This window comes from Eublepharis macularius, chromosome 15 (genome assembly GCF_028583425.1).
Source record: "Eublepharis macularius isolate TG4126 chromosome 15, MPM_Emac_v1.0, whole genome shotgun sequence".
NCBI classification, from domain to species: Eukaryota; Metazoa; Chordata; class Lepidosauria; order Squamata; family Eublepharidae; genus Eublepharis; species Eublepharis macularius.
The window spans coordinates 40,892,819-40,964,437 of NC_072804.1; the positions used below are offsets into that span (position 1 = coordinate 40,892,819).

Consider the following 71,619-nt stretch of genomic DNA (forward strand, 5'->3'; position numbering starts at 1 on the left):
CTGTGAAATTGTCTAAATCACAGACTGCCACAATCAGGAAGGCTCTGGGGGCTCAATTATATTTTAGCCAACATCCCTCGTCAAGATAGCAGCAGGCTTCTTGCTTCTTCCCTCCCTCTTTTTTCCTCCGCTGATCTTTCTGATCTTTGTGTAGGACCACGTGTTGCCGCTTCAGAGCTTAATCTCCTTTATGAAAGAAGACCTGGTTCTCTCATCCTGGTATATCTTGGCCTTCAGCTGCACTTCAGGAAAAGTCTCTGTGCTGTTATGAATGTTATCTTCCCATGGGCTTTCAAGGAAGCGAGGCAACTACCATCAAGGTAAAGTCCTTCAATATTGATGCCGTGGCTGGAGATGGGGGATAGGACAAAGCTGATCTGGATATAAAACTGGCCGCAGCAAGGTTTGGAGGTCAAGCAAGGATTGCGTTGCACCATCTGCCCCTGATCAGCTTGCAGTTAGATCATTACAGTGCTCAAGATTTCTGTTCTCTAGCCAAACCCTGAAGGAGGGAAAGCAGTGTGTATGGCCCAATCTCGGAAGCTAAGGAGGGTTGGTACTGGGATTGGGGAACACCAAGGAAGAATCTGCAGAGGAAGGCACTGGCAACCGCCCCCACTTCCCTTGAAAGCCTCTTACGGGGCTTGCCATAAGTGGGTTGCAACTAGACAGCATGTACGTATGTAGCTAAAGCTTGGACTGAGGAGGTGGGGATATTTGGGAGGTTGTGTGCAAAATAATGAAGACATTTAAATGCTGACAGTCACAGAGAAGAGGGGCCAGGGGCGGCGCTCCACTGTTCTGATAACAAAATGAAAGGCAAGTAGGCACAGAGATAAAATCAACTATATTTTATTCCTATTGGTTATATGTAAATTTAGGGGGAAAGTTAGCTTAAACATCACAAATACCAAACAACAACAAGAAAAAAATACTAAGGTTATAAAATTAATACAGGCTAATTTGATGAAGGGACTTTATCCCATTGAGAAAAATACATATGGGGAGAAGATTATCTCAGGATTTACTATGCTGAAATGCAAGTAGACAAAATCCTCTTTTCAATAACTCAATTTCTCAGATTTGATTTTCTAAAAATTAAAAAAAATTACATTTTCTATAATGCATTAATTTTGACATTGAAGCTATCATCCGAAGCCATTCAGATATCGAAGGTGGCCTTCTTTTCGTCAACCCCAGTTCCACACTATAGCCATTTTCACAGCCCTCAAGAAGATCAAAACAACTTCTAAGTTTCTTCCTTATCCCAGCAAAACAGCTTCAGGATCTAAAAGGAGATTGTATTAAAAATAAATTGCTGTCTTTGTGATAACCCTTGCATGGTGCAACAGTCTCCCAGACAAAGTAAAAAAACGCTCTTAACTCTGTCGAGTTTTCTGAAACTATGTAAGGCAGAATTGCTTTTTAAGGGCCCTTTTAGCTGAGGGCTAAACTTTCTGATGAGGGGGTCAGCAATTAGATTATTGATGTTGATAATGTTATTGGTATAGAGCATTGCTTTTTAATGGTTTTATGAGTTGGCTTTAATTGTATCCCTAGAAGCTACCCTGAGCCCATAAGAGAATGAAGGTGGGTTTTAACACATGAGGGGAAAAAATAAAGTTCTTGTTCCTAGATATCAGTTCAGATGTTTTCTGTCCCCAAATAATAATTGGGCACAACATGGATAAAATCTGCTTGATTACTTGGGTGATAACAACCAGGGTTGGCTCTCAGGAGTTGGTATACAAGAACAGGGCCTTGGTGGAGCAACTATGGCTTGGCAATAGAGCGTCACCTAGGCATGCGGAAGGTCTGAGGTCCAGTTCATGGCAGCTCCAGTTAAGATAATCAGGTGAGAGGTGATGTAAAAGACTTCTGCCTAAGACCCTGGAGAACTATAGCCAGTCTGAGTAGACAATACTGACCTTCAGGGGTCATTTCGTAGAAAAAGTGCTGGAGGAACTCATTAGCATAACTCATTAGCATATGCCACGCCCCTTGCCATCACTGGAAGTGTGTCATTAGTATAGCTGATTTGCATATGCCACACACCCCGACATTACCTATTCTGACTGTTTTAGACCCAATCCTGGCCATTCTGGGCCAAAATTGGGCCCAAAATGGCAAAAAGGGGCTGAAAATGACTGAAAGTGGTCCAAAATGGTCAGGATCGGGCTGCTGATGAGTGGGAGAGTGATCCACCACCCACCAGGGGCCCAATCCGGGCCGTTTCAGCCCCAATCCAGGCCAAAATGGGCCCCAAATGGCCGAGAGTCAGGTGGGCGGGGCCACCTGACATGTGACCTCTTTGGGGAACTGCCAGAACTGCGTTCCCGTGCGTTCCCCCTCTAAATGAGCCCTGCTGACCTTAAGAGACCAATACTAATTAAGTATAACAAGGGTCGTCAGCCTCCAAGTGGTGGCCGGAGATCTCCCAGAATTACAACTGATCTACAGGCCATAGAGATCAGTTCTCCTGGAGAAAATGGCTACTTTGGAATGTGGACTATGTGGCATTATACCCTGCTGATGTCCCTTGCCTCCTCAAACCCTCCCCTCTTCAAGCTCTACTCCCCAAATCTCTAGGAATTTCCTAACCTGGAGCTGGCAACCCTAGATATAAGGCTGCTTCATGTGTTGTTGGGCAGCTGCCGGAAAGAGGATCCAACAGCAGATGCTGAGTTGTCTGCCCATATCCCAGCAGAAATGCCGATAAACCAGTGGGGGAAGCAGAGAGCCAGAGAGTTGGGCTCTGCGCATTCCTCCAGACTCTCCTGTGATTGGTCCCTGCAACACTGGTCCCTGGTGGAGAGTGCCCTCAAGTCATAGCTGACTTATGGCGACCCCTGCTGGGTTTAAATTTTTTTAAAATTGAAGTTAAACTTTAACCAAGAAACAATTAAACACATAAGCAGTAACAAAGTGCAATTTCAACATCTTATAGAATCAACATAATAGTCCGTTTACAGTACGTTTAGTACACTACTGTGTCAATTTTTATGTCCCCTTAGCAATGTGAGTCTAGAGCATCTTGACCTTGGAGGAAGCTATCCATCTATTCGGTATAGACTTTTTTTTAATTTCAAAATTCTACTTTCAAAGTTTTTTGATATGGCGTTATTGTATCTTGTGAGTCTTTCGTGGAAAGGTAGTCTACGGTTGCCATTTTTCTGTGAAATTTATCAACTTAGCACAGTCTGCTGAATGTTGTATACCATTTGTTATTTTTTCCATTGCCGTGTGCTCCCGTACTTTACTATACCATGTATTTATATTGGGTGGTTGAGGAGATTTCCAGCAGGACGCAATTGATGTTTTAGCGGCTACTAAAAGTGATGAGAGCAGGTCTTGTCTTATTTGTGGTAACGGGTGGTCTCGCCATAGATCCAAAAAGATAAGTTCTGTCTTAAACGGTATTGTATACTTTGTTATTAACCCTGCTGGGGTTTTCATGGCAAGAGACTAACAGAGGTGGTTTGCCATTGCCTGCCCTGCAACATTACAGTGACTCTTTCTTGCTCCTATTAGACCCACTGACACGAGAGGGTTAATAGAAATCACAACGTTGATCTCTGGATCATAGCTGCAGTGTGTGTGTGTGGGGGGCATGTTTGCAATGGACAATAGACCCACAATTGACGGGGGGAGGTGACGGGGATTTGGAGTGGTCCATGCATATCTTAATCCAAGGGGCCCCTGAAAAGCTGATGCCAACAAAACTGAGATTGAGTTCTATATAATGCAATGTACATGCTGTGGAATGCTACTGGTATTTTCTTTCACAAGTAGTCCTGCTTAAAAATCAGCCACCGTTACTTTACTGGAAATTTTAGACCACATCAATTTATGTTTATCTTTGATGTATATACAAGCTTAGCAGCATTCACGTGGGTGCAAGAGACCCCCCCCCCACCTCTGATGATTAAAAAAGTGCATCTGCACCTTGTCTTTGGTGAACTCTTAAAGCAGCCCCTGTAGTTCCATTTGCAAGAATTTGCAAATCCGTTCCCAAAACTGAAGTATCGAGGACTGGGCTGCTGATGGCACCCTGGAAAAGAGCTCTCCTGTACATACCCAGGTGCATTGGAGTATACATCAATGAGAGAAGTATTGCAGCTGTCAGTATAAGTATCTTTGCTTTGGGCGTAAACCTCATGCATCTGATAAAGTTAGCTCTGGCTCCTGAAAGGTTATATTGGAATAAATTTTGTTAGTCTTTGAGGTGCTGTTGGACTCCTGTTTCATTGAATATTGGAGGAACCCATTTGCAGAAGGGAGGCTATACTTTGCTGGTGAACACAGCAGGACATTTTCCACATCTTTCCAATTTTTTTTTTTTGGCAACACAAATTCTTAACATAGTGCTGCTGTCAAGTATAGATGGTTCTGAAAAGATGATATATTTCTTTTTCCCTCCCAGGCGAGAAGAATGACAGATGCAGGTCACAGTCAAAAGGAAGGACAGAGAGGGGACTACCCCAGAATCTTTAAAAAGCCTGGGCCTGTATAACCCTCCCAACACATACTTCACAGCAGGGCTTTTTTTCTGGGAAAAGAGGTGGAGGAACTCAGTGGGTTGCCAGCACAGGGGGCAATTCTTGGCAGGAGGTGATGCCCCTGGTATCACATGTGCGTGCACAAAGTGCGTGCGTGCTCTCAGGACCGCACAATGATGTCACTTTGGGTCAGCTGGAACAAGGGGGGAGTTTTTTAAAGTTTAAATCGCCCTCAGCAAAAATGGTCACATGGCCGGTGGCTCTGCCCTCTGATGGCCAGACAGAGGGGAGTTTAGATTGTCCTCTGCGCTATGGCGTGGAGATCAGGAGGCGGGGCCACCAGCCATGTGACCATTTTCGCTGAGGGTGATTTAAACTTTAAAAAACTCCCCCCTTGTTCCAGCTGAAACCATTTTCAAGAGGTGCCGGAACTCTGTTCCACTGCGTTCCAGCTGAAAAAAAGCCCTGCTTCACAGCATTTTTCTGTTCTCCTATACATGAACTCTCGTTTTGCACTGCTTCCAATGAGTCCACCCCCCCCCCCAGTTTGCTTTTCCATTTAGAAGCTCAAGTTCAGTCTCCAGCTGCAGCACAAACAGGGCCAGTTGCAATGCTGCCTCCTCACCTGCAGCTCAAAAGGATTGCAAACAGCCTTAATAACCCCCTTTGGAGACCCCCTGAGGATTAGCAAGCCAAGCTCAACTCTCTCCCTAACTGTGTTAGATACCACTCAAACTTTTCAGAAAACTAACAATGAAGAAAAACATAATAATAATAACATTCGATTTATATACCGCCCTTCAGGACAACTTAATGCCCACGGTTTACAAAGTATGTTGTTATTATCCACACAACAAACACCCTGTGAGGTGGGTGGGGCTGAGAGAGCTCCAGAGAACTGTGACTAGCCCAAGGTCACCCAGCTGGCTTCAAGTGGAGGAGTGGGGAATCAAACCCGGCTCTCCAGATTAGAGTCCCACACTCTTAACCACTACACCAGACTGGTAAACCCCAGCGATTGTCCTATTCGTACTGATCATTTCTGCTGCTTTGGTTTTCAGATTATCATTCTCCATATACTGCTGTGCCTATTAACTTTCTACACCATCTATTACATGATCGGGAGCATTTGCTGCGGGGTGTTCAGGTGAGGCCTTTTCTGTCTCATACTACAGGTATTACAATCTACCTGTCCTTTTCAGCATCTCAACAAGCCTTCTGTCTTCATTAGGCTCTCAGGGGGCTTCCCTTTCCCTCTCCGCATAGCACAGTTCTGGCACAACTGTTAATTACAGCACAGGCCATTTATTTTCATTTCACTCGAGCTTTGCATTGTTGACACATTGGCTTGCATGTCCCTACCATCTTTCAGGCTTCTCTGGCACCAGAATGCGCCGGGTTCATTTTCCAGCTCGACAAATGTGTGTTTTTATAAAATCACTTAAAAACAGAGGAAAATTCCAGATGGATAGAGTAACAGAATAAAACAGGAGTCCAGTGGCACCTTTAAAGGCTAGTAAGATTTATTCAAACATGAGCTTTCAGGAGTCAGAATTCGCTTTGTCAGATGCATTGGAGTGTACATCTATAATAACAAGACTTGAGCACTGTCAAGTCACAACTGACTTATAGCAGTCCTTCATGGGGTATTCAAGGCAAGAGATGAGCAGAGGTGGTTTGCCATTGCGTTTCTCCATGCCATTGTCTTTCTTGGTGGTCTCCCATCCATGCACTAACCATGGCCGACCCTGCTTAGCTTCCTATATTTGACAAACATGGGCTATTCAGGCTGCTGTACATCTATAAGAGATACATTTGTACATACTGCATTGGATAAAGAGAATTCTGATTCATGAAAGTATATACTGGAATCCAGGGCATTTTTTCAGTGGGAACGCGGTGGAACGGAGTTCCGGCACCTCTTGAAAATACTCAGCAACAGTGCGTGAAAATAATATTATTTCAAAGAATCCCGTGTGTTTCTTCCTCATTTCCCTCTTGAGAGTTCCGCCACCTCTTTTCCCACAAAAAAACCCTGCCGGAATCCATTTTGTTAGTCTTTCAGCTGTCCACTGGACAGCTGTTTTATTTTAAAATAGAACAGTGATTCCTGCATTTGCTTTAATCCACTTTGTGTTAACATTGTGCAGTTAAATACAATTTCCCCCAAACATCAGGCAGAATTATGCTAGGTGGGCCCATAGAAACTTACCCACGGACACTGTTCATCAGCCAGGAAACTCCCAAGGTGTCTCCTGCCAATAAAAAACCCAGAAAATCAAAAATTACCAGCATTAAAATATATCTGTTTTTAAAACAACTATTAAGGCTCAAAAACAGCGCAGCATAGGAAGCCAAATGATGAACTGTTCGTCTGCAAAAGCCCTTCCTTTTAAAGGCAGCGCTCCTAAACTTGGAAATACAGCTCTATCGAAATCAATGAGATTTACTTCCATATAACAGTGTTTGGGATCAGGTTTCCGAGCACCTACCTTGATTGCCTGAGTTGGCAAGATTTATATCAACTTTACATATTCAAGCCATCGGGGATAATTGAATCAGCCTTCAATGTCACTGGGTAGTTTTTTGCAAGACATTATCAAGTCCGATGGAGTTGGGGCAAGGAGAGGAATTGTAAAGACCAATGTGCAGTGAAAAGTGGTAAGAGGTAATAAATCACACTTATGGTGATCTTGAGAACCAAGTTATTTATCCTAGGTCAAAAATAATGGATTAATGGTCTAGAATCTTCCTGCCTCTAAGGGAAAGCCTCACCCACTAACTACTGTTCATTCCATTACTATTCAAATGTTATTGTTCAAAGTTATTTTATAAGTAGCATACTGATCGAATAGTTCTACTGTACTTGGAATCTGCCTTGAGTTCCAGAGAGAAAGGCAGACTATAAAGGAAAAACAAACTATCAAATAAGACAGTACTTACCAGGCAGGTGACTAGCGTTGTAAGTATTATAAGAGTGAGGTGCTACATGGGGCCCTTCCAATTTTTATTTTTCAAAAAAGCAATGATAAATGTAACCTCTACTGATCCTTTCTAACCTCAAGTCTCCTGTCTCTCTCCTTTCTAAGGCTTCATTCTTTTGATGTACGTCTTCCTTTTGATTTTAAAACGGAGCCCTCCTACTCAAACCCCAACTATCTGGGTGAGCTTGCACTTTGGGGGCGTTCTCTTCAAGCGCTTATAGATGAAGCTGTTGGGAGAGGGCTGGAGGATAAGATGAAACTCCAGAAATCTGGAAGAACAAGAGAGGTGAAGGGGGATTTATTTTAAAGTACTCTGTGTTTCAATTTAAACCCCTCCTTTCAGCCAAATAACACATAATAAAAACACCAAAAGCAGTGATCTTCAAAGAAATATAGGTTTATTGTTTATTAAATAAGCCCATGACACATACCACCATTTCAGGTAGAAATGTGTAAGGACCGATTACGTTTGAGATCCTTATATACCTTAACACTAATTGTTTACAGAATGAAAGCTCAAAGGCTAGTGCAAACAACCTGTCAGAGTGACGCAAAAGGATGCATGAGTTGGACTAGAAGACCCTAGAGGTCCCTTCCAACCCTATTATTCTATGGTTTTGTGGTTCTATGATTTCCCAGAATTCATTACTTCTGACAAGCTGGAGTGACAAAATGAATTATACAAACATTTGAGAAGCTGGAGCCATATATATGACATACTCAGGGGAGGGCCTTGGCTTCTATTCCCTGTTTGGAGGCCCTCCACAGCAACTGGTTGGTCACTGTGTGAACCTCTGGTCTGATTCTGCAGGGCTCTTATAATAACAACAGCAACAACATTTGAATTATATACTGCCCTTCAGGACAACTTAACACCCACTCAAAGCAGTTTACAAAGTTTGCTATTATTTTCCTCACAACAATCACCCTGTGAGGTGGGTGGGGCTGAGAGAGCTCTGATAAGCTGTAACTAACCGAAGGTCACCCAGCTGGCTTAAGCAGAGGAGTGAGAAAGAGAAATCAAACCCGGGCCGTTTCCACACGGATTACCTTATTCTGCAAAATAGCGAAATCTCACGAGAAGACGCTGTTATCGCGTCTCCTCACACGATAACAGCGTCTCCTCACACGATAACGGCGTCTTCTCGTGAGATTTCGCTATTTTGCAGAATAAGGTAAGCCGTGTGGAAATGGCCCCGGTTCTCCAGATTAGAGTCCTGCCGCTCTTAACCACTACACCAAACTGGCTCTCACACACCAAACTGGCTCTCATGTTCTTCCTGCCCTTGTGGTCAGGAAGCAAAGACTAGGAAACTTTGTTTAGAAGTACATACCCTACCAGCAACTAACAATACAGGAAAAGCATTCTTCTATGCAAGCTCTTACTATGCATTTTTAAAAGTTACTTCTTTCCTTTTCCTTCTTTCCCAGCGAATGTCATCTCTATGGAGATCACCTTTTGGAGCAGCGGCCTGTTCTTTGCTGTGATGCTGAAACAGTGGGTCTGGGACTATGCCCTCACCGTCACCTCCATCCACTTGCTGTTGACCTGGGCAGGTGAGTCCAAGCACCAAAACACAAGAAGAACTTTGAAGCCTGCCAAGGAACCCATCTTTGCTTTGAGCAACGGTTGTGATAGACCAGGGCTAGGGGATGGTTTTGGATTTCACATGGGGGGGGAGGGGGGCGGGGATCTTCATTTAGATTGAAATTCTCTTTCATGCAGATCAGGTCATGAATTTTTGTGCTGGTTTTTCTTTCCTCAGTTTGATGCTTTTCCTGTGAGATATACAGGGTTGGATCCAGACTAATAGTAAGCAGAGTTACTCCGGTCTAAGCCCATTGATTTCAATGGGCTTAGACTGCTTAGGGTTTCACTGTAAGTTTGGCAATTTCTAACAATTCCTTCCTTCCTGCTACAAACCGCATCATACTGTACCCCTCAGGGCTCCCTATCTCTCGGGAACATTGTTTTGGGGAGATCAGTGGGGTGCAGTGGAAAGGGGAAGGCAGGAATACTTAGTCTGGGTCCAACCCACAGAGTTTAACCTTGTTTGTGCACCAGTTGGTGTTATATACATTATATGATTTATATGTACATAAATATTTCCCCCCTACCTTTTGTCCCTAGTGGGGACCCCAAATGAAACATTTATTTAAACAATACAATACACCACACCACATCCTGGACTTGTCCTACATGCTCTGGCCTGATTCATTCTGGGCCAACACCCCTAGGGTTGCCAGCTCCAAGTTGGGAAATTCCTGGAGATCTGTGTGTGTGTGTGTGTGTGTGTGAAACCTAGAGAAACCTGGAGAAAGTGAGGTTTGGGGAGGGAAAAGACCTTGGCATGGCATAATTCCATAGAGTCCACCCCCAAAAGTAGCCATTTTCTCCAGGTGAATTGATCTCTGTGGCCTGGAAACCAGTTGTAATTCCAGGAGATCTCCAGCCACTACCTGGAGGCTGGTAACCCTACTCTTATCCTTTGGCTTGTGGGAAATATTTCCTCCTCTGGCCCATCCCAGGCTTAAAAACCTGCAACAGGAAGGGAAAAAGCTCAATCTAGATCTTATGCATCTGAGGGACATGTTGCTAAGATTCCCCTCCCTTGCTAGAAGATCTGTAAGGCACACCCAGAGCCAGTTTGGTATAGTGGTTAAGAGCGGCAGGACTCTAATCTGGAGAAGTGAGTTGGATTCCCCACTCCTCTGCTTGAAGCCAGCTGGGTGACCTTGGTCAGTCACAGCTCTCTCAGAGCTCTCTCAGCTTCACCCACCTCACAGGGTGATTGTTGTGGGGATAATAATGGCATACTTTGCAAACCGTTCTGAGTGGGCCTTAAGATATCCTGAAGGGTGGTATATAAATTGAACACTGTTGTTGTTGTTATTATTATTATTACTATTAATACTTGCAAGAGTCCCTGCCCAGCTAATAAACTGGATGGCCTCTTACATGGATGACAAAACCTGTAAAGGTATGCCGCCCAAACCAACAGTAAAAAGTAGAGGATGAAACCTTGTAAAAATGAATATAAAAATAAACAGAATGTGGACTTTTCTGTAAACTGGTATAGTGCAGCAGACAGCATCTAGGTTGGATGTTGGTACATTGGATTTAGATCCCCGCTCAGGGCCGTAATAAGCACACTTCCTTTGCATTTTCAAATCCTGTCAAAATTTTATTTTACTTCCTTGTTCACTGAGGGGAAAAAAAAGAGAAGTTCCTCACAGAAGGCAGCAATCGCTCCGGAATGCACATTTTCCACTCCAGAACGAGGAAGGAGAGGTGGGAACTCTGAAAGATCTTTTGATCCGCATCATATGCAGGGAAAATCTTTTGAGCATAACGAACGTGTGTTCTCATATTCAAGAATATATAAAAAGCACAAGTTTCTGAATGACCCCACAAAGTCTCATTTATTTAAAATATTCCTGCCCTGCAGTTTCAAAGATAGCTTCAGAGGTGGCCTCAACTATTAAAACCATCCTCACTGTTGAAAGCCCAATATAATCCAGCAATTTAATAATAGAAGAAAAAATAAGCCGCAATAAAATATTTCACAGCTGTAAATATACCTTCAGCAAATAAAATATTTATAAAAACAAATGCAGGGGGAGACAATCGGGAAAAAGGCCCCATGATGTTCAACAACAAAAACAAGCATCAAGTGAATGGCTGAGGGTAGGGGGTTCTAAAGTCAGGGCGCCACAACTGAAAAGGCCCTGTCTTCAGTGGCCACCCACCATTACTTCAGATAGCTGTGGGTCTAGGGATGTTCACAACTTGTACCACCAAATCTGAGTTGTCTACTCACATGCATGACCCATCAAAACAGACCCATCTATGCTTTTTCACTTCCCTGTTTCACCAATAATATAACAAATGTTCAAATACATATTTAATGGGAACACTGGGTGACAGCGGTCCCCAACCTTTTTGGCACCAGGGACAGGTTTCGTGGAAGACAATTTTTCCACGGATTGTGGGGGGGGGGGGGGGATGGTTTCAAAATGATACAATTGTGCGCGTTATTTCTATTGTTACATTATAATATATAATGAAATAATTATACAACTCACCACAATGCAGAATCAGTGGGAGCCCTGAGTTTGTTTTCCTGCAACTAAATGGTCCCATCTGGGGGTGATAGGTGACCACGTACCTCGCCTGCTCCCTGGAGCCGGCTCTGCGCTCACCCTCCACTCACCTCCTGTGCGGCCCGGTTGCTAACAGGCCACGGACCGGTACCAGGTGAAATGCCCCTGCCCAAATTGAAGGGAATGGAATAGTTACCCACAGATAATTAAAGAAATGACAGCAGAATGGAGCCGGGGTAATTCCTACATTCTTGGCAAGGAGCTTGTTGATTCTCCTTGGCCATCCGATAATCCGGTGGAACTCTGAAGGGATTACCTTTGTTACAGCATTTGCTTTCACAGACTAGAGCACACTTCAGACATTCATGAAATCTCTATAAGTGTTGAAGGCGTTAACTACCTTGTTTTCCTGTTTTGCTTCATCAGAGTAAACATAGCTAAATTGTTTACTGCTGTGTTGGTGCAAAAGTAAGTCAAAACCACGTAACATCTTTACTCGGACCAAAGCTACCCTCCAGAAATGAGCAGAGCTCCCAGGGCCATTTACTGTGGCTTGTCTGAACACTGCTCAAGATAGCCAGAGAAATTTCAGCACGTGAAGGTGCCTTATCCCAAGTCAGACCCTGGTCCATCCAGCTGGCAGCAGCTCTCCGGGGTCTCAGGCTGAGGTAGTCCACATGACCTACTGGAGACACCAGAAACTGAACCTGGGAGTGGGACCTTCTGCATGCCAAGTAGATGCTCTGCCACTGAACCACGGCTTTCCCCTTTTCTTCTTGAGCATCTCATCCAGGATATAAAGCCGAGTCTCCTCCTTCCATCAGCTACAGCCCATCTGAAAAAACTAACCATCCCTGAACCTATGTTCGAAACTGCTTTCAAATGAGTACGAACATTATTGAAGGAGAAAGTAAATTATTTCTCAATGCCTTTGCGACAACCCGCCTGTCCACCTGTGCTATTGTTCGGTCCAATTAACTGCTGAGCCACGTGGATCCACTTTTCCTTCCAGCCCATCTTGGCCACCTGTATTAACGGACTGGAAAGCGAGACCCGTTGGCTCTGCAATATCCCTAGAGCTACAGCACCCCTCCTGTTGAGTTTCAAGAAGGATATTTATTGAAAAATGAATTGCTTACTCCTAAACAAAGTAATTGGAGAGATGGGCACATTTTCAGTGGAAAGGACGGTGCTGATTTTGAGCCGCACATCCTACTTGCTTTCCTGTTTGGGCCACTAGATCTACTACCTGCACGGTTATGATTTACGTCTCCTGGCTCGCAATGTGATGAAGTGCAGCTGCTCCTACTGCACAAGCAAAGCTCTTTCTCTCCCCGAGTCACAATTTAAAAGGAGAACTTCTGGGCTTCGGGATGGAGATGGATGGGCGAAAGGAGTGCGATAGGCAAATTCACAGATGATTGATGAGCCGCGCGTACGGGAAGCAGTGGCATGAATAGACAGATGGACTCACAAAAGGAGAGATGAGTTTGAGTTATTTGATTTGTTATGTGCAACAGAGCAGTATTCCGGTATCCTGGTAAGACTGTTAAAGCAGCCCACACCCTTATCCTAAAACTGGAAGGCGAGAAGTAAAACCTTGATCCAAAAGAAGCAGGGGGTCCACAGACACCGGCACACGTGGCCAATGGTGCTGCCCGTTTTGATCTGCCCCCCAAGCGGGAATGCAATAAAGCCAAACCAGATTGGAACGCAGCTCTTGGACTTCTTTTTAGGATCTGGGGCACGGATGCCATTAATTAGAGCTTCTTCTGGCTGCATAGCAATGCTTGAATGTTGTACCATGTGGGTGTGCAACTATCTTGCTGTGTGTGCTAAGATTTCAAGATGGGCATGTGAGGCTGCTGCCTGTATACCAGGGTACCACCATCTCTGAACCACAGGAGCCAAAGCTGCGATCCCCCGTGCAGCCAGAAGAACCCTGATCTCTGTGCCCTCCCCAGTTTTCTTCCTGGCATATCGATATCTTCACAAGTCGATACTTGAAAGCCAGTATGGTATAGTGGTTAGAGTGTTGGGTCAGGATCTGGGACACCCAGGTTCAATTCCCCACTCTGCCCTGGACGATTGCTGGGTGACCCCGGGCCAGTCACACCCTCTCAGCCTGACCTAGCTCACAGGGTTGTTGTGAAGATAAAAATGGAGGAAAACAGTGACACCGCTTTGGGTTCTCCAGAGGGGAGGAAAGTGGGGTATAAATTAAGTAAAAATAAAAAATGAAAATGTGTTTAATTTGGCACTTGGGACAAAAAGGTTGCCCACCCCTGGGATGGAAGGTCTAAGAACTCAGGGCTTTTTTTCAGCTGGAATGCGGTGGAACGGAGTTCTGGAACCTCTTGAAAATGGTCACATGGCTGGCAGCCACGCCCCCTGATCTCCAGACAGAGGAGAGTCAGGGGGTGTGGCCGCTAGCCATGTGATCATTTTCGCCAAGGGCAACCCACTGAGTTCCACCACCTCTTTTCCCAGAAAAAAAGCCCTGGAAGAACTCATTGTTTCTTCTAGCTGTAGGCAAATGCCTGAGCTTTCCAAAGGTTTCTTTTGTTTCCCAGTGTAGAGAGACTTTCCATCCAGTGACAAGAAAAAAAACCCCACATGCTCTAGCCCTTTTCATTTTGGAACAAGATTAAAACTCAAGACTCTTGGGCTGTTGTGTTTATGTTGAGATCTGAAAAGCTGAGCTATAATTTGGGCTGCTGCTTCTTCCCATTCTTGGCTTTTTAGCTCTCAGACATACCTCCCTATAAGATAGAGATGAAAGCTATCAAAGAAGAAATTAATGGTAATCAGGACAGATAATATCTGCTTGTTTTTTTTTAAAGGAAAGATAACCAGAGGATATGTTGACCAAGTAAGTGCTTTGAAAACTAGCACTATAGATTGCAATGTGTCATGCTTTCTCTGTTGGCCTGGTTGCATGACCGATTCTTGCATTTCCCAATGCCCATTTCACACCAAACTCTGTTTTGTGAGCCTGCCCATATTTGTACAGAGGCACACTTTGAAAAGGATAAAAGGTGGCAACAATCCTATACAGCACCAGCTGATAGCCAAGGATGCACAAATATACCCTTGTTATTCTCTCTTCATCTTGCCATACTGATGTTCTCAGTTAGTTTATCTGATATCATTTATACATAATTAGTGCAGAAACTACATTAATCATTTTATGAATTTAATGGAGGGTGTGGCCTGAGGACAAAGGAAAAAACAGCACAAAAATAGAGAATCGGGGTTCAATTCCTGAAAGGGAAGATCAAGCAAACAAAAACAGATAAAATAAAAATGGGGCTTTTTGAATTGAAATGAGGGGATTATCCCCAAGGCATCACACAACATCCGTTTGATTCACTGTCCTTTCACCTCTAAAAGTTCTGTGATTGAATTACAAGCCATGCAGCTGCATTCTGTTACTGCTGAGGAAAAGGGGAGATTTAATTAATTAAATTAATTAGATTTTTTACCTGCCCTCCCCACGAGCAGGCTCAGGGCGGGTCACACAACAGTAATAATATTAAAATAAATAGTAAAATAAATAACCACAATATAAAAGTTAAAAACAACACATCCAAGAGGCTGCATTTTCATGTCTGGGGTACTGGGGTGTGGGTGTGTGTGACTATTTAAGTGTTTCACCCTTTCCTCCTGGCACCAATCAGCTTTCCACTAGAAAACAATACAAAGGGGAAAGAACTAAGCAGTCCTCTCTCCCTGCACCAACCTCCTCCTTTAAACTACAGGCCCTGTAGCTACATTCTGTTAAAAATAAAGACAAATAATCAACAGAACTCATGATGTAACCCTTCTACAGTCTCTGTTGACAACACCCCTGCCCCCAGCCATTAACAGCTGTACACTTTACAGATGTATCTGCACCACATTTCAGAGATTAGAGCCATATCCTGATAACCTGTCATTTATCTTTAGGTGGTGCAAATTCATCCCACTGCAAGGCTTTTAGGAGTATACAATGGAGAGAAGCTGCTCTTTCTTCTTTCAAGATGCTGCTCAAAAAGGCCCATTTTTGGGGAATCCCATATATTTGAGGGTTCAGGGCCACTAGATGGTCATCTAGGATGACTGTACTACATAGATCCTGTACTACATGATGCATTCTTGACCTTCTGAACAGGTCAGCACTTGTTCAAACTTGTGCTGCCCTGGGGGCCAAAGTTCACTTGATGCTGGGGAGCCAATCACAGCTCCTCAAGACATGGTTTTGCTGCAAGCAGCAGCCATGGGGGGCTTTGATACAGAGGCGCACATGATCCCATGAAACTGACTTATACTGAATCAGACTCCATCTCGGTCAGCATTGTCTGCTCAGACTGGCAGCAGCTCCCCAGGGTCTCAGGCAGAGGTTTTTCACATCAACTATCATCAGATGCTTTCAACTAGAGATGCTGGAGATTGAACCTGGGACCTTCTTCAGGCCAAGCAGATGCTCTACCACACACTGAGCCACTGTATCCTGCTCCCACTTTCATGCCTCCCTGCTGTTTTCCCCATCAAAAATGCCAATTACAGCTGGCTTAACTCCTAGTAGGCAAAAAGCCCCAGATTGATAACCATGGTGTATCTGCTGCCCCCCCCCACCACCGCAGCAAGGGCTTAAAGCAGAGAGCCACCCCAAGTCAGAGTAAACAATATTAAGCTTTTTTCTTCTGTATGGCTAGCGGGCCATAATAGGCCTGAGTGACTGAGCTAGACAAACCAATGGGCCGACTCAGTAAAAAGCAGATTCCTATGCTGTAAGCACATAGCACAGCTCTTTCATGTCCATTATAAAACTCACTGCCGTTTAAAGACCCAGGTACTATGGAAACTATTGTAGAACCAGAATGTTGTGTTTATTGGGAAGACATGTTACCGTCATCTGAAAATCAAAATTGGCTCAAATCCCTTTCCAAAAACCCTCAGCTATAGCTTCTCCATTTTGTAAGTTTCTGTAAAAGCGAAGTTAAAAAAAATCCCTTTGTATGAAAAACAGCAGTTCTCTCTTCCCTCCCTTGAAGCCTGCCTGCCTGCTCCAAGGAGTGTTGTTTTGGCTCACTTTATGTGCTGGAGGCTACTGAAAGGCTTATCTGCAACAGAGGCAGTGAAGACGAGAGCCTAGATGCCCTGGCTGGCCCCGTGCTGTGATTGTCGGGTTCCACTTTCTTACCAAGAATTATACTCTGAAGTACCATTATGTTGGCACTCTTGCTTTTACTCCACAGCTGAGTTTTCATACCTTTTTCCTCTTCCCACAGTGATGGGAGAATTTCCTCTGGTCTGGCAATGGTGGCTGGCACTTGGTAAGGCAGCTTTTATTTTTCACAAGTAGAGATGGGCACAAACCGAAATACAAACCAAAATTCATGACCAACCAGGCCGGTTCATGGTTCGTGAACCAGTGGTTCGTCAGATCCCATTTCTGATGAACTGCCACGAACTTTAGGCTGGTTCGTTTTTCAGTTAATCATCACTGCAGACAGCCTGGCACCAATCAATCAGTTTCCTAGGCAACAGGGGATGGATTTCCTGCAGACCTGCTGCTGACCTGCAAGTGACATTTTCATGAACCGAAATGAACTGATTTGTGAACTGGGGCAGGTTTGTGAAAGTTCGTGAAACGTGACGAGCCACGAACCACATGGTTCGGGTTTTTTTTCTGGTTCGTGTCCATCTCTATTCACAAGGGAATTCATCCAAAACTTAAAAGTGGTGGCACAGCAACTATATATCAGACATCATCATTATTCATTTGTCCAGATATTTACACCCCTCTTTTCTCCCCAATGGGGACTCCAAAGCAGCTTATATCATCATGCGCCTCTCCTCCACTTTATCCTCACAGCAACAACCGTAAGAGGCAGGTTAAGTAGAGAGACTGTGAAAGGCTCAAGGGCATCCAGTGAACTCCCATAGCAGAGTGAGGATTCAAACCTGGGACTCCCAGATTCTAATCTCACACATGGCTTCACTTAGTAAAGAATTGTATTACTGAAAGGCCTTTTGACTATAACAGTAACTTTGTTCATATCACTAAAAATACAACAACCAAAACATCTCCAGTGGCAATGCAGCAAAACAATTAATTTGAACTAAATTAGAGCAAACTGGAGAATCCAAATTTTTTTGGATAGTTCACTGTATCACTCATTGCTGATTAACATTCTGTGTCAGGTTAGCAGTGGGAAGTCTTGGTTTCAAATCCCAGCTCAGCCCTGATGTTCACTGGAAGATCTTAGAGCGATCTCTCTCATTCAGCCTACCCCACTTCACAGGGTTGTTAAGAGGATGCAACAGTAGAGGGCTGGGCAACCTATGTATGCTGCTCTAAGCTCCTCAGAAAGGCAGGATGCAACTGTAATAGATGAACTGTGGTGGTGGAGAGTGCTGTCAAATCATAGCTGACTTATGGCAACTCCTGGTGGAGTTTTCATGGCAAGAGACTAACAGAGGAGGTTTGCCATTACCTGCCTCTACAATCCTGGTCTTCATTGGAGGTCTCCCATCTAATTACTAACCCAGGCCAACCCTGCTTAGCTTCTGAGATCTGATGAAGTCAGGCTCACCTGAGTTATACAGGTCAGGGCAACAGATGAATTAGCAATAGCCTTTTAGAGTAGGTTGAGAAGATTAAGACTGGTCCCACACAACAAAAATTCTTTGTGCAGCTTTAATTGCCACCATGAATGCAGAGGCATTCACAACAGCAACAAGCAACCACACATATGGTAGGTTTTCCCTGCTCTTCCTTGCTTCAACCTGGCTGTGGCTGCCATTCCCTTTTTCTCCTGGGGGAAAGAGGATCTGCCACAAAAGGGTCTAGAAATTTTTTTTAAAAGAAGAAAGCTGGGGCATTCAGAGAATCTAAGAGACAGATTATAATGCTATAGCAATAATTTAACTGTGATTTTTTTTTTTAAATGCTCCCAAATGTCTTTTGATAATGCAGGAGAGCTGAGGAAAGGACGACAACAGCGCCTGCAAAAATGCACAGCTTTGGGTCTGCATGGTATACAATTTGTTCCAAAAGCATTCTGCCAAACCAGGGTTGGGAAAGATCATAGCAAAGGGGGGGGGGACAGAAAATGAACAGGTGAGGGCAACACCATGCATAACCTTAAGAGTGGAAGCCGCTTGAGTTAGACAACTGGTTTTAAATACTGTTTTTTCTTCTTCTTTTCCTACAGCCAGTGGCCTCTTCCTCATGATTTGTAATGGAGAACTCATCACCTATTTTGCATACTCTGATTCCAACAGCCCCAGCATGGGCAGTTTTTTTTAAGTGCTTTTGTTGAACTACACGGTCATTGAATAGATCAGAGTGCTTCAGTCTCATCTGCAACCTGGCTGGATTTGCAGAAAGGAGTTGCTGCATCTTGTTAAGAAAAAGAAAGCAGGTTCAGAACATGAGAGCAGCCCTGCCAGGTCAGACCAATGGTCCAATCCAGTTCCACGTTTTCCATCTCACAGTGGCCATCGGTTGACTTTGGGAAGCTCAGAAGCAGCGCATGAAGATCTAAGTTGCCCCCCCCCCCACATTGTTGTCCTCCTGCAACTGATACACTGCACCTGAACACGGAGGTTCTATTTAGCAATAACAGCTAACAGTCTTTGATGGACCAATCCTCCCTGACTTTCTCTAATCCTCTTTTTAAAGCTCTCTAAGCTAGTGACTGTGGCTACACATGTCTAACCCCAAGGTGAACCGTAATGCAGTGGGATGGACTTCCAAAGAAAGCAAGCACAGCTGAAAGATCTTGCAACAGGGGATCTCATCATTTAATTATGATTTCAGGAAGAACATCTACATTAAGACAGTAATCTTTGATGCCCAAGGCAGGTAAAAAAGTTTGATGTCCCTCCCCTTCCTCTTGAGAGAGGCCAGCCGACATGTATGTGCCATAGGCAGAAATTCTTTTCTGTGAGTAAGTATGCCAAGTTGCTCTGTGGGCCTGAAATCTTTGCCTTGCCATTTCTAATTGATGCAGGACTGATCTGCCACCTCATCGGAATTACTCCATGCCCCAACAATCCTGCCAAATGCCAGCTCAACAGCTTGCGCTTCATTTGCGCACACGTTAACAAAACCTTCCCTGTAGCCGAGCCTCGACGCGCAGAACTATTAAAAACAACGCCATGGGGGGAAAATACTACAGGTGGATGTACAGCCGCACAATGTGAGTGGGCCGTTTCAAAAAGCTGTCCATCTTATGACAGAGCCCGGAGTATAAATCCCATTGCTGATCACCCAAGCTGGAGAATTTTATTGGAAACGAAAATCATTGGCATTTCAACAGCCATTACACCTCGGTTCCGCAACAAAAGATTTGCAATCAAATACGGTTTACCTTCATTTCAAGTTACAATTGTTTTGATACGCAAGGGTTCAAAACCTTCCTTTCATATGCAGTGCAGCTTTGGACGAGGACATTTAAAGACGGCTGGCTGCATCTGGCCCATCGAGGCTCTCTCTCGGCTCATGCAGTCCCAAACTTCAATAGTGGGAGATGGCAGGCTGGTTGATCCAGTCCTCGGAGGGCTAATCACTAACAGACTAATTCTATGCATTAGAAGACACAAAGCCAGTAAGCGAGGACCAACACCCCCCAAGGTTACATTTGTATAGTGCTTTTGCAAGCCACTCTTGTGTCTCAATCGGTCCATCTGTAAGCATGCTGCCATTTCGAAGGAAGCTAGGCGTACACGGAGGATATGGGAATGGCTCAGAAGTGGCAATACCTGTTTTGGAGGCAGCAATGTAATTGGAGGTATCCAACACAACCCTTTTCAGACACGGGAGTGAGATTTTTCACAGCATGTTCCTGTATTGTAGGAAACGGCCCCAAGCTGAACGGGCAAAGAGAAAGTGCTTCTCTACGCTGCAGGTTTTATCTTGTAGAAACTGTAAAAGCTGCTTGCCACTTGCATCTCGCCATCCCCAAGTTCCCAAGTTCTGACTGCAGAAATGGGATTCTGAATGTGAGTGGTGCAACATTTTGCTGCAGGGAGAGGAATGTGACCTGATCTAGAAATCTGGTGGTACGGGTGCGACATTAAACACAGCCCTACACGGAAGCGGCATCAAAATATCTGGAACTTGGTGCTCTGAATCCACACGCACTGAAACATTTGCGTACAATTATTCCTATCCAGTAGTCCTGCATCCTGGTATGAAAGAGAAACCAGATCTTTTGGGTGCTCTTTTCCTGTAAGGCAAACGAGCATTCCCGGCTTGCATGGACCTAGAACCTTTGCCTCCAATACCATAACTTTCACTGCAATCCTGGTTATACAATTGGGACTGTTTGCTCCCTATCGTCCTTCCTCTGCAGGGAGTAGCAGGAAATTCCGATCTTGTTGTCTCAGGAGCAGTTGGAGCTGCTGGGAGTGAACTTGCACCTGAAACAATTGTCTATGACTTCTGTCAGCTTTACATGAGGAGGATCTGCTTTGCCGATACATAAGGTGCCATGGACGCCTTCAAAGCTAATTGATAATCTACCAGTGGGACTTCTTGGCAGGCTGGAGCAGTTAGCTGACCCTTCCGAATGAGGGTGCACAAGTCTGTGATCATTCCGTTCAGCTCCTCCTTGTCTGCAAAGTTAGAAATGAAGAACAGCATGTTTGAGTGAACGTTCATCTTGGATTTAGGCAGCCCTGCTAGGGGGTGGGGAGACAGTAGGCTGTGACCAAATTGGCTTTGGCAGCCTAGAAGTCAGAAGTGACACACAAGCAATGCAGACAAATCAAGTTTTCCGGTACGGAATCAGAAATACCCAGTTTCAACTTGGTTCTTTTAAGCGCTAATCAGGGGATGCCTTTAAAAGTAATATAGTCAAGAGTCCAGTAGCACCTTTAAGACTAACCAACTTTATTGTAGCATAAGCTTTTGAGAACCACAGCTCTCTTTGTCAGATCTAGCAAAGAGAGCTATGGTTCTCGAAAGCTTATGCTACAATAAAGTTGGTTAGTCTTAAAGATGCTACTGGACTCTTTACTATTTTGCAATGGCTAACTCCTCTGGATCTTTAAAAGTAAATTACTTGCACTGTCAGGAACGCAGCTGGTGGGGTTGGGGCACCACTCTCTGGAATGCCCATGTCGCGACTGGCCCCCAAGGAAGCCAAACACAGCTTCAGAAGTGACGGGAAGCCTTTGTTGCCAATGCAGACCACTCAGCACTATGAAAATCCCCCAGCACAACAGCTTGTCCTGCTTTACTGCGATCTTTCCCAAAATTTTGCAGCAAAACAGGCTTGAGAAAGATTGGAGAAATGCTAGGGAATCCCCAGCGGTGCATGAACGCCCCACGATGCTATGGGGAAGAGAGAAAAAAACCCCCTTCCTAACAGCACTGAACCCACATGCAAGTCTCCTTTGGAATGCAGTGACAGAAATTTGGCAGACAGCCCTCAAGCTGATTGGCACAAACTGCTTTAGTTCCCAAGGATTTTAATACAATATAAAATTTGTGGTTTTGTGGGGGGCTCTTTTCTGGGATTGGCAATGGATGAAGCAAGGAAAGGGACTCAGAAACAGGAGTGTGTGTGTGCAGGTAAACATTTGCAAAAAGGAAGTATGGTCAGTGGTCCAGGGGCGAAGAAAAAAACAGGGAGGTATTGTCCTTTTTACTAGCTGCCGGAAGCCATCTCTTCCCCCCTTGCAGAATCTGCCTGCATACTTGAATAGATTTTTTTATTCACCCAACAAAGCCAAGAAGGATACAAATATGGTTGTTTTTTTTAAAATCACACTCCGGATTTTGAGAAGCCGCCAGGTTTTGCAATTCACGGTGCAGTAACACAGTTTTTTGATCCCTGGATGTAGATGAAAATCCACGTTGGTCCAGTAAGCTTCTTTGGTGCTCTTGCACCGATAAGATACCCCTTCTGAAGCGCCGGGGTTTTCAGAAAGCTCTTGACTCTGAACGTCAGTAGCAAGTTCAGTGGATGTAATGCCCTAAAACCTGGCGGCTTCTTTCTCTCCTTTTTACAGACAATTTTAAAAGGCTCTTTTGACATCCTCTTTCAGGCTGCCCTTAATAAGACCATAATGCGTACTGCCACTTACTCTGGGCATTGTCTCTCTTCCACTGGGTCATCCAAAAGCCACAAAGCTTCACGTCCTTAAAAATCAGGGCACTCTGCAGAAGCAAGCAGAAGAATTACAGCTCACTGGAAAAGGACCGTAACGGAATTTTTTCTAGGAGGATACTGGGGTCTCAGAACAGCATACTCTGCAGGGGATGAAACGGTTGATTGCAAAGAGGATGCTGATGAGCAAATGCGACAGGGAATGGATTTGTGTGGGTCGAGAGCGAGTGTGATGAAGTGGTGAGTTCATGGCTCCTATGAGAGTGACCTGGGGCAGTCCCTCTCAGCCTGACCTACCTCACAGGGTGGTTACAAGGATAAAGTAGGAGAGGAGCGAACCACATCTACTGGCCTGCATTCCTTAGAGGAAGAGCGGCATCATTTCATTTAGCTTGTTTTATACCCTGCCTTTCTCCCCAAAGATAATTAGGTAATTAACTAATGGATAATTAGATCATTCCTCCATTTTATCTTCACAACGACCCTGTGCGGTAGGTCAGGCTGAGGGTGTGTGACTGGCCCAAGGTCACCCAGTGAGCTTCTGTGCCAGTGGTGATTCAAACCTGGGTCCCTCAGAGCTAGTTAGACACTCTAACCAATACAATATGCTGTAAGAAACACAGCTAAGAAATGGCTGTGAGGGGCAAAATAAATGTTACAAGACAACCAGAAATCTCATGAATACTCACCACGGGGACCGTCACAGGCTGCTTCGACATCCCACCATAGGTAACCATGGTCCCTTTATGCCTGTCGGAGGAGTCAGCTATGAGATTAGGGAGCAAACAGCGACAGATCACTAGTTCCAAAGGCCTTTGGCTTACTCTACTGCCCTGTCCAGCTTCCTCGGCTATTGGCCAGCTGCCTCCATCAGGGTGCCACCCTCACTCAATGGGTAACAGCTAACAGTGTTGTGCAACTATGACCACTGCCTTCTTCCACCATGGATCTGAAGACTGTCTATGTGAGGCTTCCCAAAGGTATCCCATCCAAGCAATTGCTAGATCCAGACCTGCTTAGCTTCGTGCCCTGGACCAAACATTAAAAACACCATTCGCACTCCGAGGGGTTCACAATATAAAAATTAAAGACCCAGTACACTCTGGCAAAGTGAGGAACGGCAGGAACAAACACGGTCATTTTAAAAATCCACATACTTGTGGTCTAAATCTTTACCCCTTGAAAGATCTACTTGTCTTCAGAAAGAACTGCAACAACCAAGGACTAAATAATCTTCAAATCTACTTTTTAGATTGTAAAACTTCGGCAACATGCCTGCAGACCCTGGAAGACCTTTCATGTTCTCTCACAAAGCTCCACCCATTGAGGAATAAAACCTAGCCTCGATCTATAAAGTCTTAAATTACTTTAAAACCCTGCTGCTTTTGCAAGAACCACCCCTTGCCTATAAATCCCTTCCCAACAGCTACGCTAGTTCCGCAGCATCTTCTTTACATCATCCTTGACCATGTCACATTTATTTATATAGTCTACCTTTCCCACATCTGGCTTCCCATCTGATCCAGCATAATCTTCTCAACATGACCTTGAAAGCCCGCCAGGGCTTTGGCTTCTCTCCCCCCCCCCCCCACTCTGCTCCCATACCCCAGTCCATCCTGGCCTCTTGTTCTCCAGCTCCACCCCTCTGCAAAGGTTTCCCATTTTCTCAACCTCCTCCACTATTTCTAGGTTGCCTGATACGCTGGGAGCTGCCTTGCAGAACACCTGCACACCACCTTTCTCTCTCTCTCTCTCTCTCTCTCTCAAACCCTTCAAATCCCTCCTCAAAGCACGCTTTTCCTGAACATTTTGGCACCATCTACACTAAAAAACTTACTCTAAACTGCACATAACTCAAAGGAACACGTGTTCTTCCCTGCCGCTGCTATCTCTCAAATGTCAGTATTTTTAAAATTGTGAAGTATGATGCACACTGCTGCTCCAACAACACCAGAAAGGAGAAGAGGTGTAGAGCGGTGTCTTGTGGCTGCCCTGCAACTTGGGAGCCTCATTTCCCTGGAGGCATAAAGCTCAGTTAATGCTGGAATTTCAGTCTCTGTCTATCAAAGGAGGCATTACTCTGACTGGTTACACCTTTGCAGCCCTGACCTAGATAGTCCAGACAAGCCTGATCTTGTCAGATCTTGGAAGCTAAGCAGTGTCAGCCTTGGTTAGTAATTGGATGGGAGACCTCCAAGAAAGGCCAGGGTGGCAATGTCAAACCACCTCTGTTAGTCTCTTGCCATGAAAATCCCACCAGGGGGCGCCATAAGTCAAGTATGACTTGACGGCACTTTCCACTGCCACCACACCTTTGCTGCTTCCAGAACTACTCAAGCTGAGCTTCTGGAATAAGGTCACACACAACTGCAAGGTATTCAGATTGCACGTTGGATTCTCTCCCTGTGAAAGTTTTTTTTTTTTTTTAACTTGCTGTAAGATTTTAAGTGGCCACAGCTTTTCCCCCTTCCTGATCGAAAGAGCTCACCCATGTAAGATTCCTCCCCTCCACTGCCTTTTTCTTACGACCCAAGGCTGCTTTAGCAAGTGTGTAACCTCTGAAAGAACCCTCTAGCAAGCCACATCTGCAACAAAAAGGACCACGGTATTGGATGTAAGACTAACCAAAACTACAACGTGTAATAAGAAAATGTACAAACAATGCATAGGGTAAGCAGCCATCATATAATTGGCAAGTAACAATCCCATCAGTATCTCATAGAAGCACATGTAATCCACTGTTCACACAATCAATGCAATGAACAGTGGATTACATGTGCTTCTATGAGATACTGACGGGATTGTTACTCGGCAATTATATGATGGCTACTTACCCCATGCATTGTTTGTAAGTGTTCTTATTACCCGGTTGTAGTTTTTGTTACTCTAGCAAGAAACAGGCAAACAGCGCCACTTACTGCAGAAGGCGCAGCATCTCGGTGGCGCTTTTCCCTCCCACTCCATTCAGCGCTAGCAGGGGTTTAGGGATTTCCTGCAGAACGAGAAAAGGTGTTCACAAAGAAACAAGTCACTTCTCCCACTCCCAAACATTTATGCTCCCAAGGAAAGAATTAACAAGACTGGGCTGGAGTATTTATCGACCCAAGAGGCCTGTGATTAGTACTTCCCACCGGCAGCTCAGTATTTGGATTAGGGCAGTGCTGGAGGAAAGCTTTTTTTAACCCACACACCCCTACCACTCAGTCTCCCCCCCACCAGGGAGCTGCTGTTTTCACTGTGGGGGGAAAGCATATAGATTCCAAAAAGAAACCTGCACCCTTTTCCCAAGCGGGTGGCAGCTTGAGGCAACATTGGGACTGATTGGTATTAGGAAAAGGGCTAATCCCCCAAGCCCCATAACGGCTTTCAGCCTATTTTTTCCCCCTTTTAAAACACAATCCCAGATCTGCTGAGTCACATTTAGCTTGGCAGTAAGATTCCCACCGCCCAGGGCCTGGATTTCTGCAGTCTCAAAAGCAGATTACCCTTCAGCTCAATAGATGTTACTTCATACAGAAGATTAGCCAAGAAAGATCACTCACAAGAACCTAAGAGGTTTGCATTCTGGCCAAATATAAAATACAGAAGCCTCTGGCCATACAAGACACAAACCTGTGAGAAATTAGGAAAACTTAGCAGAAATCGCAACTGAGGTTTTTACATTTAAAAAAAAAATGTTGGTGGCTGGAGCTTATAAATACAACCCTACTTGAATCAATTAAATTGTTTCTCGGCAGGAGAAGCATTATCATGATTGAGTACCAAAGCAGCATGGCTTTGGGAAGCAGCGTTCCAGAAACAGGGGAAGTTTTGCCTCCAGCCTCCGCCACGACACGTCATTCCAGGAAAAGAAAAAAAAAGCCTGTACAGCATTTTGACTTTCATTTCAAGCATGACCTTATCAGCGATTCATTTGTACTGCAAAGGCTGCGAAATGCGAAGCTTGGGTTCTACAAGGCTAAAGGCCACCCAACACTTTCACAACTGCATGTGCCTCTCTCTATGGATTTTAGTGCAGATTCATAGACTATCAGTGTGTAAGAAGATCTCACAATCCATGTTTCCAAGTGGAGCAACTACCCAAACACGTCTCACCACTGGCCGTACTTTAACATCTTTACCCAAGACGCCATCAGGGCTGAATATCAGCTGCTTGACTAGATGACCTTATTCGGTGTGACGATCCAGTTTTCCCTGGCCAGCAACTTGGTTCCCAAACAAACCTGATTCATACTTCATACCTGAAACAAGTCTTTGACTTCTGGCTTTCTCAATGCCTCTTCTGTAAGGACGTGATCTGCTCCAAGGGACTTCAATCTATCTACAAGCTCCTGGAGGTTGGGTCTGGCCGGGAAGGACAAACAAAAGGCACCCAGCTGAAGTTAATGCTTGTTGTTTACCATGCCAAGCTGCACAGAAGGAAAGAGGAAGGATTTCATTGGCCTGTAAGGCTGCATTGCAGCAAGAACTCTTGCTCTCGTGAGATGACATCTGCATGCCTAGATGCACTGAGAGAAGAAAGACAGTCTCGTCTCCTGCACTCAGATCTTTGATACAAGGAGCTGGGAAAACCACTGAGCAGTTGCTGAACTGCTCCAGAAATGGGAATATAACCTCTGATACACACATGAAGCCACCTTAGACTGCGTCAGATCATTGGTCTGTTAAAGTCAGTATTGCCTACTCAGTGGCCCTCCAGTGTCTCAGGTCGAGTTCTTTCACAGCACCACCTACATGGTTCTTTTTAAATGGAGGTGCTGGGAACTGAACCTGGGACCTTCTGCATGCAAAGCCGAGGCTCTTCTACTGAGCCACGAAAGGCCATGAAAACACATGACGCTGCCTTATACTGAATATCCATCAAGGTCGATATTATTTACTCCGACTGGCAGCAGCTCTCCAGGATCTCGGAGGTCTTTTGCATCACCTGCTGCCTGGTCTTTTTAACGGGAGATGCCAGGGATTGAACTCGGGACCTCCTGCATACCAAGCAGATGCTCTACCACTGAGCCACAGCCCTTACCCACGTGGCTCAGTGGCAGAGCATCCATACGAAGCTGTCTTCTACTGAGCTGGGCTGTTATCCCTTCCAACTCAATATTAGCTATTCTGATTGGAAGCAGTTTCTCCAAGGTCTTTGGCACAGAAAAGTCTCTCTCGGTATCTGCCCCTCGAGACCCTTTAACTGGTGACGTCAGGAATTGAACCGGAGACCTTCTACATGCTAAGCATGTTCCTTACTCCTGAGCCATAACTTCTCTTCCTCAGAAATATCCTTTACCTGGACATTTCCATGTTCACCTCTGACCCAAGGACTAGGGCACAGTTGTAAAATTGTGGAGCGGGAAGGAGAACCCGCCCCCCTGCTAAAGAGACATTGAGATAAAAGGGCGAGATCTCTTTTGCACCACAGCTGTTACTATTATTAATAGCAGGTGCAATATTAAAAATATTATAATGGTACTGTACATAGAACAAGTTACTAAGACTCCCTCCTCGCAGGCTAATATTCTAAAGCAGAGATAAGGAGAAAAGCAGGAAATTGAAAATAGGAGATAAGCGGTGAAATAAACAGGGCAGAGAAGAAAAAGAGACAGTTCCTCAAATTAAGAACCTGAGGCTTTCTGTGGCTTCCAAGTTACCCTAAACAGACAATCATGGGAGTCTCACTTGTTAAGAATATTTCTGCCCAGGTAGGGATCTCCTGTCTTTCCGTACCTTGGCACGGCATGGATGTGCTTCCTAAAGCGCCCCCGCTCGAAATGAGCTCTTCACTTCTTCCTGGGTATCCAACTAAAGCTGGGGTTTCTTCTCTAACCAAGCTCTGTCCCCTCTCCATCCTACTTGATGGGAAATTACTCTCTTGGACATTTCTAAGAGCTCACTGCTTGTGAATCCTGAGGCTGGAGGAAGTCATTCTTTTTAAAAGGCTGTACCAGCAGAGCAACAAGATGGATCTAGTCCTAATTTTTTCCCTCATTTAACTATATATATAACTGCTTTGGACACTTTATATAACAGGAAAGTGGGATGTAAATACTTGTGGTAAGCAGAAAAAAACCCAAAAGACTTCCAAATGTTTTAGGAATAAGAAGTGTTCCTTTGCCACATAAGACCACTACCAGTTCTCTAACTCTGACGAAGGAAGCTTGACTCTTGAAAGCATATACCCTGGAAATCTTGTCGGTCTTTAAGGTGCTACTGGACTGAAATCTTGCTCTTCTGCTGCATACCAACAAGGCCGCTTTCCTGAAACAGTTCTCTAAAAACAACTCTGCGCGATGCAGAAAATGCTATTACAAACGCTCATTGCATTCAGCTGGTAAAAGTAATGCTTCAAAGGGCGATGTGTATTTTAAATGGCACAAATATGAGTATGTGGCGGGTCTGAAATATGCAACCTGCTGAAATATGACTTGGGAATTACCCCTCAGAGAATCCCCTGCTCCCGACAAGACTGAGTGCAGCAGTTAACTAAGGGAGCTGGATGGGGTAAAAACACAGGGTTGCGCCACGTTCTCAAAACAGGTGATCCGGCCAGGAAGAGAGTGGTTCCGCAATACGCTTACCGATCTCTGACCACATTTATTGTTTTGAGACCCTTGGCTGCGGCGATCTGGATGACAGCCTGTCCCACTCCGCTGTTGGCTGCATTTTGGATGACGGAATCTCCTGCAGAGAAACAGATGCAGCTCTAGCTTTAGCTCGGTCATTATCTTCCATTCTTCAAACAGCTGCAGAAGACGACAAGGAAGCAGCCGCATCGGCCCCCAACGTCAATTCATCAACGTTCTTTATTCCCTCCTGGAAGTGCTGGTTCTAGAAGTGAGGAAGTGGTTCAGTCACTGAACCAAGGTTATTTCTAGTAAGGGAAGAACAACTCAGCTCTTGTTAGTTCCGTGGGCAGTGGTGACCTTCAGAGTGGACACGGAGGTTAAAATGATCACTAATTGGTAACAAATGAAAAAAAAACCCTCTGGTATACATGCGATAGAAAGGGAGGGACAAGGAGAACAAATGATGAAGAAAGGAAATGTTTGTGACTGGCAGGGCAAAAGATATTTGATCTGTAGCCCATCTTGTCCTAAGGACTACAGGCACATAACATGCTAAAAATAAAACTGCCTTCATTCCATTCTATTCTGTCTCCGTTCCTGGCCACCAAAAGCCACTTTGGAAAGGGAAATCCTATGCCACATCTAGAAGATGCTTAGGTGCCGCTTTAGCAAGTCCCCAGGGGGGGAGGGAAAGTCACTGTCAAGGAGCAGCCTCGGAGAATGCTCCTCTGCATGCGCTTGCATGGAGGGGGTGAAATCAAACTCCTCCTGGGCATCCATATTCCATTTCCTCTCTTCATCCTTACTGAAAATTCCAGCAACATTTCCATCCCCATAAACCAAAATACTTCCGAGGCTTTATGCAGCACAACAGACGAAGGTAGAAGAGAGGCAAAAGTCATGCAAGTAATAATAAGCCAAGTACTGCATGCGTGCGGAATCCCACACAGGGAGCACCAGACATTCTGGAAGCTGGTGCACGATGATCAGCACTGTTCCTTCTTGGCATCTGACTGTGCCACAAGGGCCCTGGGTAATACAGCTCTGTTGGCCAGAATTATGTTGTTATGAGCAATGCTCTCGCCCCGCTGCCACCTTCAACTAAATAGTAAAAGAGTCCAGTAGCACCTTTAAGATTAACCAACTTTATTGTAGCATAAGCTTTCAAGAACCACAGTGCATCTGATAAAGAGAGCTGTGGTTCTCGAAAGCTTATGCTACAATAAAGTTGGTTAGTCTTAAAGCTGCTACTGGACTCTTAACCTTCACCAAATGGTTCTATTGTAGATAGACTGGCACCCAAATAATAAATCAACCACATAGCTAGAGAAAATAATACTGGGCCCGATGATGCGCTGATGGGTGAAAAAAGCAAGCGGCCAAATGCGTACCTGGCTTCAAGGTCTTAAAGTCAGACAACATCCGAAAAGCCGTACAGGGGTTGACGCTCAAGGTGGCGGCACACATCAGCGGGATATCTGGGGGCATTTTGAGCAGCTTCTCTTCCCCGAATACTGCCTCTGTTTGCCAAGTCCCTGGAGTAAAGGATGAAGCAGAAGTCAGATGAAGAAGCTTCTTTAAGAAATTGGTTAAACGTCTCCAGTTCAAGTTTTTTTTTAAAAAAAGGATAAAAGAAATACATTAAGGGCTCCCGAGAAAAAAGATTATACATGCCAACAAAGGAAATTGGCTTGATTTATCTTTCTCTGCCTTTACACAGGCTTGAGCTTTGCTTAAGTCCTGAATATATCATGTGGAGGAACATCAGGGACTGTTCTTCAGGATGTTTTGTATTGGTCTCCAATCCAAACACCTCTTACACTATTCTAAGCCTTGTTTAGCACAGGGGGACAAAAGCTGAGTTCCGTTTAACCCCTTCCTCTAAAGAGCCCAGAGAGGCATATGAGTCCCTCTCATTTCATCTTCAGAACAGCCCTGGCCCTAAGTCCCCCAAACAGCATCATGACCAACTGGGGACTGGAATCCCAGGCTTCCCAGTATGACACTCTGACCACTACACCACACTGCCAAAAGAAATTAAGGCCCTCTTTGTAGACTCCATCATGCCTTACAGTGTGCTCTGATCCTGTACGTTGGGGAGGCACCAGCTGAATGGCTTCTAGCTGCTGCCATCTTCACCTGGAGCACGCCGCAAAAAGTAAAAACCCAAATCCTATTATTTGAGATTGCTGTGACAAAGAGGGTGATACAGAAGAGGCTGGAATGAGCCAAATACAGCCGCTTGACTTCTGACAGCAGCAGCAACAATAAAAATGCTGCCCCGGGTTATCTTTCGCACTCTTCACAATTTTATCTCTCTGGTATGAAGAGTTCACAGGCATTAATGCGGGAGGCAGCAGGCACAGATTTGGGACGCCAGAGATCAGGACTAGATTCCCAAATCTGCAATTACTTTTCTGGATATGCTGGAAAAGCTTTTTTCATCAGAGCAAGAAGTGCATGCTGCTCCCTACAGCCACTGTTCATCAGAATAATGCATCTATTTGCATGTTCAAAAGTTGCAAGCTGGACATCATGTTGTAATCAACGTGCCCGTTACATGGGCTGTCTGCATTCAGACAACAAGAAAAAAATCCGGGCTTTGCTGACTGGGACCAAACTGGGATTTCAAGCAAGGGTCAGTAGCCGATTTGTGAACTGCAGTTCATATTCAATGTGGTTTGCTGCAAACACCTGCACGGCCACAACTCCTCTTCCCAATATTTTAGTCTCAACTTTACATTGTGGACCCTTGAGAGACGGAATAATGTTCTAATATTTGGTCCCAACGGATGGCTAGAAAGCACGTGAAGCTGCCACCTTGCTGAAGGTGAGTGAGTCTAGGCCTGGTCGGTGCCTGGATGGAATTACAGACAGCATCTTGTAGCAGTTAGTGTCAGACTAGGATCTGGGTTCAAATTACCAGTCTGCCATGGAAGCCTGCTGGCTCCCTCACATGCTCTTAGCCTAACCCACCTCATTGGTCGTTGTGAGGATAAAATGGTGAAGAGGAGAATGATACAAGCTGCTTTAGGGCCCCGCTGCAGAGAAAGGCAGGGTGGAAATGAAATAAATAAAAACTATTGCAACGCTGTGTTAAATCCTATGATGGAAGAGCAGACTAGAAAGGCAGTAACAGGGAATTTCCATATCTAGTAGTATGGCCCAAACAAAGGTTAGCCACTTCCATGAGAACTCGGCCCAAGTAACTTGCGCAAAGGCTGCCTAAGGGTTAGGTTGTTATGCTGGTTGATGAGAGGTGATGCACCGTCCACTGCAGGACACCAGCTCTCCCCGCTAGCAGGCTCAGAGCGGATTTACATCCGAAATTTAAATGCAGTTTAAAACATTGGTAGCAACTGTAAAATACAGCGTTTAAACATAACCAAGGCAGCTCATTTTGCACCCTACATGGCACCTCAGGCCCACAGGGCAGGGCGGTTAAAACTCAATTGACGGTTGAGTCAAAGAGGTTGTTAACTCATCTTCTGAGATTCTCAAGCTGTGGTTGAAGATGGCCCTTTGCAGATGGTTTAGGCTGGGGGAAAGAAGGGAAATTCCTAACCGGGGGTGGATGGGTGGGTTCAGAATGGATTATGTCCATTGAGGGATGCATTTCTTTTCTTCTCAACTTACCTGCACGGAAGATATTCTAATTCCTTTTAAGCTTTGCCTTAAGTATTTTTAATAAATTCAACTTACCAAGTCCTGCATCTGCTGGGATCACCAAATCACCTGGCTTTAGTGAGGTCACATTACTGCCAATTTGCACCACTAGTCCAACTCCTTCATTCCCCCCAACCGCGGGCAAGTCCGGGAGAACAGCGTAGGACCCTGCAAGGTCATCAGAACTAGATTACGTTTTGATCCCTCACCTTTCCACCAGGGTTGGGTCCACAGTCCCTCTGAGCTTTAACGTGTGAGGGGGGTTAGGCTGAGTAAGCATCACTGACTCAAGGTCACTTTGTTAAGCTTCACTGGCAAAGTGGGGATTCGAATGATAGGTCACCACGGCACTAGAGTCACCATTGCACTCTGGGTGCCCTAACAAGAAGAATGTGCTACTGAGTTACAAACAACTCATAGCAACCCCATCCATGGGGTATTCCCAGCAAGAGACTAGCAGAGGTGGCTTGCCATTGCCTTTCTCCATGTAGCAACCCCAGCCTTCCTTGGTGGTCTCCCATTTGAGTACTGCCTGTGGCTAACTCTGCTTAGCTTCCAAGCTTTGATCAGCTCGGGCTAAGCTAGGGTGCCATAAACCTCCAACTACATGACAGGTTGCTTTGGATACTGGCTTATATCCAACAGGATCCGTTCACAAAGCAGGCATCATAGAGACGGAATTTTGCATCATGCTGCAGCTTACACATTCCCCCCCCCCAATCCCTTTCCAAAAAAAACTTTCTTCTTGGAGGCCAGTAGACAGCATGAGGGCAAAATGGAGAGACTGCAGTGGGATGGGAGAATCTGCAGAAAGCATTCAGAACATGGCTGGACATAAGAATTTCCAGCTCTTGGCCAACATAGCAGCTTATAAATATGCAGCAGATGTATTTTCTGCCTCTCCGTACTTCACAGCCAAACAGCCACTGTTGGCACATCTTTTCACACGTTCCAATACCTGTGCATAACATTTGTACAATCTGTTACAAATTTTAAAAAGAGACTTCTCCAGCAGCTCTTAGAATACTTTTGATTTCCAGATAGGCAAAGTAGCTCCTTCCATGAAACAGGAAAGGCCAAGAAGGAAGATCGGTTCCTTATAAACCTGCGTGTGATCTCAGTTGGCATGCTGTTCAGTTTGGGCAAGGTATTTGTCTAACTGCATGGACTCTGCAATTGCATGCAGAAATAGACTTGTTATTAGGAATCCCCCTTTCTGGCTGAGACTTAAAGGCAGGCTACAAAAACCCAAGCTGCAACGCCTGGCAATCTTCAAAGTAACTCAGATAGCAGCTGGTGGGGAAAGATGTCTCTTCGCCCAAGACTCTGGAGAGCTGCTGCCAGTCAGAATAGTCAATATTAAACTAAATGGAGTCTGGATCTGACTCACTGCAAGGCAATTCATAAATACATTGTTTACCTTGAATCATATTAATGTCTGATGGATTGACAGGGGCTGCGAGCATTCTTACATGGACCCCAGAAGCTCCCATCTCAGGCAAATTGATGTCTTTTAACCTAGAAGGAAGAGTGCGCACATAGACAAAAATCACTATTATTTTGAAAGTTATCCTTCTGCCCCTTCTATAACTTGTTTCTCAAGCATGTTATCACCCTTTAAAGATGCATCACATGGAGACTCATGAAGAGAGGTGGGCACGAACTGTGAAAAACCGAAACGTGCAGTTCGTACATTTTCATGAACCACAAACCACAAACTGGTGCAAGTTCGAACTGGTTCGTAGTCCATACTTCGTGAGGTTTAAATCCCCCTTTCTATGCCGCTGGAAAGGGGCATTTAAAACGAACCAAATGAACCAGCAGACCAGTTCGGAAGTTTGTAGAAACGAATTTCCACAAACCACTGGTTCGGGAACCACGAACTGGGCTGATTCGTGGTTCTTTTTGGTTCGTGTTCCATTTTGTGCCCATCTCTAATCATATACATGAACAGATTAGCCTTATACTGAATCAGATTAACAGTCTATCAAGGTCACTACTGTACTCAGATTGGCCATGGCTCTCTAGGGTCTCGGGCAGAGGTCTTTCCTATTGCCTCTAACCTGATCCCTTTTAATTGGAAGTGTTTGGGGATTGGACCTGTAGTCTTCTGCATGCCAAGCAGATGCTCTATCACTGAGCCAGAGCCCCTCCCCTTAGTCCAGCATCCATCTGCTTCAACAAGAAAACTAAAGCACACTTTTACTTCTCCCCTTTAAACCTGCCGACATCCTGGCCACTTCTGCAGGAGCATCAGCCAAACCGTTACAGGCTTCCGCCTCCTGTTTGAGAAATCATTTTCATATATGATCAAGTGGAGCTACAGAATGCCTAAAATGATGCCACCTGGTGTTCTTTTGATCCCAGTACAGCAGTTTTGTAGCTTTTCACCCTTTGCAGGAGGAAGCACAACCTATCTGCATTCACACAGAGAATGGTATCCAAATGTGCTTGGTCACCGTTGAACCCACTACCTAACACAATGGGTTGCTATGTCCAGGAAGCATTTCTGTAAAACATGCACAGCCTTCCTACCTCGCAATGAAAGAGATACATATTAATTTACTCAGCAGGAGTTTTGTAACCCACAGAGGAGAGGAGATTTGTGAACTTCAGAGCTAGAGCTAAGACTGACAGGCTGAAGCACCCCCAAAATGGCAGGACAGATTCTTAAAACACACACACAAAAAAGTGAAAAATTAGTGGGAGCCAATAAGGCATCCCCCAATGGCTTTGGAAAGCAACCATGAAACACTCATCATCAAAAAGTTTATTTAGATTTCCACCCTGCTTCAAAGCAGTTTACAGTAAGCACATAAAAATACAAATAAACTCCATAACATTGTAACATTATAATATGCCATAAAAGTACAATATCTACATAAATACAGTAAGGGCATATTAAAAACCTCAATCAGAGCCCTGCAAAATAAAAAGAAACGAACTCGTACATGTAAAAGCAGTAACAACAGGTTAAAACCATCCGGCTCCACAGCCACGAGACTCGGCAGTGCTCAACTTCAGAAAACTTAGGTTCAAACCTTCATTGTAACATGATGCTCACTGGGCAACCTTAGGCCAGGCGCTCTGGGCAAGCCTGAATTTACCGCACAGGGTTCCTGTGATGATCAAGAGGGTAACTAAACATGCTGCCTTTTGTTCCCTGGAGTAAGGGTGGGATAAAAACATATATCAGTCAAAATAAAAGTTTTCCGTGCTTCCAAACAGAAGCAGGTGGGCTTGCTGGATTTCACGGAGGAGGGTGTCCAGAGAAGAGGACCCCCCCCCCAGCTCCATTCCTGGTGGGTGACAGTTCAGTGTCCAATAACAGGAGCCCTCTTCAGAAGAGCAGAAGATAATTTAGCTTGTACCTTGCTAGATAAAATGATGTGAGCAGGGAAGGGTCCAAAGACAGGGTGATGCAATAGCTGGGGTCTTGTCAAGTCACAGCCGACTTACTCCATAGGGTTCTCAAGGCAAGAGGCTAACAGAGGTAGTTTGCCATTGCCTGCCTCTGTGCAGTAACTCTGTTCTTCTTTGGGGGTCTCCCATTCGAGTACTAACCAGGGCTGGCCCTGGTAAGCTCCCAAAATCTGATGAGATTGGGCTAGCGTGTGCCATCAAGACCAGGGCAAAGGCCCCAGAAAGTTTTCAAAGCAAAAGGTGAACAGAGGTGGTTTGCCACTGTCTGCCTCTTTGGTGGTCTCCCATTCCATCTCCCAACTAGGGCTGACCCTGCTTAGCTTCCAAGATCTGATGAGATTAGGCTAGCCTGGGCTATTCAGGTCAGGGCACACCCAGCATTGAGCCCTGACTCTGGGTGGGGTATATTCCTATTCCACTCTTCTTGAGACTAAAAATAAGACAAAACAGATCAAAACAATGCAACAGAATCAATTAATAAGAGAAATGGCAGAACCACCACTAACTACCTCACAGGGTTGTTGTTCGGATTCAATGTGGAAAAAGAGAACAATACACAGTGACTTGAGATCCCGGAGGAATAAAAATCCGCTGGAGGAAGCCAGAAGTATTGAGGCCATCAATTTATGTATAACAAAAGGGTAGGTGTAGGGTTTACTTAACAGTAAAGGGAGCATACAGGCGAAAAGGCACTAAACTTGCTTATACTGTGCCTCATGTGCCTTCATTCAGTTTGCTCCAAGCATTCTACTTCCTTTTTTCAATACTGGAAGCGAGGAAGCAAGCCAAGAATGTGGATGTTTAGAAGAGCAGGGGGGTGAAGGAGTTAAGGGGAAGCGAGGTGCAGAATGTGTGGGTGTTCAGTACCAACTAAAAAGCCCCCTCCCTGAATTATCTGGGAACAGGAATTCGGCCCTCAGCTGTAACTCACTGGATCGCCTTGGGCTGGTCATTCACTGGCAGCCTCATTATTTTAACAGATTTATTAAAAATACATCATTTTTAAGGTTTTGAGCCAAGGCTCCTCCAGACAGCTTACAGATGAAATGCAGATTTGGAAACAAAACAGGGAAACGGATGGTCAAGTGGCCAAAATGCAGCTCTGAGCTTTTGGGAAGGAAGGATGCATACAAGCTTAATTACAAAAAAAAATGCAACAAAATATGCAAAACCGAGGTTTGTCCTAAAGGAAACGGACATTCACACTGAACCTTTGATGTGAGCATCCAGAAACTCAGACCAAGGTATTTCAGAACAGAAGCAAAAGGTTATAATATGAACACATAAGGTGTCTTATACTGAGTCAGAACATTGATGTACCAAGCAAGGTCATTCTTGTTTAATTAGGCTGCTGGTGGCTCTCTAGAACATCATGTGGAGGTCTTCCACTTCACCTACTGCCTGATCATTTTAACTGGAGATTGGACTTCGGATCTTCTGCACCTGAAGCAGATGCTCTGCTGCTGAGCCATGGCCCATCCTGGGACAATGAGTTAGGGAGGGGGTCTTAACATAACAAGAATCCAATCCATAAGGCGTTTTCAAGAAGGAAGGGCTTCAAAATGGCTGCCAAATACAGCCACAGTATAACTCATGGATCCTCAACCTTGCTGAACCTAGATCAAGATGGGTAGCTGTGTTAGTCCATCTATAACAGTAGAAAAGAGCAAGAGTCCAGTAGCACCTATGAGATTAACAAAATGTGTTATGAGCTTTCATGAGCCACAGCTCAATTCTTCAGATACCTTGCTGAACCTGTGAGCACTTTTGGACTGCAAAGGATCCCAGGTGCCACTAGAAAATGGCGGCTATGGAAGAAAGTGGTTGCCTTTGGACTGACAGGTCCCAAGCCAAAAGGCTGAGATGTTCCAAGCCAAGCATCCACCTATAATGGGGGCAGTTTTTTCTGAGTGGGTGCTTCTGGCAGGCCCCAAGGTGATGCCTCCAGGGATCTTCTGAAGTACTATCTCCTTCTCGAATGAGAAGAAAAGCTTTGGGGAAGAAGGAAGTGGTACTGGTGGGCACTATGGCAACCATAGGCAACACATAGGGTATCACTGCCTTAGTTATTAAGGTGTACCGTTCCATTCAATAAAGGCACCAGGAGCAAGAAATGTAGTTCTTTCACAGACTTACCTGGGCAATGAAATCTCGAATCCTGCCATCTCTTTGCTTTGATCTGTCAAGCATACTCTAGATGTAGCTATTGAATTAGACAGGATGCAACTGTTAAAAGCACCTGGACAATAAGCATCCTTGATCATGCAATCAAGGTTCCATGCAAGGAAAGTCTATGCAGGCCACAAAAAAAAGTGCAGTCCATTCACACACACCAGCCTTTCATACCTCACAATGGAAGAAGTGGGGTATTATGACTGGCGCTGTTCAATTTGTTCATAAATTATTTGGAACTGGAGCAGAACAGTGTAGTGGCCAAGTTTGCAGATGAGACCAAATAATCCAGGAGGGTGAAACCAAGGCAGATTGTGAAGAACTACAGCAGAATCTGTATAAACTGGGTGTGTGGGCAACCACATGGCAAATGAAGTTCAACGTGGGTAAGTGTAAGGTGATGTCTATCGGAACACAAAAAAATCTAATTTTAAATATCTGCTGATGGGGTCTGAGATGGCTGAGACTGAGATTGAAAGACATCCTGGGGTTGCTGTGGAAAGCTCAATGAAAACGTTGACCTGGTGTGCAGCAGCAATGAAAAAGATAAACTCCATGCAAGGAATTATCAGGAAAGGGACTGAAAATAAAATGGCCATTGTATAAAGCTATAGTGCCGCCCCATTTAGAAAACTACATGCTATTCCAGTTGCTGTACCTTGAAAGGACATTGCAGAACTGGAAAAAGTACAAAGGAAGGCAACCAAGGAGGCGGTTGGAGCACCTTTCCTATGAGGGAAGGATGGAGAGTTCGGGACTTTCCAGTGCAGAAAAGAGATAGATAAGGGGAGACATGATAGAGGTTTATAAAATTATGCATGGGGTGGAGAGGGAGCTTTTTCTCCCTCTCCCATAATAATAGAAGTTGGTGGCATCCAATGAAATTGTTGGGAAATAGGTTCAGAACAAACAAAAGGAAATGCTTCTTTACTCAACAAGTAGTAAAACTCTGGAGTTCACTGCCAGCAGAGGTAATGATGGCCATGAGCACGGATTGCTTTAAAAGGGAATTAGATCCATGGAGGAGAGGTCCATCAATGGCAACTAGCCACAGCAACTGAAGGGAGCTTCCATATCCCAGGGCAGCAAACCTGAACCTCTGGGAGGTGGCAGCAGAAGACAGCTTTAGTCTTATTGCCCTCTAGGGCAATAGGCTGGTCACTGTGTAAAACAGATACTGCAGTAGATATAGACCACTGGTCTGATCCAACAGGCTTTTCTTATGTTTTCCTTTTCTCCAATTCTGGCGGATCAGCAAGTGGCACTGGGCACATTTCTGTGCCTCCTTTCCATTACACCAAAGGAACAATTCCCTCTTTAAAAGCCTCAATGGACAGCTCAATCATTCCCCTGCCCTCCATGGACAGCCACTTGTTTGAAATCACCAGTGTGCTGTAATGGTTAGAATGTCCGACTGGGATCTGGGAGACCCGAGTTCCAATCTTCACTCTGCCATGGAAGATTGCTGGGCCAGTCACACTCTCTCAGCCTAACAGACCTCACAGGGTTGTTATAAAGATAAAAGGGAGCAGCGGAATACAATGTAATCGGCTCTGAGTCTCCAGTGGGAGAAAAGGGAGGCTATAAATGGAAGTAAATAAATAGATAAAATTACCATCCCTTATCCAAACAGAGAATGGTGATAGTTGTTGTGGATTTTCTGGGCTGTATAGCCGTGGTCTTGGCATTGTAGTTCCTGACGTTTCGCTAGCAGCTGTGGCTGGCATCTTCAGAGGTGTAGCACCAAAAGACAGAGATATCTCCGTGTCACAGACTGAGAGATCTCTGTCTTTTGGTGCTACACCTCTGAAGATGCCAGCCACAGCTGCTGGCGAAACGTCAGGAACTACAATGTCAAGACCACGGCTATACAGCCTGGAAAATCCATAACAACCATCGTTCTCTGGCCGTGAAAGCCTTCGACAATATAGAGAATGGTGATGTTCACAACCCCCCTCCCCAGTCTAAAAAGGGCAGTTGTCCTTAATCAATACTCTTTTAATAACACCCCCATCCAAAGCAAAGAGTGTATTTTTAATCTAAAGATGGAAAAATAAAAACATCAGAAGTGAGTTTCTAACTGCCCAACCGAAACAACAGCTCCTCCCCTGAACCACATTTTTAGGGGGGGGGGTGTATATGAAGGATTACAAAAGCAACTTGCAATGCATTGGAGGGGGTGGGAGAAAACCTGGAAATTGCACTCAGATACCCTTGTGGGGTTTTGGACCTCTTCATAAGCATGTCAGTAAAGGCCAAACCAAGAGAGTGAAATAAACAATGCCAAGAAAGGTGCCCACCAACTCACAAGCCCTTAATTATAGACCACTAGATCAGCTGAATTTATTTTGCCAGGTAAGACTGGAGGGAATAAGCTCTGAAGCAAGCAACTGCAAGTTGCAAAATAACCATTAGGTGCAGAGATTGGGTTTTATTTTTGTTTTGCTTCCCCCGCCCCCTTTACCAGGCTCTGGCATATCTTAGACCCCCGCTGAAGTTCTTGCACAAGCGTTATCTATCACCGAGGAGACAGCATCGTTAGCATTGCTTAATTTCTTCATAAAGAGAAAAAAGCCACCTACAGCTGGAGCTGTTGGAATTAAATTGGCCTTGGAAGGAGGGCTGTTTCAACAGAACTGCACCAGGCAAGATCACAGCTCCTTTCAAAAGTGTTAGGATCCTGATGGTTTAAAATCAACTGATCACAGACAGGACAGCTCATTTGCAGCCATTCATTTCTTTTGGGAGGGGTGGGGGGAGAATTTGAGCATAAAGCCTGAGTACAAATATCTACGTCCTTATCCCCTAGGGCCAAATAGCATGTGTGCTATGTTTACAGAGACTTCGTTGCTAAGCTTATGGCTCATCTGCTTGCACTTAATTGGAGCGGAGTTATGCATCACCCGTGTGGCTCAGGTAGCTACATTCTGTTCTCAGCCCCACGCAAGGACATCACTGTACTGAATATTTATCATGCTAGCAGATGGCAAAAGCTCAGGTCTGTCCCATCCCTCTGTCACTGTAGCGAGAACACAAACAGATCTGCACAATCTCTTTCTGGATACCACCAGGACCCAGATCTATCTAGCCCTTTTGCCAAGGAGAGATGTGCATCGTTCTGTGAACCCTCACAACAATCCTGCGAAACTGTTTAGGCTGAGAGATGCTACCCAAGGCCAGCCAGCGAGCTTCCTGATAATGTGAGGATTTGAATCCAGATTTCCCATCCTAACCACTATACCGCTCTGGCTGCCCACTCTGGCCATCTTATGAATTTCTCCTTTTTTAATATTGCCCCGGCAACAGGAACAGTACAGATTACATGAAAACTGGTCCCTGCCCCAACAAGTTGCAGTCTAAAGTTTGACACAAGGGAAACAAAATGAAGTTAGGGTAAATGGGAGGAGAATAGCCCAGTTGTACATGCCGAGGACTCGTTTCTGTAGGGAAGGCCTCACAGAAAAGCTGGTCTTTCAGAAAGAATTTGAAGGAGGTGGTGTGTGTTTTTCAAAAAACTATTAACATTTAGGACAGCAAACACTACAGGGGTTTTTCATTCACTGTATCATTTTTCAGTACTAGTTTTCTGCTGTAGCATTCCCCGAAGATTCATTATTTATGGCAGCCTGGCAGAGCTGTGATAGTCTTCACAACCCACAAAATCCAAATCCTGTTCAAAACACACCGGTGATACAGTGCCCACTTACAATCAAGGGAAGTACCCGCCTATCCATTCTGCAGTTCTTTACGGCAGCTGCAAAGAAGAATAAAAGCCAGGCTGCGTCACCTCCTCTGTCTGCCTTGCTGTTAGCCTAATTCTCCGTTTCCATCTCATAATGCTAATAGCAGCTGCTTTTTTCCTCCGGTAGAGATACAGGCTCTGCCTGGGAGAGGAAGAGCACCAAGCACTCTGCTTTAAACCAAACTCAAGTGCAGAAGCTATGCAAGTGGCCCTGTCTCCCTTCTAACCAAAAGAACCATAAGCTTTTTATAACCAGATAGGAGCAAGACAGCAATAAGTTGAGAGTTGTCCTAGTGCTGTCTTATATAAGCGTGACAGCACTGTGGTGGCTGTGCCTCTTCCATCTCCAATGTCAGTGGCTTGTCAAGTGACCAATTTCACCCAATGAAAAGTTAACTGGCTAAATTCCACCCTCTGACAAAAAACAGGACGAGTCCTGGTTGCTAATGCAGATTGGGCAACGTTATAACCCAGAACGGAAGAAAATTCAACCCAAGCCCTTGATCTCAAAACTTCTGCACGGACCAGATTTTTTATAGTTAATTTACAACTCCCTTGAAAAATTGATGTTATAATGGAAATGCTGACAGACCATTAATTACGGTATTGCCAGCAAAGTATGGCGGGAACCTAATCACCCAAATTTGCTCAAATTTATTATGCCATTCAGCTGAATAATGGCCACCAGCCACAACTGATCAAGTAAATTGCATACGAAATCCATTGCTTAATCTACGCCATGCGAGGCAAGGAATTTTATGGCCGATGTCATTTTTGATTTGGTTGTGGGACAGAAATTAAATATCACGGCGGCACTTTCAAGAAATAGCATGGGGGGGGCAGAGAACATAGCAAAGGCTCATCTCTGTCAAAAGTGCAAGATGCATACAGACAGCCAACCTACTCGCTTCCCCATCTGTCACTGATCTCCAGTTTCTCACCATAGCCTGCTACCGTTTCTCTTTGACAGTACCCTAATGGTTTTCTAGTTTGTATCACACCAACACTGATCCTTTCTCTAACATTTACCTAAGTGGTCAACCTAAGTTGCTATAAACACCTGTGGGACTGCACTGCTAATTACACTTCCTGGGCTTCCTCAGTTGCACCATGCGGGGAAGCAGGAAGGAATCCGACAAAGGGCCCAGCCCAGGAATGCATTGCACTGCACAATCAGACCATCTTTTAAAAATCTATTTCTTTTGTGAGCAACAGTTACAACACGTTCCTCCCTGCCAGTGCATTCTCTGTTGTTGTCCCCCTCCCCGCCCCCAACTTGTGGAATTATCTTCTTGAGTAGTTCAGGAAGACTCCACACTTTTGTCGTCCCTCGAACAATGTTTGAGATCATTTTTATTATAACAGAATGGTTCAGGAAAGTGCTTTTATTAAGGGAACAAGACTGTAGTCTATGCCACTGTGTACGGTAGGTATTACTTGTTTATTGCATTAATATCCTGCTATTACTGCACTGTTTTTTACTTCTGTCATTCCATTTTCTGCACAGCTTGACGTATCATGTCTGTTCCTTTGTTGCATCGTTTCTATTTTTCTAATCTTAGATCTATTACATTGCTTATTAGATCTCTCCTATTGGACTGCATTGTTTTATACCTATGTGATCTGCCTTGGGAGGGAAGGTGGCACAGTATAGCCTGATCTCGTCAGAACTTGGAATCTAAGCAGGGACTGCCCTGATCACTAGTTAGAAGGGAGAACACTGAGGAAGGCAGTGGTACAGAAGAAACATTCAAACTCAAACCTAGTGAGATCAGCTTCAAAATATCAAAGCAAAGTGAAACTCATTTTAGAACCATCAAAACCTGAAATTCACGAAGCAGATACCTAATTCCAGCAACCTTAAAGACATGCCTTATCCCAAGTCAGCCGTTCTCCAGGGCATCAAGTCTTTCCTGTCACATGCTACCTGATGCTTTTTAACTGACGATGCTGGGGATTGAACGTAGGAACCTCAATATAGTACTTTGAATGGTCTATAACTAGGCCTAGAACGTCTACATCAAAAACAGCAGTAAAGAATAAAGGCTGAAATTTAATCCTTGGTTTGTATTAAGGAGAGCCTGCATTCAGGATCTGTGACAAATCAGAAGTTAACATTTAGAACTGCAGATTTATTCTTTTAAATTTGCTTCTTTGCTATTGGGCCTATGTTGCAGTCTCAGAAGAGAAACATATATTATAAGAACCAAAGAATTAAAAAAACGAACAAACGTATTTCTTTATGTATGCTTGAAGGATTTAAAATGCAATAGCTCGTTTGACACTGACTTTTTAATCCTGACTAAAAGGTTATGCATGAAGACCTGATTATCCCTGCCTTGCTTCAAAGTGAGAAAAAAATATGTCACCCCTACTGGGTGTTAACACTGAAGAGGCAATCTTAGTGTCAGGCCTGCTTAACAGAAATGTTACCTGCCTGAGTCGTTGGAAGATTTCAGGAGTCAGCTAATCTTTCACATGGAGCCAAAAAAACAAATAAAACCTGAACTTACAATAATCACCCTGTGTATGCAGACTGGGAGTTTGAGCTTCATGTGGCAAGTCAAAAAGTGTCACTTTCTCAGAGGATAGCAGCAGAAAAGTGTCTGATTCCAGCTTCCAAAAGAACTGCGTTCTCCAAAGTCATAATTTCTGTATTTTGACATATTTCCTAACAGAACTCAAAGTAAGAAGACCACATGAAATCAAGTTCTCAGCATAGCTACAGGAAGCTGTTCCAGTTCTTTCACTACATGCCACATTCTACAGAGAAAATCATTAAAGCTGACGGCCAGTAACAGAGAACAATTTCTCCCGGCTGTCTGGAATTTGCGGTTCTTCAGCTTACAACTAAAAAATCAGAATGTGAATGAGGAAAGCTGCAAAAACAAAGTTGGGACAGATGAATTTTCATACATACTTCCTCATCATATGAAACAGAGAATCTGATGTACTGTTGTATTCTTTGACTTCTGCTTGGACACACAGATATCCACCCCCAAACAAAAGCTAGTCTCATTCCAGCTATTGCTCCCAAAGTGACATCCTGCACACAGAACAAGATTTGCAGCAGAAATTTCAGGGCCTCTTGACCTTTGTTGGGATTGTGCTAAAGTCCAGTGGTGCCACATGACGGGAAACTGGCACAGCAGTCCCAAGATTCAAGACCATATCACCAAACTAGACCTTAACTCCAGGATCTCACACCTTATCCAATGAGCCACTATTTATGTCATATCATTACATCTTTGAAAGGCAAAGATATACATACATAATTAAAGATACATAAATCAATTCCAGTTCAGAGAAAAACAGAATGATAGCTCACATTCTCAAACTATGTTGATGCTAACCCTCATTACCAACTGAAACATTAAAGGAAAACTGCAGGGAAATGACAAGATGTGACAGAAACAACTTTTGATTGTAGGACACTAATGTTGCATAAGATTTCTTTGACAAAGAGCAACAAAGTCCCTTAACAGCTGCAAATGAAAGAAAGAGAAACATGTTTGCTGCACAAATGTTTCACAATAAAACAGCACCTGTACTCACACCACCTCCTCCCACCTCCTCCTGCTCATCCAAGTCTTTTCAGGTGGAGTATTTGTTTCTTAAGAGATGGGGCGGGCAGGCATCCATCACCTGCCCAGAAGGCACCTCAACTTGTAAAGATTCCCGCCTGACTTCCACTGCTGAAATTTGTATTTTTAAAAATTATTTTACTTGGATCCTATGCTTGCACATTATTCTACTCCCCTTCCCATGTTATCCTGAGGATCATTAGGTAAAGAAATAAGTGCCTTGCTCACCACTGAAATGTGAACTTAACTAAATTTAAAAGGTCCAATGTTTGCATTCCCTCGTGCCATTCTAAAGAACCTCTCTTCTGAGGTGCACTCTACCCCACACAACAGCTGATGAAAGGAAGTGAAATCAGCATCCAGAGCACCCGCTGCTGGAATGCAGAAGCTCCTAGCCTACACCCCTTCCCCACAACATGGAAGGGAAAGGAAATGAGAAACAGAATTAATCTTTTCTCTAGTCCACCTTCAATCTCGGCACTCTTTTATTACAGAAGAAGAACTCTGCTGAATTAGGACATGCATCTATCTAGTTCAGCATCCCATTCCTTTCAGCCAGATACCAAAGCCTGTAGGGAAAAAAAGAAAGCAACGATGTATTGTCGAAGGCTTTCACGGCCGGAGAACGATGGTTGTTGTGGGTTTTCCGGGCTGTATTGCCGTGGTCTTGGCATTGTAGTTCCTGACGTTTCGCCAGCAGCTGTGGCTGGCATCTTCAGAGGTGTAGCACCAAAAGACAGAGATCTCTCAGTGTCACAGTGTGGAAAAGATGTAGGTCATTTGTATCTACTCAGGAGGGGTGGGGTTGAGCTGAGTCATCCTGTGAGAGTTTCCCAGGGTGTGGAATGCTAATGGCGGAAGGCTTCACTGTATCCTGAGGAGGTTCTTTTGCATATGGATTGGTACTTGATGTGCTAATCTTCTCTGCAGGGCTATTGTCAAGGATAGAATGTTTTGTTAGCCTGGTGTTTTTCAGAACTGGCAACCATGCTCGGTTCATTCTTAAGGTTTCTTCTTTCCTGTTGAAGTTTTGCTTGTGCTTGTGAATTTCAATGGCTTCCCTGTGCAGTCTGACAAAGTAGTTGGAAGTGTTGTCCAGTATTTTGGTGTCCTGGAATAAGATACTGTGCCCTGTTTGAGTTAGGCTATGTTCAGCCACTGCTGATTTTTCAGGTTGTCCAAGTCTGCAGTGTCTTTCATGTTCTTTTATTCTTGTCTGGACAAGAATAAAAGAACATGAAAGACACTGCAGACTTGGACAACCTGAAAAATCAGCAGTGGCTGAACATAGCCTAACTCAAACAGGGCACAGTATCTTATTCCAGGACACCAAAATACTGGACAACACTTCCAACTACTTTGTCAGACTGCACAGGGAAGCCATTGAAATTCACAAGCACAAGCAAAACTTCAACAGGAAAGAAGAAACCTTAAGAATGAACCGAGCATGGTTGCCAGTTCTGAATAACACAAGGCTAACAAAACATTCTATCCTTGACAATAGCCCTGCAGAGAAGATTAGCACATCAAGTACCAATCCATATGCAAAAGAACCTCCTCAGGATACAGTGAAGCCTTCCGCCATTAGCATTCCACACCCTGGGAAACTCTCACAGGATGACTCAGCTCAACCCCACCCCTCCTGAGTAGATACAAATGACCTACATCTTTTCCACACTGTGACACTGAGAGATCTCTGTCTTTTGGTGCTACACCTCTGAAGATGCCAGCCACAGCTGCTGGCGAAACGTCAGGAACTACAATGCCAAGACCACGGCAATACAGCCCGGAAAACCCACAACCAAAGAAAGCAACATCCAACCCACCATCACTCCCTTGCCCTCCTTCCCCTCAGCTGGTATTCAGAGCTACACTGCTTCTAAACTTGCAAGTTCCACTTAGCCTTCATGGCTAATAATAACTTTTAGTTGATTTCTTCTCCATGAATTTAATTCACAATTTGTAGAGTTGTCAACTTCCAGGTACAGTGTCTGAAGAGCTCCCAAAATTACAACTGATCTCCAGGCTACAGAGATCTGTTCCCCGGGAGAATGTGGCTGCTTTAGAGGGTGGACTGTGTGACATTATACCACACTGAATTCTCTGTCTTCCCCAAACCCGGCCCTCCCCAGGCTCCACCCTCTCAATCCTCCAGGAATTTCCCAACCCAGAGTTGGCAACTCTAAGCTATGGCTGCCCCGCCTCGTCCCTGTTGTAGGCTTCACAGCGTCCAGAAAGGCAGGCACCCAACAGGTGCAGCCGCCCCAGTGGCTTCACCGGTTGAACTTCTGGACTTCCCCGCGCCCTTACTGTAGGACCTGAGCCGGCTCCCCGTGCTTCTCGTAGACTAGCCCTCGGGGCCGGCCCTGAACGGCCGACATAGCGCGGAAAGCGGCGCCCACCGCTAAACGCATAGCGACAGTGACGCCGCGCACAGAAATGACGTCACCGCCAGCCCTTCCGGACCATGTCGATGTGCGTCATAGAAGAGGTAAGTGCCGCGCCCCTTCCCATGAAGGGGGAGGGATAGAATAGCGGCGCGCGGGCAGTTCACCAGCACGTGATCCCTCGCGGGGCATTTGCCCGCAAGGAGTCAGCTGATAGTCTTAAAACCAACGAAGTTTGTGCCGGTGTAAGCTTTAGCCTTCCACAGTTTGCTGGAATTAAAAACGTGTTGTCACGGTGCAGTGCTAAGAGTACCTGCATAGGATTGCGCTGTTAGTTTTTCAAATGCTGGATGACCTGTTTGCAAAAATATATGCAATCTTTTTTAACAAAAACAAGTTATCTGCAAGTCTCGCTCTTTGTGATGTGTGCAAAACACACTCGAATATACCAGTTGCTGGCATTCCTCCATGGGGACAAATGTTGCCTTCACGTTGGATGCGTACGATGCTGTAAGTATAGAAGCCCAAATAAAACAAAGTAAACAACAGCAAGACCCCGATCCCGCAAACGGCGTTTTTGGAAACAGGATCTCTTTGAAAAAAACGAATAGGTTATGTCACTAGACATAGCTTGACTTATTTGATTTATGCCCCATCTTATCCACCCAAATGGGGACCCAAAGCAGCTCACAGCATTCTCCTCTCTTCCATTTATCCTCACACCTGTCCTGTGAGGTAGGTTAGGCTAAGAACATGTGACTGGCCTCAGGTCACCCAGGGAGCTTCCATGGCAGAGTGGGGTTCAAACTTGGATCTCCCAGATTCTAGTCCAACACTAACAACTGCTCAACACTAACTCATCATGCACATAAACACATGTGAATATTTTTATTTTTACTTTATTTATACTCTGCTTCTTGATGGCGACCAAAAGCTGCTTACATCTGTTCTCCTTTACTCCCTTTTATCCTCACAAGAACCCCATGAAGAAGGTTAGGCTGAGAGGATGTGACCGGTCCAAGGTCATCCGGTGATCTTCCATGGTAAAGTGGGGATTCGAACCCAGGTCTCCCACATCCTAGCCCACCACTTTAGATATATACATCCTAGCCCACCATAGATATATATAGGTTAACAAACAGAACATAGAGAAAATAATTAATTATAAGGACTAAATATAAGGAGTGATTAACTAACAATATTTTCTTTTTTTTCTGACAAGTTTTGTACCAAACTGAATGTCTGAAGATATAGATGGGTCAAATTGATTGACTACGTGAGGAGAGATATATAGAACTATTATAAAAAGATAGAATGAGTAATATATATAGAGAATAAGTCAAATTGTTTGATATAAACGAATGTATGATCTATATGGTTTATGATATATAGAAATACCTGAAATTGAAAAATTGGGATAAATTGTTTATCTAAGATGGAAACAAAGGCTTACAGTTTGGGCATATAATGTTAAAAATAGTTAAGGATGTACTGCTTAGAATAATGGAGAATATATATTTGTTTTAGATAGAGGAAGCTAATAAAAGTAAGGGAAAGGGGACAAAGGGTTGGAAAGCTGTTGGAAGTCAACAAAAAGGGGGGGAAAGGGAGGGGGTTAGAGATGAAAAAATTGGGGAAAATTGAATGTAAATGTGGAAATAATGGATTCTAACCCAATAAAAATCTTTCAAAAAAAAAAAAAAGAAAAGAACCCCATGAAGAAGGTTAGGCTGAGAGGATGTGACCGGTCCAAGGTCATCCGGTGATCTTCCATGGTAAAGTGGGGATTCGAACCCAGGTCTCCCACATCCTAGCCCACCACTTTAACTATTATACCACTTTGGCTTTAAAACACTGAAATTTCTCTTTTACTGTTGAGCTATTTTTACTCCCTGGAGTGCAGTTTCTCTATCTGTTTTAACAGTTTTACTGTCCCTCTCCCTATATGAGCCCCAGAGGACGCTTCGATCCAGCGACAAACAGCTGTTAATGGTCCCTGGCCCCTGGGAGGCCCGCCTAGCATTGACCAGGGCCAGGGCCTTTTTGGTCCTGGCTCCAACCTGGTGGAACGCTCTGTCGAAAGAGACTAGGGCCCAGTCGGATTTGTTACCCTTCCGCTGGGCCTGCAAGATGGAGCTGTTCCGCCAGGCATATGGTTGAAGCTGTTTGGGCCTCCCCACCGGGCGACTAGAGGAAAACATGCCCCCCTACCTACCCAGCCTGTTTGGAGATGGTTGGGTGGTGGTTAGTGGAGAAGTCTGCTGCTGTGTGTTTTAAATATTTATGTGGTTTTATTGGTTTTAAAGTTTTATGTATTTTAAATTGCTATACTGATTGTAATCCGCCCTGAGCCTGCTGATGCGGGGAGGGCGGAACATAAATTGAATTAAATAAATAACTAAGTAATTACTGTAGGGGCTTACAAATTAGTTTTGTGGTTTGTGATCTCACCCAAGTTGCAAATGCTTGCCTGTGGGTATGCCACTTTTTCACTTAGTTTTTCCTCCCCCTCCCCCATAAGGCTAATCTTTCATATCGAAAACAGTGATATATTTCAAGACCCCCCTATCCTCTGATCCATGCCGGAGGCCAAACATTCTCTTCCATACAGCTCCTGGATCAGCCCCAGACGATGTAAAGAAAGCTGAGTTACTGCTGTGGTAAAAAATCTTTTACTTAGTAATTTCCTGACTTATTTGAAAAAAATGAAACATTAATGCCTTCCTTTGCTTTAATGCAAGCTCATAAACATGTCATTTTCATAATGCTCCCTAAATCTACTCGAAGTAAATGCATTGCTTTCTTTCAGCCAAATGAGCGCGATTAGCTCACACAGCACAGCACGTGAAGAAAGAGGAGTGCAAAAACATTTTCTTGAAATCCAGGTTTTGTATTTCTTACAGTTTTAGCCCATCTTCAAGAAGTTCAGTGCAGTGTTCCTGGTTACCCCTCACCGTCCATTTCGTTTCATCCCTTAGTATAATGCTTAGAGTGGCAGACCTATAGCTGCCAAGTAGGGGGTTGTTGTTGCGCCTTAGGGAGGGCAGAGTTAGGGGAAGGAACTCAAGAAGGGCTGATTCTATGCTAGATATCTAGGGCTGGACCAAGGATTTTTGGCACCCTGGGTGGCAGATAACTTTGTCACCCTCTCCCATGTGTAGATGGGAAGCTACACTTACCTTCCTCCACCCCAGTATGGCGGGTAGGTAGGAAGTTGCAGCCCACCCCCTCCTCCAACACTACAGCCAGGCAGGAAGCTGCCACTCAGCCTCCTTGCTCCACAGCACCATACAGAGTTTCCAACCTGCAGGTGGTGGCTGGAGATCTCCTGGAGTTACAACTGATCTCCAGCTGACAGAGATCAGTACCCCTGGAGAAAAATGGCTGCTTTGGAGGGTGGGCTGTATGGCATTATACCATGCTGATGTCCATCTCCTGAAACCCTGCCATCTCCAGGCTCCATCCCTTCAAAATCTCCAGGAATTTCCTTACCCAGAGCTGGCAACCCTAGCAAGGGTGTCCTTCTATTCGTCCCTCCCAGCACTATGGTAATACAGCCACCAACACCCACGCCTGTCCCTGTCACCACTGGAGCCAGGGGCATCTCCTGGGGCATGCAACAATGCCGGAGGCAAGCAGGGTGGCCACTGTGCTGGTTGGCACCCCTCCATCTCTGGAACCCTAGGCAATTGCCTAGGTGTATCAGGCTGTCCCTGGCTATACCATGGAGGACACTCTTCAAAGCTTCCATTTTCTCCAAGGGAATGAACTTTGTAGTCTGGTGGTCAGGTATAATTTCGAGAGAATGCCAGGCTCCACCTTGAGGTTGGTAGCCTTAAGGTAAACCTGAGTTCCAATCCTGCTCAACCATGAACTGCGCTGGATGACATTAGGCTAGTCACTGGCTTTTGGCCTCAGCCTACCTCACAGGGTTACTATGAGGATAAAATAGGAGACAGAAGAACTATGTTTACAGCCTTCGTTCTTTGGAGGAAGGGTAGGACGAGCTCAGAATAGAAAGATGGATCCACACACTGACCCTGTGAGATACACCAATACATCACACAGGTTCACTGCTGCTGTATCCCAATCTGTTTCTTTTGCATCCTTTCGATGCAAGTTTTTGACACCCGTTTTATGCAGTTGTTGCGGAAAAGGTTTTAAATTGTGTATATGAAATGGAAAACAAAATGCCGTATGGCTATGTCAGGAAACATAAAATGGCATGAAGACTTCTGGATTTGGTTTGCAGAAGGGAAAAGTGAAAGGAAAATGGGGATTTTCAAGTGGAAAACAAAGGGGATGCAGAATTTGATATACTTAACGCCAAGGGAAGAAAACGGGACGGACAGACCCAGTCCTTCCACAGGTTCCAGTACCACCACCACCATAATCCAGGGAGACTGTGAGCCAGCTGCAGACCTTCTCAAGACCCTTGGGTCTTGGAAGCTGCCAAATGTTTCTGACCTCTGGCACCAGCCCTTACTTATCCTGAGTCAGTGTGCTGTAGATTGCAACCTTGTGGTCTGATCCTATGCAGAACTAAACACACTGAATGCCACTAAAATCACTGGGTTTGTGTGTCCAATAGGCTTAGACTAGAGTAACTCTTCTTAGGATTGCATTGTAATTCTGCACAGAAGCCGGCTGTTTGTGCATGTGTTGTTTATCCCTTAAAAAATTATTTCTTGCCCACAGTTGGCTTCCAAGCTGAACGGAAGAAAGCGCGGTAGAACATGTTCGCTCTTACATCTCCCAGCTGCAGGAAAAGGGTAGATCACAGAGGAAACAGCCTGTGAAGGTTTTAAGAAATTCTTGGCAAGGGTCACTTAAAGAAAGAAAAATGCTGCTAGAAAGATTTGGCTGTGCTAGCATGTAACGATGTTGGTCTTTGAAGAGACTGAATCCCCCTGTGGTGAAATGCTAGCTTGGAAAACCAGAAGACCCAGAAAGGGAAAATTCTCCTTTTGATCCATTTGGCTTTGACATTTTACTCGTTACTCACAATCCTGCTCCTTCGAGCGCTATAGTTGCTCCCATCATCAGGCAACCCTATCAGCCAGTGAACTATTCTTACCCTTTCTTCTTAAGCCCAAATTCCACCCAATTTTCTTTAGTTAGGCCTTTCTCAAAAGGTGTCTCTGCCATTTGGTGGAAAACTTGGGGTGCGGCTAGTTTTTCTGAAGGCAGAAATACATGTCCACAGCACAATGTGGAGTTCAGTAGCTAATATGGCCCTTGGATGGCTGTGTAATCCTATGTGCTGACATTACAGCTGTGCTTGCTCTCAAAGGGAGGGCAGTAAGCAGCCAGGTTCCCCTCCATCATGTCTGATTATAGAGTTACCAATATCCAGACTACAGAGACCAGTTTCCCGGGGAAAAGGCGAAATGCTTCAGAGGCCAAATGTTCTGGCATCGGATTTCCACTGAGATCCGCCCCCCTCCCTAAGCACCACCCTCAAATAGGGATCCTAGGTGCCCGCCGGTGGTGGGCAATCTCCCAGCAGTTTACCTGCTTGCTCACCGGTTGCTGGTGACCAGTGGAGATTTTGGGCTGTCCAGAGATCACCCATCACCGGCAGGCACCCTGGGAAGATGTGCGGGGCCTACTCCCAGCAGATGCAGCAACAACTTCCGGAAGTGACATCACTTCCGGAAGTGACACCATTGTGCTGGCCATGGGAGTGCTCTGATTCTTTGAGAATCGGCCCCAAATGAAGTGCAAGAGCACTCCCTTGGTTGGCGCAACAATGCCACTTCTGGAAGTAGGGTTGCCATCCCGCCGCCCGGGGCAGGGGGATCCCCTGATCCCACCCTTTCCCCCTGACTTACCTGGCCAGTGGGGGTGCACTCCCTGGGGCACCCCCTCCCCAGGTGGCACGGCGTGCCCCTGGGTGCGGGGTGCGCTCCCGCACCACGAGAGCGGGTGGCAGTGGCAGAGAGAGAGCAGGCAGCGGTGGCAAGAGCAGGCCGCTCTCACCACCATGGTCGCCATGGGCTGCTCTCTCACTGCCACAGCTGTGGCCGCCGCGGCCCACTTTCTTGCTTCCGCCGCCACTGCCCCTGTGCAGCCTGCGCCAGCAGGGACAAGGGGTGCGGTGGCGGCGAGAGAACGAGTTGCGGTGGCTGCAGCCCGCTCTCTTGCCATGGCTGCTGCTGCCCCTGTGCAGCCCACGCCGGCAGGGACAAGGGGTGTGGTGGCGGCAGCGGCAGCAGCGAGAGAGAGCTACTTGCTCTCTCTGCCCTTCCCGGCATGCGTGACATCGTCACGCAGGCGCCCTTTGACGTGGTGTGATGATGTCATTCCTGGAAGTTTGGCATGCGTGGCCAAACCATCCCAACCAGCGACAGGGTAAGAACAAGCATCCCAGGCTCCCACTGGGTGACTTGAGGGACTTGGCAACCCTATCTAGAAGTGATGTCATCAAGCAAGTGCTGGGAGTGTGTGCACACAAAGAGCGCACATGAAAAAACACAGGAAAGCCACGAGGTAAGTGCCAGGTTCTCTTCCCCCCCGAGATGGTATAGAGACTTGGCAACCCTACCCTCTATTTATTTATTTATTTAGGTATTTAGCCCATCCTCCTCACAAGCAGGCTCAAGGCAGGTCACAACAGCAACATTTAGTACATAATAAATGAGATATAAAACTGAACAAAACCTGTCTAAAAACCAAGTCAATTAAAAATTCCAAACATGGCGTCAAATCAGTTAAGTAAATATTTACAGTAAACTGTAAATCTCCAGTGATTTCCCAGGTTGGAGGTGGCAACCCTATGCCTGGATCACACCCAGATGAATACCACCCCCTGCCAGTCACTGACTACCATCAGCAAGGCCACAGGGTGAAGAGGAAGCGTCCAAGGGCCTGTCCAATATGCCTTGATATCCCCCTGTCTCCGGCTTCCAATTGCTAAGCTCATCAGAGAGAAGATAGATCCAGAGGAGTTAGCCGTGTTAGTCTGTAGTAGCAAAATAAAAAAGAGTCCAGTAGCACCTTTAAGACTAACCAATTTTATTGTAGCATAGATAGGAAGCAGAAAGGCAGCTCTCCATTGTGCTCACCATAGTTCTCCCTATGCCAGTGTTACAATTACTATCAACAAGGCCAGAGAGTGAACTGGAAATTGCCAAGTGCCCTGTAAACATGCCTGGCTTCAACTCCAAAGGACGGCCAGTCTCCAGCATCCAATTGTGATCTCTGAACTCATCAAAGGGAAGACAGGAAGCAGCAGGGCTGGTGACAGAATTTCTGGCACCTGAGGCCAGTGGCAGCTTCAGGGCTGTGTGCGCACGAGCACACCCAGACTGCATGATGACAACACTGTATGTGATGTCATCACGCAGCATGCTGCTGCGAGCTGGCCCCATTGGCACGGCAGGAAGCTGTGATGGCGCGCAGGTGGCCATCCAGCCCTCCTGCTCAGTTGCCTTGCGCCGCCCCAGCCGCTTGCCGCACCTGGCCCGCAGCTGTGTGTAGGCAGAGGCGGCAGCACGGGGCAACTAAGCAGGAGAGCTGGGAGGCTGCCTGCTCAGACTGCCCCGCACTGCTGCCGCCAGCATGCTCTCCCTGCTAGGCGCAGCAGCTGCGGGCCAGGTGCGGCAGGCAGCTGGGGTGGCATGTGGGCGGCTTCCAAGCCCTCCCGCTCAGCTGCCAGCACTGCCGCCGCCAGCTTTGTGGTGCGTGTTCCCGCCCCCATCGCCCCCTCCAGTGCCTCAGCACTCAAGGCGGCTGCCGGACCCGCCTCCATGGATGTGCCGGCCCTGGGAAGCAGCCACAGAACTGTCCATCATGCTTGGATCATCTCCAGATGAAAGCTCCCCTTGCATCACCTAGCAGCAAGGCCAGAGGGTAGAGAGAGGGTTCCCAGGTGCCCACCAGTGGCGGGCAAACTCCTAGGGATTTGCCCCCTTGTCCTGTGAACGCCCAGCGATCACCAGGAGGTAACAAGCCCTCCGGAGGTTGCCTGTCACTGGCAGGCACTTGCAGACCACCTGCTGTGAATGCACTCCCTGGGGGCGCTGTGATCTCACTTCCGGAAGCGATGGTGTTGCACTGGCCACAGGAGAATTCTCGTGCTTCGTTTGGGCCCCAAACGAGCCAAATCGGCTTGCACGGTCAGTGCGATGACGTCACTTCTGGAAGAAACGTAACTGTGACTGCCCTGGGGTATGCGCGCATAAAGCGTGTGCACGAAGAGAATCGTTGAGCCTAACATGAGGTAAGTGCGGGGAAGCCTATCCTCCCAGTGGGAGGGGAAAGGGACCTGGCAACTCTAGGCAGAGAGGAAGCAGTCAGGCACCCCTTCATTGCTTCTAGTTCCAGGTTCAGATGAAAGCCACTTTCCAGCCTCAAACTTTAATAACAGCTCAATGCTTTGCAGCATCATACCTGGACATGGTTGTCGTAGGAACCAGCTCCTTCCACCTCTTGTTTCAATTGTTTTACTTTGTTTTTAAAAGCAAGTTATAAATACATAAAACAAAGGTATATCAATCATGTGACAGCATGGAGGAAGGAGGGAGCAGAGTTGGGCTTCCTGGTTAACAGGATTATGATAACTTTGGATGACCAGATGTGTTTCTGTTTGCTTGTTGGCTATTTCTAATACAAAAAGGTTAACTGGACGTCAGTGCCATTTGGGTCAGTGTGTGCAGCAAGACATACATCCTAGAAACTGGAATGTCGTAGGTTCCTCCTTGAATCGGAGCCGTTTGTTACCATACTGGTGGGAAACCTCTGAGGTCTGGCTTGAATATTCCTATTGCACATTCTTGTTATTCCTATTGCACCTCCTTGAGACTTCCCAGGAATGTTAGCACACCCTCCAGCATTTTATAGACCTGGAGCCCCTCTTCCCAGACCAAAGATTGCTGCCTGAGACCCCTCCCCTTGGTGACAAATTTCCTAAAGCTGGCAGTCTTAGTTGTGGGACAACTGGGGCAGTTGTCCAGGTTCTACCCATTGGGGGGACTGTGTGTGTGTGTGTGTGGGGGGGCTCTGACCGCTGAGCTGCCCTGTTTGGGAGCCCCATGCCCTGCTGCTGGTCCCCTGGGGCAGGCAAGTGGTGGGCAATCAACTGTAGGCTGCTCCCTCAGGGCATGTTGGCTTGCTGCCTGCCTGTTTCCTGATCACTACTTGACTGCTGCCCCCCAACCCAGTGATTTTGGGGGCCCATCCTCAAGTTTAGCCTACCCCTGAAGCGTACACCCCTGCATGCTGTCTTTTGTGTGCAGTACTCTTTAGATTTATTTGCTAATATAAAACATTTCCATCCCACCTTTCCCAGCAGCTTGTGACGGCTGCCTGCCAAACTGGGGGAAAAACACACACAAAATGCCATGGTCTGAAAAGAAACACATCCCCGTTTAGTGAAAAGCATCCCAATTGTATTACAACTTCACGCCCACGCCATCATCCACAGATTTAAAAGTCCAATTCAGGAAACAATTGTTGATTTTCTAATTCGATTTGACCATCAGTGCTTTACAAGATGGCTTTCTGGTCTCCCATAATCCATGGGAAACCATAAGGGAGGGGTTTGATGCACACAGCCTCTGGGGTAGCAACTGAGAAAGCCATAGTCCCAACCTAATTTCCCAGAAATAAGGATCATTGCTGCTTTGGTGCTCACATGGATGCAATATTCATTTAATTTATTTAAAATACTTGTCTCCTTGGACTTGAGACGGCTAACAATGCAGTGAGAGCTGCAAGGGACTAGAACAAGATTTTAAAACAGATTATAGGGCTGTGGCATGCCAGGGCCCCCTTCAGGGGGAGGGAGGTGGCCACGAATGAGCTGGTGATCTGATTCTGCCTTCTTTGTTGTCTCCTTAAGAGAGACCGACAAGGGCTCAGAACTGAGTGTGGAAATACATGTTATGAGGCTCAAGTGCAGGATCTTATGTGTGGTCCTCAATTCATGTGCAGGCGGTTTTTGCTCGGTGCACATGCATGCCGCTTTCACAGGAACTCCGTGTGTGTGATTGCATCTGCAGGTGAGTCTATCACTGCGATAACAAGTACTGCAGGCTCCTTTGACTTGCCAATTTGCATTTCTTTAAGGTGTGAGAAAGTCTGCATTTCAATGAATGGATGAGGGAGGTGGGGGCAACTGGGATACTTTTAGCAGTTGAGGAGGAACTGATATTGAATGAGTGAATGAGCTCATGGGGAGCAAAGTGCATGTGACTGCGAGCGAGTGCATGGGAAGCTGGAGGGGGGACACATGAAATGAGGTTCACTCGAGTGTCCCTAGGTACTTTGTAACATGTATTTCCACCCTGAGAGGGGCAGGGGCTGAGGCACTTCTCCTTTTGGTTAGTTCCCACCTGTAGAGCTGTCCAGTGGGTGATCTTGGGACTACACCATCCCCTGGAATCTTGGAGCAGAGCGAGTGAGCACAGCCCCTTCTCTCAGATGGTGTCATCGGGCCCCGCCTCGACAGCTGCTTCAGGACTGGAGGCATCAACTCCAGCTGTGTGGGTGGCCCAGAGGGCAGTAGCTCTGGCTCCAGCCATAGCCGTAGCTTCCAAGGAGACAGTGGTCGTGTTTGGGATAGGTTAGGTCTGGGGATCCACGGGGAACCTGTAATGATTTTCAATGTGTGTGGTTTTAAATGCTTGGTGAGGTACAGATGAAGAGTAGGGGTGAAAGAGAGGGATGAGTGAGTGAGATGATTGATTGATGACTGAGTGTGTGGGCGGAGTGAGTTTTTTAGTTACTGAGTGGAGAGAAAAGAGTCAGTCAGGGCAAGAGAGGCAAGATGTGTGCAGCCTGAGCCTGTTTAAGCATTTCTGAGAGAAATACAACCTGTGTGGAAATCTGAACTCTGTGTGTCTGAGAGGAACCCATTCATTCTGTCTAGGTCAGGCAAACTGTGTGTGCACCTGAGAGAGAAAGTATATGAAGATCTGAGCAACTGTGTCTATGAAAGAAATTTTAAGAACAGAGAACACACATTGAAACCATCAAGCTTAAGAAATTATATGAAACTGAAACGCTTCTTGTAAAAATAAAAGTTTATTTTTTATCCCAAAATATCTGTTACTCCTATATCCCATTCCTTTCCTCAGTGCCACATAGTCCCATGAAGGAGTCTGACACTTGGGCATGTTATTAAAGGGGAAATTTAAATTATTTTGGAATATAATTCCTGGTGGCAGCAATCTACTCAGAGGGGGCAAGAAGAAAAGAGTTAAAGGCTAAATCTAACTGAGACAGAAAGGGGCTCATAACAGAGCCAGACAGGACAGACTGAAAACGTATTGATGTGCACAAGAAACAAGATGCATCCAATCCGTGCTTTGAGATTTCACTTTTAGAGACCCTGAACAGAGAGTTGAATCCTGAAATTCTATCAGCTGATGACATTTTAACAAGATAAAATCAGGACAAAACAGGGTCAGAGATTTATTAGGGGCACCAATCAGAAAATAGGGACAGTTTGAGAATTTGAGACAGAATATTTGACAAACTGAGATCCAGATGATGGGAGAACTAGCTAAAACACGATAGCCTGTATTTTACTAGTCTACAAAGCAAAGTTTGAAGCCTTCCTTGATAGAGTTGCCAACATCCAGGTGGTTGCAGGAGATCTGCCAGAATTAAAACTGATCTCCAGACAACCGAGATCAGTTTCCCTGGAGAAAGTGGCTGCCTTGGAAGGTAGACCCTACGATGTTATATTCAGCTGAGGTCCCTCCCCTCCCCAAAGCCCGCCCTCTCCAGGTTCCACCTCCCAAATCTCCAGGAATTTCCCTACTAGCAGCTGGCAACCCTATAATCCTCCAGCCTAAGGAATTTTCCTCCAATTTAAGTAGCTCTAATGGAAGAGCCACTTAAACTGGAATAATCCCTCTTAGGTTGAAAAACCTACATCCCGCGGAAGAGAGGATGCTGCGCGTGTGCTCATGCACAGACATTTTTTTTAAAAAATGGGCAAGACTTTTAGTGAAATGCCCCCTTCGCTACCCTGTTTTGGAGAACAGAATATATGATCTCAAGCGTTTCAATGGAGCAAGTGATACAAGTTTTACAGGGTATTAAATATCTTGAAACCCATATCAGTCCAGAAACAGATCAGGGGAAAATAATAATAAAAAAACCTGTTTGGTATGTTGAATATATTCAAGTAAGCATGGGTTTGGAGTGCTGCATATTAACTTCCCTGTGGTTAATTAACAATGTGAAGTGTAAATCTACATCCTGGTGGTTCAGTTCAGCATCCGGCAGGAACAGAGTCGCATTCCTTGGCGGGAGGTGCAGAAGACCGGACTTCTTTGCTTTGCTCCCGTTCAGCTGCCGTCTGCCAGGAACGGATCTAACGCACCGCTGTTTCTGCTCACTGGAGATAAATCCCCTGCCTGTTCTGCGTGTCCACATTTCTCTTGACCCCAGCAAGGAATGTTTTTTACTGCCTGGAAACTCTGCAAAGAGGCTAGGTTTTCCTATTTCTTTTTGCTGAATTTTCCCCCCATCAAGCTTAGAGAACGTCTCAGTTTGGGGCTGCCTGTACTTAATTCAAAGCTTGCTGACCTAGATAGGAACCTAGATAGGAACACAGATCAGAAATCTCACACACGGACCCTTTTCAAATGGAAAACAGCCACTCAGTCCAGCAGTTTCTCTGGATTTCTCTGGAAAACAGCCACTCAGTTTCTCTGGATTTCATGTCCCTGCTTTACTCAAAGGGTTGGTAACCTCACGGTAGACTCTGGAGTTCTTCCCCATTTTATCCTTACAATGACCTTATAAGGTAGGTTAGGATTGACTGTCCCAAGGTTCTGCAATTAGCTTCATGGCCAAGTGGGACACTGAACCTGTATCTTGCAGGCCCTAGACATTAATGCACTGTATTGTTTGGTCAACTGTATCATTATCAAGAGGGTTGCCAGCTCTAGGATAATAAATTTCTGGAGATTTGGGGGGGTGGAGACTGAGGAGGGCAGTGTTTAGGAAGGAGAGGGACCTCAGCAGGGTATAATGTCCCACCTGGAGTATTGTGTGCAGTTCTGGAGGCCTCACTTCAAAAAGGATGTGGACAAATTGGAACGGGTGCAGAGGAGAGCAACCAGGATGATCAGGGGCCAGGAGACCAAGCCCTTATGAGGAAAGACTGAGAGACCTGGGAATATTCAGTTTGGAGAAGAGGAGGTTGAGAGGAGTCATGATTGCTCTCTTTAAAAGGCTGTCACTTAGAAGAGAGAAGGCAGCTGTTCCTGTTGTCAGCAGAGGACAGGACTTGAAACAATGGGTTTAAACTACAGGAGGGAAGGTATCATCCGGATGTTAGGAAAACCTTCTTCACGTTGATTCAGCAGAGGAATCGGCTGCCTTGGGATGCGGTGGGTTCCCTCTCATTGGCAGTCTTCAAGGAGCAGCTGGATGAATACTTGTTGGCAGGGCTCATTTCGAGGGAACGCGCAGGAACGCAGTTCCAGCAGTTCCCCAAAGAGGTCACATGTCAGGTAGCCCCACCCACCTGACTCTCGGCCATTTTGGGCCCAATTTCATCCTGGATTGGGGCCGAAACGGCCCGGATCGGGCCTCTGACGAGTGGTGGATCACTCTCCCACTCAGCAGCGGCCCAATCCTGACCATTTTGGGCCCCTTTTCAGCCATTTTCAGCCCCCTTTTGCCCTTTTGGGCCAATTTCAGCCCTGAATAGCCAGGATTGGGTCCAAAACAGCCAAGATAGGTGATGGCAGGGGGTGTGGCATATGCTAATGAGTTATGCTGATGAGGTATGCTAATGAGTTCCTCCAGCTCTTTTTCTACGAAATGACCCCTGCTTGTTGGGGATGCTTTAGGCTGTTCCTGCGTTGGACAGGAGGTTGGACTAGATATTCTGTAAGACCTATTCCAACTCTATGATTCTCTGATCCTCTGATTTGCTGAATGCAATAAAGTCCATCCTCCAAAGCAGCCATTTTCTCCAGGAAATTGATCTCTGAAGTCGGTTGTAATTTTGGGAGATCTCCAGAACCCACCTGGAGGTTGGCAACTGTTTCATCGGTTGACCTTTTTACCCTTCTTGCTTATTCGGCTGCTAATGATGAGTCTGGGTTAGCTTGAATGTAGGATGATGTACTTAACCATTCCAGCTCTCTCTGGAGGATTAGATGTCTTTATAACTGGATTAGAGGCATTTATGAATACCAATTGGTGTGAAAATGGCCACAAGACTCCTGAGGCATTGTCCTTTTCTCATTTCTGCTCCTTCCTCTGTGGCTGGCTGGTGCCTTACCAGTCATGAAGGGACCAGCGTTTCCAATTCCTTTGCATTCTTAACTAAAGAGTTCTACCTCCATTTAAGCACCTGGAGGCAAGGAACAGATTTTGCAAAGGACGTTCAGCAGCTGGAAGCTCCCATTGTGACATTTATAGTCCAATTGCCATGCCGAGCACTTCTGGACACTACGCTTCAGTTTCTAAATTACAACAGAGTGGCTTTTTAAAAAAAATCAGTTCTGTCCCTCTGTGTGCAATTCTCTTCTTTGAAAGAGGCAGATAATACTCACCAGCCGCCGAGAGGTGCTGTGGGCCTTAATGAGTTGGCAAGTCATTCCAGTTTGTCTCATAATGGCTCGAACATGTACGCAAAGGCCTCGGATCCAGTCTGCGCAGAGACTTTCAAGCACGCCCTTGCAGGAATGCCACCACATGTTGAGAAAAGAGTGGAGGAAAATAAGAAAGGCCTTTAGTTTTAAAAAAGAGAAAAAAAAGCTCCAAACACATGTCTATGCATTCCCCCCCCCCCTACACACTGTGACTGCACAAAAAGTTGAGTTTCTAGTACGGAGTTTTACTTGATAAAGGGCTTTTCTTTTGATGATGTGCACAGACAGCACATTATGTGCATTATGCGCTCCTTCAAGATATATTTTTTAGAAAGCGCTTTGGAAGCTATGAATTCCTGCTTTGAAAGGGGTCTTAGCAGGAAGATCCTTTTCTCGCACTGGGTTACAGAAATATTCCTTTGATTTGAGCTGTTCAAATGTATTTGATTGCCAGGACAGGTTGTACAAGGGTTGCCAAAAGTTAATACTCGGCTGACCTGCTGTGAGCTCTGCTTCATCTTACGGTGAAATTAACATTTTCCTGCCGGAATGTAAAACTGGTCCTGTTCATCTAAAAAAAAAAAAAGGTGGGGATTAAAATGATTATGAAAGTGAAATTCTAAAAACCTTTCCTGACAGTAAATCCCCCAACTGAGTAGACCGACTTGGGATCGCTCCCCAAATGTTGCTGAAGGTAGGAAACGAAATAGAATGCTGCTCAGTGGGTGCTTTTGACATCGTGAGGTTTGGGAAAAGATAGGATATGACTATTTGAATAAATAAATTAAATACACAAAGTCACTGTCCGCAGCCTAGTCAGACCCAAGTAACCTCAAATAAGCAAGCAAGTACCCTAGATGAGAAAGCACGCTTCTGTCTGCAAAAAAAGATGTATCGAATGCTTTAATAGAGCATATGGACATTAGTACTCAGCCAGACATTTGTCTCCTTCATCTGTGCACATCTAAGCCCATTCATGTATGCAGATCTCCCTTGCTGGAGTGGCACAATGAAGTTTAGCAAGGCAAATTGATCCTTTGGGTGCTGGGAGAGCTTGGCTTCTTCTGCCCTTTGCTCCTGCTCTGAAAGGAGATTGAAGTGAAAGCGGATTGATACATGGAGGGGAGGGGGTAACATGGCAACCTGTATAGTGGTCAGATTAATTTTTTTTTAAATAATTGACATATATTCTCTCTTTCGCTCAAAATAACATATAAAGACAAACAGATACACACACACTCTTTTCTTTTGGACAGGAAAGGGGTGGGGCAGCTTCGTGACTGACAGAGGCCAGCCAGTTAGTACAATACACAATACTGCTCTGAGAAAGAGGGAAAGTGCTTTAGGAAGGATTGACAATAGTCCTGGCCAATTAGCACTGTGCATATCTGACCTCTCCATGCAAAAAAAAAAAGAGAGAGATTGAGTTTCCACTAGCCAGTACGAAACTGCTTTATATTGATTTAGACTTTTGGTTGGTATCAGGGCTTTTTTTCTGGGAAAAGAGGTGGCGGACCTCAGTGATGAAACTCAGGACCGCACAATGATGTCACTTTGGGTCAGCTGGAACAAGGGGGAAGTTTTTTAAAGTTTAAATTGCCCTCGGCGAAAATGGTCACATGGCCCTCGGCGAAAATGGTCACATGGCCGCTGGCCCCACTCTGTCTGGAGATCAGGGGGTGGGGCCACGGGCCATGTGACCATTTTTAAGAGGTGCCGAAACTCCATTCCACCGCGTTCCCACTGAAAAAAAGCCCTGGTTGGTATTGTCTTCTCGGACTGGTAGTGGCTCCCCAGGGCCTCAGGCTGAGGTCTCTCACATCACCTACTACTACCTGAGCCTTCTAACTGGAGATGCCGGGGTTTGAACTGGGGACCTTCTGCCTGGAAAGCAGATGTTCTGCCACTAAGCCGTGGCCCTACCAGATGGTCCGTCTATCTCAATATTTTCTACTGGGATTGGCAGCTCCCCTGAGATCTCAGGCAGAGAATGTTTTTTCTCAGCGTCTTCAATGAGATATTCTAACTGGAGATGCTGAGGATTGAACCTGGGACCTTGCACATGCAAAGCAGAAGTTTTGCTACTGAGCCACGGCCCTTTTCGGTGTGTACTGTAATGATGAGTGAAATTTCATAGTTAGAACCTGCTTGAGCTCTGCACATCTGCATTCAACCTTTATAGTCTCAAAATTTCTCCAGAAGAGTTAAGATTAATTTTTTTAAAAAACGTATTCTTCAGAATCAATAGTTTGTTAACCGGGATGGGGAAGGTACATCTGGCCACTTCGCCGAGCACCTCAAATGCATCTAAGCTGGTGCATCTAAGCCTCTTGCTGCTCATGGATCTCTCTTGATAGATCCTGATGAATGCTTCTGACATTGTGTCCTTGTCTACCTTCATTAAGTGCAGATAATAATTAATATATTCTCCAAAGAAGACATTGAGTGATGCACTTAATATTCATAAAATGCTTTGATCTAGACAGCTTTCCTGCCCATTTATCAATGCACTCATAGAGCAAGGTGTGTGTGGGATAATAATAAATATCGAGCAGATTAAATCTGTATTCATATCATATGACATAAAGTCCTTTAAAAGAAAAATCAATAGCTACACATTGCCTCTCGACAGTTCTGATTAATCTTCCCCCTACGGTGTTGTCTGTGTTATAGAAACGTCTGTGGTGGGGACCTCATCTTATGGTGAAGTGTAACCTGCCAAGGAAGGGTCAGCTATGTCAAGGAATATACTGTCACACGCTGCATTCTTTCAGTGTAATCTGAACCGTATTGATTCGCAAGTAAGTCAATTCACTTTCTGCAGGATTTACTCAATACAAAGCTGATACAAACTCTGATACCAACCTGATGATATAAGATACGAATCATGATACGTGATTTCAAAAAATGGTGTGAACACTCAGTACTAGTTGGATTATACATGGTATGAACCACAGTACAAACGTGGTAATAAACATGATACATGGTACAGATACAATACATGATAGAAACACCTGATTCATGATATGAATCATAATACAAACTTCGTATGAACGTGATGCATAATGAAAACACAACGTACTCCATGTGAACACTTGATGCGAACGATGATATGAACTATGATGCAGAAGTTCTTGTGATTCCACTTGATGCAAAGCCGATACAAGCCACAATATGAACCTTATAGGATATGGATTGATACATGATACAAACAGTTAATATGAACCAAATTATGCTTGATACAAACTTAATACAAACATGATACATAATATAATCACAATAACTTCTTCATGACCTAGGATCCATATATGTGAAAGACTGTCCCCACTCCTCCCCCCTCACATTTCTCCATGCAGCAATTATCTTCTGGTTGTCACTTTCTAGTTCTTCCACCCAGCTTGGCAACTTCTAGAGCCCGTTCCTTTTCTATAGTAGCTTCCTTCCACCTTGTAGAATGGGCTTCTTGATCAGGGGTGCTGGGCATCATCTTTAGAAGTATAGGCCTTTCATTTATGAGGAATTTGAATGAGGTTTAAGAGGTAGGCATGCTCTTGAGGATCGAGGGTAACAGGGTTTATTGTATTTTGTACTTTTAAAACATTTTTGGGATTGTAAACGGCCTTGTGTCACAAGGGATAAGTGGGCTATACATATTTTAATACATAAACTAATACAAAATACATGAAACATAATGTGGAACTTGAGCGGAAGTATAATTCAGAAGTCCCTTTGCTTTCAGTGCGATTCCCTCAAAACAAAGCCAGTACAAATCATTATATGAACCTTAGGCTATAGTCTATGAACCTTGTTGATTCAGATACAAGATCCTTTGTTTTCTTTGGGATTCATATGAAGGTGACTTGAAAACCTTCCAGAGGAACATGGGGAATATCTGTAGCTCATTGGCAGAAAGCCTCTCAGAAAGGGCCAGGTTTCACTCCCCACCATGACCAGCTAAAAACATCTCATTTCCTTGGGAGAAGGGTGGCACAAAATGTCTTGTCTTACCTCAAAGTGAGGCCCATTGAACACGATAGGGGTTTCTTCCAAGCAAACATGGTAAGGATTCAGCCATGTGATCTGGACTAGCCTTCAGTAGGTCGGGCTATTTTATCCTTAGTGAAAATTCTGCAGAGGTCTGTGAAGGACCATGACTTTGTATTACTCTCTCCCTCATTCTAGTTTTTAACTGACTTTATAAATTCTCTTGAGGGTTCCATGAGAGGAAGTCATGGGAACAGAAAAAGGAGGGAAGGAGTTATGATCTCACTGGTGTCGAGACCCGGACTGTGGGCAGCAAACTAAATGAACTAGGGACAGGAAACTGAAGCCAGTCATCAGAAGATGTACCGTAGTGAGGAACAAGCCCAAGAACAAGTTGGGGAGGAGATCCTCTCCACTACTGTGTTACCTCACCTCGCCTCCTGTAGCTTTTCCTCAGCACCTCACCTCCTGTAGCTTTCCTCAGAGAGACAGGATATCCATGCTCTCTCTATAACATATCCTTTCAAAAGTCATCAAAATGGCAGCCCTGTTGAGGCTGGTGACTCACAGGAAGGACTCCATGACCAAACTGAGGGTCCCAACTCATGGACTGAAAACCACTGGGCTGGATGGACCATTTGTCTGAACCTACAGCTTTCCTTTTTTATTCTTGCTCTCTCCACAAATACGTGTATAGAATGAGTTCATTTTCCAGCCAACTCTATAGAGCACTGACTAACAGCCCACAGTTTTTTTTAAAAAAAAATCAGTGAAGTATACTTGGCATCATTTGAAATCCAAGCTTTTTAACACAATTAAAATGCGATTGTTTTATTACTGCAATTCGATTAAAACACGGATTCAGAACTAATAATTTAACAGCAAGCTGCTTAAATTGTTAATTCCCCAACCATGCCAGGTCTCTGGACAAGGATAATTCCTTCTGGTGTCATTGCTGAAATATGTTGGGTAAGCCCTGTGTGATAAATTAACAGTCATTATTCAGTTATTGGTAGGAAGTCCAGACACCTTCCATTAAGGAGGTAGCTACTGTTATAGGGAAATTGTGCTTTGCACACAATATTGCCAGCATTCCAAGTACAATATTTTGTCACTGAAAAAATAATGCATTGTTCATTCGACGTCCTATACCGCACGGTTCTTTTATCATGTACTGTATTTATATCCACCTTTCTCCCCAACGGGGGGACCCAAGCTGGCTTACATCATTTTCCTCTCCTCCATTGTATTCCCACAACAACCCTGTGAGGTAAGTCAGGCTGAAAGAGTGTAACTGGCAAGCTTCATGGCGGAGTGGGGATTTGGACTTGGGTCTCCCAGAACCAAGTGCGACACTCTTACCACTGCATCACACTGGACCCAATTAGTTACATTTTTAGTCTCTCTTTCTGCAGTCAAAAATCTGCCTTGTGTCTCACTGAGAAAGGTGGGCTATAAATAAGCTAAACAATTACATAAAATAATGGCATATCGGTTTGATGCTTCGTTTCTCTAACACCTTCCTCCTCCCTTTTTCTGTGTCAATCGTTTATGGAATGTGGGAGTGTCTTGGGGCCGTGTGCCAGGGTAACAATCGATAAAGACAGCCGTCATGGAGTTCAGTACTTGCGGCCAACAGTTCCACAGAATCTTGTCTGCATCCCATCGGAAAGGCCTGCTTTCAAGAGGAACTGCTAACTGCTGCTAACCACAGCGCCTTCCCCAAGGCGGCCAGAGGGGAACACATGCCATGAACACATGAACACACATGAAGCTTCTTCATTTGGAATCAGATCATTGTTCTACCCAGGCTACTGTTTGTCTATCCGACTGCGAACAGCTCTCCGTGCTGGGTCTCAAAATTTTCACATCATCTGCTATCTGATCTGGAGGGAAGGCAGCATGGTATAGCTTGATCTTGTCAGATCTTGGAAGCTAAGCAGGGCCATGGATGGGGCCACCAAGGAAGACTCTGCAGAGGAAGGCAATGGCAAACAACCTCTGTTCCATCTCTTGCCTTGAAAGTCTCTTGCTGGGGTTGCCGTAAGTTGGTTGCAACTTCAGGGCTCTTATATATGTACCATCTGATCCTGTAACTTAAGGCTTTGGGAATTGAACTTGGGACCTTCTGCCAAGCGGATGTTTGACAATTGAGCTATGGCCCTTCCTCTGACTTGAGGGATCTGTTGAGAGCTGCTGGGATCAGCTGATTGAAGAGGCTAAGAAGATCTCAAATAAATGAACTGTATGGAAAGCATTTATGCTACTGTTGAAACCGATGCTCAAACTGAAAAATAAATTCTGCCTATGTCCATATACATTGGATACGGTATATATTAAGTACGGAGATTTCAGCTCATAGTAAAGCTTTATTGAAGACTGGAAGCAGACAGACTGAAGACAGGCTCAACAGGAGCCAACTATATATACACAAGCCACACCCCTTTTTCAAGCAACAACCAACAGGCACACACAACTAGAATCTTTAGTTTGCATTAACTATATACAAAGTAACTTATTTACAATACAGTGATTGGTCTTTATTATACAGCACTGATTGGCTGCTGCCAGCAGGAAACAACCACTAGTAATGAAGACTTCAGGAACCTTAGCTCAGACAGAAGCTAAGTCAATACATAACAGTCGGAGAAGTGGATTCACGATGAGAAATGGGAAAATATCAAGAGGTGAATTTTGAGAGGTGATCTCAAAAGCACAATATTCACCCATATATAAATCTTCCATTATAATTCCACATGCTGGTAACGGCACATCGTGGATAATTATTCCAGTGTGGATGGAACCACTAGGCCTCACCGAATCTCACCGTGTCCATTTCTACCCATGTTGAATAATGCACTTTCAATGCACTTTAGCAATCCTTTGGAAGTGGATTTTTTTTTCCGCACATGGAAAAGCAGTTCCAAATGTTCACGAAAGAGTATTGAAAGTGGATTATCCAACGTGTGTGGAAGCAACCCACATCTCACTGAACATTTGACGGAACACTTCATTTTCTCTGTTCTCTGATCTTCCCCGTTTTATCCTGATGTGGTGAAGACATGACAAGAGTATGTGTGAAAAGAAGAGAGACCCTGCCATGGGCCACACTCCCAGCATCTGTTTCTCTGTCTCTTTTGGAACATGGCAAAAAGGGTCGAGAGAGCTAATTATGCTAGCAAAATGAGATTCTCTGGCATATCGTCAAAACGTATGCCTTTTGAAATTAGGCCTGACAGACAATTTATGATTATTTTGTTAATGTTTCTGTTTTTAACAAGCCCAATTTCCCGTGATTAAGAGCTTCTTCATCTCTAGAAGCTACAATCATTTGGGGGAAAAAACTCCACAAATCTTATTCAGGCTCTTATAGGAGGTTTTTATTTATTTATTTGTCTCTCCACTGTGCGGGGCAGAGGACAGAGCGCTTGCCGGGTACCAGGATCTTTTCATGGCTTCATTAGTCTCACCCCCTCCTCCCCAGTTGAACAGCCCGGCTGGAAGGATAAATGAGCCTGTTTGCGCCTTTCTGCCTTGCCTGGCTAATAACCATTATTGTTAATTATGAACCGATGATTTATCATGGCCATTGACGGATTCAAGCCATTCCTGCCCATTCATGTCCTTAAAGTAAAAAGTGTTGCCAGTGGGACGGCGGATTAATTAAAAAAAGTAAACCTCCTGTTAAGCAATTTTCATGCTGGTAAAAGGGGTTAAAGATGACAGCAAAAATGTAGTGGAACCATTTATCCATCACATGGGCAGTGGACTGTCAAGCAGGTCTGTGCAGTAGAAACTAAGGTTTCTAACTCTGGCTTGGGAAATTCCCGGCAATTTGGGAGCAGTATTTGGGGAAGTTAGAGACCACAGCGCAGATGTGATGTTACTCCAGGACTTCATTTTCTCCTAGACTGTATGGTATACTATAGAGTCTGCTCTCTGAAGTTTCATTTTTTCCAGGGGAACTGACTTTGTAGTTTGGAAATCAGTTATAATCCTGGGAGAACTCCAGGCCCCATCTGAATATTGGTACCCCTAAGCAATGTAATAAGGAGGTCTAGCATCAGGGGTTGGGGTTTGGTTTGGTCCGTAGTTTAGAGGCCTTCAGTTTAGCGGAGGCGGAGAGCCCATCCCAAGTGGAGATGCAATTAGAGAAGTGCTGGAGGTAGAGGAAAGGAAGCAGAGAGTATAAGAATCACATGTTGCTGCTTCCCCCAGGTAGAGTTGCCAGGACTCTATACTCTACTGGTGGGGAAGGGGGAGCTGGCACTTACCTCGTGCCTTCCCCGTGTGTGTCTTTGCGTGCTCCCAGGGCTTGTGTGATGATGTCACTTCCAGAAGTGATGTTGTCACGCCGGCCGTGGGAGTGCTCCTGCGCTCCGCACAGGGCCAGTTCTTTGTTCGGAATCCAGCAGTTTCATGCTAGAGTCTCCCTTGCTAGAAGAGACCAACCAAGATTAAGTGTCTATGTTCATTTTATCAATTAATTGTTAGCATCAGTACCAATTGTTGTTTCTAAGGGGCAAAATCGTTGGGCGACTTCAAACAAACCATTCCTTAAATCAATAACTGCGCTCACAATTTACCCCCATTCCCCCTTTAACCCCCGTGCAATGCTCAGCTATAATAGCTGAAGAGAGATATTTTGTTACCATAATTAAGGTAGTATCAATTTTGCAAAAGCTATGATGAGCCTGGAGGAACCCTGAATGAGCAGAGGTGAGCAAGTCAGGTGGATAAAGGATGAAGCATTACTCATTTGGGGAGCCACTGATTTTTTCAAAAAATGAGACACGTTATCCCAAAGAGCATTTCCCATTCTTTAAGCTGCCATAGAGCAGA

The 71,619-nt window shown here is 45.2% G+C and overlaps 2 protein-coding genes across 4 annotated transcripts; one reads left to right on the plus strand and one right to left on the minus strand.

Annotated features, from left to right (window-relative positions):
* The first annotated feature begins 284 nt into the window (after positions 1–284).
* LOC129342926 (transmembrane protein 244-like) lies at positions 285–18,884 on the plus strand. Its single transcript, XM_054998885.1, has 6 exons — positions 285–320; positions 5,561–5,646; positions 7,589–7,662; positions 8,915–9,040; positions 16,861–16,905; positions 18,790–18,884. Exons 1-6 carry the CDS (start codon positions 285–287, stop codon positions 18,882–18,884), a joined length of 462 nt encoding a protein of 153 aa, XP_054854860.1.
* A 479-nt stretch (positions 18,885–19,363) lies between these two features.
* MECR (mitochondrial trans-2-enoyl-CoA reductase) lies at positions 19,364–48,256 on the minus strand. 3 transcript variants are annotated; one of them, XM_054999768.1, is made up of 10 exons: positions 48,150–48,256; positions 34,339–34,436; positions 32,955–33,086; positions 30,644–30,787; positions 29,265–29,367; positions 26,937–27,039; positions 25,614–25,687; positions 23,385–23,445; positions 22,673–22,745; positions 19,364–21,196 (listed from the first exon to the last, which is right to left on the minus strand). In XM_054999768.1, exons 1-10 carry the CDS (start codon positions 48,251–48,253, stop codon positions 21,033–21,035), a joined length of 1,056 nt encoding a protein of 351 aa, XP_054855743.1. In that variant the 5' UTR covers positions 48,254–48,256; the 3' UTR covers positions 19,364–21,032. The 3 variants fall into 3 exon arrangements, with proteins under 3 accessions (XP_054855743.1, XP_054855745.1, XP_054855744.1); XM_054999770.1 differs by having other exon boundaries at positions 48,158–48,228; XM_054999769.1 differs by lacking the exon at positions 48,150–48,256 and adding an exon at positions 46,306–46,361.
* Positions 48,257–71,619: the final 23,363 nt, after the last annotated feature.

What these genes read in the sequence shown, in the direction of transcription:
- MECR (XM_054999768.1), bottom strand. Translation starts at nt 48,253, where the DNA reads ATGCGTTTAGCGGTGGGCGCCGCTTTCCGCGCTATGTCGGCCGTTCAG. An exon ending in AGACATTAATATGATTCAAG is followed by an intron (nt 33,087 to 34,338) that starts GTAAACAATGTA and finishes ATGACCTTGCAG; the next exon opens with GGTCCTACGCTGTTCTCCCG. An exon ending in CCCAGCAGATGCAGGACTTG is followed by an intron (nt 30,788 to 32,954) that starts GTAAGTTGAATT and finishes CCTTTACTCCAG; the next exon opens with GGACTTGGCAAACAGAGGCA.
- LOC129342926 (XM_054998885.1), top strand. Translation starts at nt 285, where the DNA reads ATGGGCTTTCAAGGAAGCGAGGCAACTACCATCAAG. An exon ending in ATTTGCTGCGGGGTGTTCAG is followed by an intron (nt 5,647 to 7,588) that starts GTGAGGCCTTTT and finishes CTCCTTTCTAAG; the next exon opens with GCTTCATTCTTTTGATGTAC. An exon ending in CTTGCTGTTGACCTGGGCAG is followed by an intron (nt 9,041 to 16,860) that starts GTGAGTCCAAGC and finishes CTCTTCCCACAG; the next exon opens with TGATGGGAGAATTTCCTCTG.